At 39.7% G+C, this 60,948-nt stretch overlaps 3 protein-coding genes across 6 annotated transcripts in view; 2 read left to right on the top strand and 1 right to left on the bottom strand.

Moving 5' to 3' along the window:
• Window positions 1-403: 403 nt before the first annotated feature.
• Window positions 404-36,269, bottom strand: LOC108235754 (sodium-coupled neutral amino acid transporter 3). Of its 3 annotated transcripts, XM_017415966.3 has the most exons (17): window positions 35,921-36,269; window positions 21,704-21,948; window positions 20,147-20,179; window positions 19,924-20,017; window positions 18,943-19,058; window positions 13,599-13,672; window positions 13,306-13,398; window positions 13,005-13,086; window positions 10,878-10,960; window positions 9,894-9,952; window positions 9,418-9,564; window positions 7,639-7,718; window positions 7,108-7,208; window positions 5,542-5,666; window positions 5,302-5,446; window positions 4,576-4,679; window positions 3,674-3,778 (listed from the first exon to the last, which is right to left on the bottom strand). In XM_017415966.3, the coding sequence occupies exons 2-17, from the start codon at window positions 21,838-21,840 to the stop codon at window positions 3,674-3,676; spliced, it is 1,578 nt and encodes a 525-aa protein (XP_017271455.1). In that variant the 5' UTR covers window positions 21,841-21,948; window positions 35,921-36,269. The 3 variants fall into 3 exon arrangements, with proteins under 3 accessions (XP_024861639.1, XP_017271455.1, XP_017271456.1); XM_025005871.1 differs by lacking the exon at window positions 35,921-36,269 and having other exon boundaries at window positions 404-3,778; window positions 21,704-21,840; XM_017415967.3 differs by lacking the exon at window positions 20,147-20,179.
• Window positions 36,270-50,863: 14,594 nt separating this feature from the next.
• emc3 (ER membrane protein complex subunit 3) lies at window positions 50,864-55,264 on the top strand. Of its 2 annotated transcripts, none has more exons than XM_017415681.3 (9): window positions 50,864-51,088; window positions 51,504-51,659; window positions 51,742-51,799; window positions 52,289-52,382; window positions 52,652-52,756; window positions 52,878-52,959; window positions 53,053-53,132; window positions 53,235-53,317; window positions 53,404-55,264. In XM_017415681.3, the coding sequence occupies exons 2-9, from the start codon at window positions 51,505-51,507 to the stop codon at window positions 53,530-53,532; spliced, it is 786 nt and encodes a 261-aa protein (XP_017271170.1). In that variant the 5' UTR covers window positions 50,864-51,088; window position 51,504; the 3' UTR covers window positions 53,533-55,264. The 2 variants fall into 2 exon arrangements, with proteins under 2 accessions (XP_017271170.1, XP_017271169.1); XM_017415680.3 differs by having other exon boundaries at window positions 51,500-51,659.
• A 691-nt stretch (window positions 55,265-55,955) lies between these two features.
• usp4 (ubiquitin specific peptidase 4 (proto-oncogene)) overlaps window positions 55,956-60,948 on the top strand; it is an 11,833-nt gene continuing 6,840 nt past the window's right edge. The window contains exons 1-11 of the mRNA XM_017415769.3: window positions 55,956-56,134; window positions 57,176-57,303; window positions 57,473-57,603; window positions 57,705-57,831; window positions 57,921-58,066; window positions 58,736-58,797; window positions 58,973-59,119; window positions 59,765-59,882; window positions 60,016-60,189; window positions 60,276-60,434; window positions 60,728-60,948. The exon at window positions 60,728-60,948 is cut by the window's right edge and continues 4 nt beyond it. Of these exons, the coding sequence (XP_017271258.2) occupies window positions 55,986-56,134; window positions 57,176-57,303; window positions 57,473-57,603; window positions 57,705-57,831; window positions 57,921-58,066; window positions 58,736-58,797; window positions 58,973-59,119; window positions 59,765-59,882; window positions 60,016-60,189; window positions 60,276-60,434; window positions 60,728-60,948 (1,562 nt within the window). The 5' untranslated portion in view covers window positions 55,956-55,985. The remainder of the gene's footprint in view (window positions 56,135-57,175; window positions 57,304-57,472; window positions 57,604-57,704; window positions 57,832-57,920; window positions 58,067-58,735; window positions 58,798-58,972; window positions 59,120-59,764; window positions 59,883-60,015; window positions 60,190-60,275; window positions 60,435-60,727) is intronic.

Genomic DNA, 60,948 nt, shown 5'->3' with positions numbered 1-60,948 from the left:
TAGTTTAAAATTTAAAACATCTTTTTACTTGATCAAAACGCTGTGTTATTCTGTATTGCACCATTAACCTGAACAAAACATTAAAGGGAAAATGTCAACTCCAGAGGTTTTTTTTTTATGTAGTCATGGGCAAATTCAAGTTGAAAAACAGCCCTAAACAAGTGTTTAAAGCTGCTAAAATGATTCTTAAAGTAGGCTCTTTCAAATCCTCAAACGAATCCAGTTTCTATCACAGTTCTATGGCGCCATCGTGTGGACATTTACTGCCTTAACAGTCAAGTTTTCTCTAGAATTTAACTACATACAGTAAAACTCAACAGGTTGGTGAATAAATTGCAAATGAAACCTCACAAATCTTCGCTTTAAATTGTTTGGAGAAAAACAAACCTGCTGCATGAAGGAGTTCTGTTACCCCAATATCTTTATTGCGACATCACTTACAGTACAATAACTGTCAGCAACATATTAAAATAGATAGAGATACAAGAAAATAGACATAAATTGAAGGACAACGAGGTTTAAAAGCACTTTGAAAATGAATACATTTATACTCTTAAGTGGACTAAACCTTTATTTGCTATTTACACTTTATAAACTATAGATATGAATATAGAATATAAAGGGTATACATTTATATACAGTATTTATAAATGCTGGCTGATGTCAATATTTAATATGTTACTATTCAATCATACACATAATCAGAAATCACATAATCAGAGAGGCTAACAACATCTACATAGAGGTCCTCAGAGATAATTTTGTATCAGCCACTAACACAGTTTATCCCCATTTATTGTTGCACTGCTTATTTGTTTATAACTTGTTTATTTTTTTGCATGTTGCAAGGATATGCCTGTGTGCACCAGTAGGTATCATATTTATCGAAAGCCTGGGTTATACATACAACCTTAAATGAAATAAATTAGTTGAACAACACCAAACACTGAGTTGTGCTCCAGTGGCCGATTCAGATGATTTCTCTGCACACAAAAACATACTGTAAAAATAAACAAAATATTCATAACCATAATGAGGGGGAAAGGGGAGGATTAAAAGAGGTTTGTTGCGTAACAAACAGACAGGACAATATTAACTCACTCACACAGCAGTTTTAGCCGTCCGGTGTCTGAGATTTTCTCATTAAAAAATAATGAAATGTAGGCAAGTACACCAGCTCGCTGACAAGTTAGTAGGTTTGTGTCTGCTGAGAAGCAGAGAGGAAGACAGATATGACCATCTATGATAAACCACAAATGTAAGGGGGGGGGGGCATTTTGTATTTCATCAATGAATCAGATTCACCTGATACACCCAAATAAACATTAAACATGACGTTCATCTATCAGCCAAAGACAAAACACTAGAGTTATACGCTGGATCAGCAGGTGAAGGCTAAACAGCAAAAATGCGTAAAGTTACTGTCATTCAGGTACAATTGAATCACATTTTCTCTTTTCAAAATACAAGAACACCTAAAAACCTCAGACGACACATCCAATAATTCAGTTATTGTAGTTCATGAGCAGATGAGAGGACTATATTTATGATCATGGAGGCTCCAAAAAAAGCTCCTTTTACCCAAATATTTCAAATAACGTTTAACAACACCTGATATGTTACTAATTTTTCTGTGCTGCGTTGAGTTGCAGATTTAGTCATACAAAAGGGCTTGCCTTTACGTCACGTCTTTCACATGTATTTGTTGCGTTTCACCTCATGAACAGAAACACATTGCGTTGTGCTTATCAAAAGAAAAGTGCTATTGCTAACCGCTAACGCTTTAAAGACCGACAAAGGTACACCTCACGGCCGAGACAGGCATTCAGTATCTGTCACGTGTTAGGATTTAAGCGTGTGCTAATAGTTTTAGTCGCATATCTGATGCTAACCACCGCAGGAAGTGACCCTGTTGTTTTTATTTTATTGTTTTTTTAATACATTTTGGTCATCTCTGAATGAAACAACTCATCAAACCCTCCAAAGACAAATGACAAGAAACACTGAGCAGCTACAGCTGCAGTTGTCTCTTTGATTTGTGCAACCCAACAGATGAGGTCCTCAGTACCATGTTTCGCTGTTCTTTACAAGATAAAACTAATAAAAAGAAAAAAGAGAAACCGTTTGCACAACATAGGCATTCTTATTCCGGACACCATTTCAATTGTTTCTGGCTGAAGTCGGCCTCTCGGATGGTTAACACGTGGCCAGATGTTAACCATCAGTCTGTCACTGTGCACAAATACAAATACACACACTTAGACCATATATTGTTGGAATGGCAGGAAGTGTGCTTTACACTTTGTGGTTTTTATACCCTGCTCAGTTAGAGGAAAGAATATTGACATCCTCAGAAAAAGAAAAAGAAAAAGAAAAAAACAAAGAGCAGCAGCACAAGTTAGGTGATAAGGACCTTGAAGGGATACTTCAGATCTTTTGAAGTGAGGTTTGCAGACAGGTTATAAACAATTAATATCTGACCTGTTGTAGATAGCTTTTAAACAACTCAGTTTGAAGAAATGGAGTTTAGTTCTGACTGGATAGACAAGCTAACGGCTAGTCTGAGTGAGGTCAAGACCAGGCTGGACTGCAGCCAAAACAACTTCAGAGCTTCATGCTAACACTGTTTCATTTACCTTTACATCCCCATCAAGTTATCATTACATGAGTATTCACATAGGTTTCTTTGATCATTTAAACCTGCAAACAGGAGCAGCAGCAGCTGGCTGTAACACTTCCAGTGCAGCCTGGGGCACTTCCAGCAGGAATGTCAGAATATTTTTTGCCAGAATAACTGTGTAATGTGAAACTGAGGGCAATTAAAAGGTTTTAAAAACAGCGTTTGCATGAAGTGCCGAGAAATGTTTTAGATCGGAGGTGTTTTAGGGTGGCAGCTGACCACTTTGGGCTTGGTCCACTCACAAATAATCTGTTTCTTCTAAAAGGTATCTACACCAAGTAAAATATCACTATTTACTTTTCGGCAAAACCCTACTTCATATACCTGAACTATCCCTTTAATGTGGCTCATCTTAAATAATTTCTGGGTCTAACTGGTCATACAGTTAGTTACAATCATGACTGTGCTTTCAATCTTCTCATCTAACTCTCAGTAAGAGAGCATTTAAAAAGGCTAAACACTCAACTCTTCATGGTACATATCCTTCAGGTGCTCTTATAACTCTTCTGCAACTGTACAAGTGCAGCTGCACTAAAATATGTAGGTATTCAAATATAGTAGACATATAATCTCTAAAAAAATATCAGTCGATTTTATTTAGCAGCTAAAAGGGAGATGTATCAGATTGTGTGCATAATAAGTGCTATTCAGAGGAGCCAGACGCTTTTTCTCACAAAACATCCGTTAAGTTTCCATCAGAGTCAACACAACTGGCCTTTTATTGAATTAAGTTCTCACTAAGTAACTAATGTTTAAAATACTGGCCTGGGGGTTTTCAGTCACCATTTTGGCAGTAGGTACAGAACCTTAGCAGACCAAGAACGTTCAGAGAGTGAAGAGCTGCGCTGAACTTTAGTCTCTGTGGCAGATAATCTCTAACGGAAAAGAAAAAGGGCATCTTCAACGAACGCACAAACAGAAACATTACAACACAATCGCATATCAACAATATAAAAACAGAAAAAAACAAAACAAAAAAAAAAAGGAGGGAGTCTAATGACCACTGCTGGCTGTACTGCTGCCTGATGTCCAGTCAATGATGATAAAGCTGAGACTCATTATCATAAATAGGAAACCGATCCCAGCAAAGCAGGCAGCCTGGAACAAAAAAAGGACAGAGTTAAAGAAAATGACCCAAAGGCATACACAGGCAAAGGTTTTCCAGATGCATAAAATAAAATCAAGAATCTTGACATTCATAGTTTGTGTGGAATATTTCCAAATGAGACACTGTGCTGCAACGAAATTTGGCAGAGTGGCTCAAATTATGGAGGTGAGGTGCACCGACGCAGGATGTTTCATTTTACTTTTATTATACGTTTCGCCATAAATGCATGGGTGTGTTTGATAAGGATTTCATGAACATAACCAGCTTTAAAACCTGGTAATTGCAGGCCTCTCCGTGCCAAGGAGGAGAGAAAAATGCTCCTTTTCTCTTTGGCGTTATTTTATTTTATACAATTTTAACAATATCAAGGTTTTTATTGAGCTGATTTTTCTTTCATCCTTTTTCTCTTTTCGCGTGATTCTGCTCATGGTTTGTAAAGAGCTGCTGCCTGTTTCCAGCAGTCTAGGGTGGACACAGAGACAAACAACGACTCTCGCATGCACTCAAACTAAGGGCCAATAAACTAACATGCATGTTTTTAGACTGGAAAGTAACTAGAGTACCTGAAACAAACAACAACACACGGGCACAGACAGAACATGTTCTCACAGAAAAGCTGGAATCAAGATTTAAACCCTCTGAGGCAACAATGCAAACCCAACAGCTCCTCCATCCACTGTCAATAATTCATGCTGCATTTCAAAGAGATATTATATAAGCTCTGCACACAAATGCTTTAAATAAGATGAGCTGAATCAACCGAACAGAATATCCAAGCAAAGCTCACCAGGACTTTTGGAACGGAGCACAGCGGCTCCTCCTCTTTGGGTACGATACGAATATAGAAGATAGCGGGGAAGATGAAGATGAGGCAGGGTGCAGACGTGGCGCCTGGAAAGCATATGAAAAAAACACAAAATTATTCACAAACCAACCCTCCTAGCGCTCACTGCTTTAGCTCCTTGAGATAGTGCGACGCCTCGGCATTAAAACAATGAAAAGTAGCAAAGTAAAAGTGAAAAGGTTTGTTCATATCTTCATTCTACCACTAAATGTGATTACTAACAATATAAAGATGTTTAAAAAAAATCTCTACGTGTGGAAAAAAAAAAAAATCCAAAAAAGAAACTGCAGCTTTGTTATTACATCAACATTAAAGTATCTATAAGTGGCCTCTGAGTCATGTTCACCTCATTTACCTTTAAAACTCCACGACCTTAGTTTGTAAATACCACTTTCAGCTATTTTGTAACCATCTTAAATTTAGAACTGCATTATTTACAGTTATTTTATTGACAAATGGTTATTCTGTTCATTTTATTTCTCTTTTGACTTTCTCTCTTTTACATAAGCTAGGGAATTTTTAACAGAGCTAGAACATGAACATTTTATCTTTTATTGGGCTGCAGAGTTATTGTTAGTTAGTTTTTTCTGCCAGTACAGATGAAACTGTTTGTGATTTTTAGCTTGATGTGGATTATTTTCCGTGTATCACAGGTTTGGTTCAGCTTACCGATGACACCAAAGATGCCCAGGATGTTGGGGGCAAAGATAACCAGCAGGTTGATGAACGTGAGCAGAGTGATGGCAATAGCAATGTGGCGAGGCCAGTAGAAGGTTTTGTTGGGGAACATCATCTGCTGGATTGCTCTCCTCACCTGAAAAGTTAGATGTTTCATTGTATTTTATAGGATCGCAGAGACATTAAATGGTGAAGCAGTGCGCCAACATTAGACACTAAAACCATACTTACGGGAAAGAGCACAATTGGTACTGTGAGTGTGACGGCAGTGAGCACAGCCACGCGCACACACAGGATTAAAGTGTCGTACGGGTCGATACGGCTGTATGTGTGCAGCAGCTCTGCTTCCACTTCACCTGCAGAAGACAGAAACAGGAACACAGAGCACATCTGAGGACCGCAAACCTCCAGAAATGATCAGAACAGCATGAAGGTATTAACATGTTGAATGAGATGCTTTTTTGAGTTACGCAACAACGGCGACCACTAGAGGGAGCAACTCTACTATGAATGAGTTTGAAAAGTGCTTGAACCTCCAGACTTGCAGTTTATCTAATTTTAATAGAATTTTTACACAGTCACTTTGGTATATTTCTTACAAGAAAACAGAAATTCTTAAAAATGTTTTCTCACCCTCCACTGCTTTTTGTCTTCTAACAGCAAACACTTATTACTTTTGAAGTTACAGCAAGTTTGACAGATTTATAAAAAAAATGATTTTCTTCTTCATTAAGAGTACCATATTAAACTAAACATATAAAAGTAGGTTTCAGCTGATTAGACATACTCTTCAGGATGTGTTAATCACATATTTTTCTAGACTTTTTGCAACTGGATCCTGAACAGATGAAACTTCCTCTCTGGCTCATTAGAACTGTCACTAATGAAGAAGCATCCTCTTTTCTAAAATACCTTAGAGAGGAATTTCACAAACCTTAATTTTTCAAACAAGGAAAGTAGGGGTACTGTTTCTAACAATACAAGTGTTAAAAAAAGACCAAACAGGGAAGCAAACTGCAAGGAAGAAGAGGAGGATTAGCACGTGGTGTGTGATGGAAGTAAAGAAAGGCTTAACACATAAAGAAGCAGCGAAAACAACACCTAAACATGCCTCAAAGCGGCCGTGTTCCAAACGAGCGCCTTACAAAGACAGGAAGTTGGGAAAGCAGCAAACATGATCCGCTGTGACGTGAACCACACCGAAAACAAATGCAGCAGAATGGAAATGCCTCGCAGTCTGCCTCCATCATTAGCAGCGATGCCTGACTTCAGTCTGCTCATTATCACACCCAGATATATCAAAATTTATTTTTTCTCCGTTTTTATGTGCAGACTGTGAAAGCATTACTTTTCAAGTGCTCTTTTAAACTACTTGAACCTTGAACCTGTCTGCAAAATATGAGTCTCTCAGGTTTCCCTACTATGTATAATTGGACAAACCAAGAAGTTCATTTCCAGTAAATAGTGTTCAGTTACGAGTATTTTATAGAGAACATAAATAATGTCCTTTATGTATTATCTGTTACATTATGACCATCAAAATATTGACCATTTGATACAGAAATACCCTCAGAGTACCGTAAATTGTCATATTACTGGTATGTCTAGTTGCAATAGTTTGCAATTCTGTTATCACTGACATGTTTATAAATATTACAGAGATTGCATGGTGCCTTTTGGGCGAATTTTATGAAACACATTTGTTTTGTGAGAAATGTGGCAAAACAATGAATAAAAGCTGCAATGTGCTTCAATAAAAACAATAACCAGACAGACAGACAGACAGACAGGCCTCACCATAGAAGGTTAGGTATCCAAAAAGAGCAGCCAGGAAGTACATGACGTACATGACTGCGATGGAGATATTGGACACATGTTGCATCTTTTTCTTGGTGGCACTGAAATCAGAAAATGTTGCCATGTGATGTCAAAACCACACACACACACACACACATACGTACACACACACAAAACAACATAAAGGGCACCCACTATTATCCCTATACAGAATTAATTCATTTAAATTGAATCTTCAGCTTTGGAGCTACATTTCTTCCAAAAGATGTGCCAAGATTTAAGAACAAATCCAGCATCAGTTTTGGAAAGAGAAGCAGTGGTTCAAAGCGGGATCATTCATTTAGGCTCACATCATGCTACACCACACAAGCAGTGCTGAGACTTTTTTTCCAAAACAAAGTGAAAGCAGTGCACGTGGCTAGAATGTGGCAAGCCGAGCACAAAAGCACAGCAGCTCTTTCCTCGTTTTTGATGCAACTGACCTCTTATCCAAAACATAGCTAGCATGAGTTTTCCATCATAAGAACGTACTTGCGCAGCTCTGTGTAGATGGGGAGGACCTCGGGGTGGCACACAAAGGCGAACGCCAGGATGGGAATGGTGTAGGCCGTCTGCAAATGAACCCCAACAGGTCACCATAGATACAGCAGCGCCATCCCAGACGTCTTACCACCAACCTCACACTTTACTCCCCATTTCTCCCTCTGACAAATCACAGAGAGCTAATTGTTTCCTGTGATTAACTTGGTGTTGGCAGAAAACCAGCCTCAGCCTGTTTTAAAAAATGCCTTGATTGTAAACTGCTAAGCAGGGGGGGGGGGATTGGTCCTATCAGCCTGAGTCAGAAAAGTACAGAGATGCGGATGCAAACTTGACAAAATGTCCTAAGAATCAGGAGCCATGAGTGAATAATTGCTAACGCTTCGGAAAACATTTGGCTTCATTAAAGTGCGCAATGTTTAGGTTAAATCGAGTGGGATTAAAGCGGTAGTTCAGACCTTTTGAAGTGAGGTTTTTTGGAAAAGGTTATGAACTATTAATATCTTACCTGTTGTAGATAGCTCTTTGAACGACCTCACTTTGGAGAAATAGAGTTTAATTCTGACTGTGTTGATGAGCTAGTGCAAGTGGCCAGATTTAATAAAATTTTTAGGTGTTTAGTCCTAAATTCATTAATGTTTGAGTTCATAAAACTTTTGAAAATGTAACAAAATGCTTAAAATGATCAAATTTAAAAAAGATTTTTGGTTAAAACTGTCTAATAAAGTTCTCTTTTATTTGCAAAGTAATGCATCATGTGACCACAGTTTACTTCGGTGCATCACTGTTGCATTATGGGTCATATCCAACCCAGCTTTGAAATGGACAGCATGTACTCATGTAATGATCCAAGGGGTGCACGCGGTAATTGTTTCTGTTTGTTCATGGTGTCAATATGTTCTGAAAAGGACACATTAATGTATATTTGTGGACTATATTTCATTTATTTGTGGTGCTAATATGTTTTAGCATTGTTCTAAAGGTGGACATTCACATGAAGCTTAAACACGCTGAAGCATGTAACATTTGAGCATGAATGCCTTTTATCGTTTTGAGTTTTCATGGTGCAGAATGAAGGAGAGATAGTGAAGCAAAATAAAACATCTAAAGGCATCTATTATGGACCTGTGCAGCTGCAGCTGCTGCCTTAAAACAACTCTAACCTTAAAGATTTTATAGATGTTCATGCAAACACTATCTTATAACCCTTTACACTGCTCTCAATTTCACTCTACAGTTATGTTGGTAGAAATATTATCATACTCATGTTGAAAGCACCAGAAAAGCCACATCTGCTGCTGTCGCTTTCTGCACTTACAAAGAACTATATCTAAATAATATCTAATAATATCTGCTTGGACTAGTCTGAATGAAACCTAATCAGTCCCGTCAGAATAAAACTTTGTTTCTCCAAACTGAGGTTGTTCAAAGCTCTATCTACATCAGGTAAGATATCACCACTCTACTTCAAATTAAAGGGCCATAAAGGGTCTTTTTGGTTCACAGAAGCCAGATTTTATCGTTTCACTGCGTAAAACAAAAACTCAAACAATTTTTTTCATTCCTTCAGACAGCCTGGGGGTCACTGTCCAGCTTCGAGCCTTGGATTTATCACAAGGTTCTGATGTGTTATTGAGAGTGTTTCAAACCAGGGTTTCCATGCTTGGATTGTGAAGAGGGACCGGCAACATGCTGATGACTGTGACACCAGTGGCCATAGCAGTGCAGGAGGCCTTGCAGTTTCACAGAGACTGGCATGCATGAACGTACTTGTATGTTGAGGTTGGCCATCTTGGGAATACACGCCGGGTCTTGCTCGCCGCTGTGGTCGGTGGCATTGACATTCAGCTCGCTGCCGGTGCTGTTGTGGGCAAAGTCCACAAATGGACAGGGGACGTTGAACTTCTTGTAGATGACCTGGGCAGCGCAGAGACGCAAGGTGTTAGGCCAAAAACGAAGGCTGTGGGGGCACAGCTATGATGTAGACTGGCAGAAAACGTGTCACAGAGAGAGCCGGAGGAGAAAAAGGAGAGGGAGGGAGCGCAGCGAGTGGATTACAGCTCACGCAGCCAAAACTGGGTCAGAGAAAAGCAGACAGCCAACATAGCCGGGAACTGCAGCATGAAAACATTAGTCCGAAGAGAGAGCAGGGAATACTAAAGAGCTGGTGAGAAGATCCGAGATGAGACAGGAAACAGGAAGCAACACGTGAAGTGTGCTTTTACACATATGATCAGAGGACTTACAGCAATGAGGAAGAAAACCATGCAGCTCAGTGAGAAGCCACTGGTGTACCCCAGATAGCCTGAAATACAAACACTTCATTAGAGGTTACATCACATTTTACATTAAATATCTGTCATTTCTAATAGCTTATTATAAGAAATGTGTTCTTCGTCATGTGCGTGGTACACTTAACTGGCTTAATGTACCGGAGCTTTATTATTTCACTGCATCTATCCTCCTTCTTTTTGTGTCTCACCAGAAGATGTACTTCTAACAAAAGATCATCCATAAATGCCCCCCATTTCTCATTTCCAACCTGGTTCTTTCTGTCCTCTTTTCGTCTTTTCTTTTTTTTTGTTTTGTTTTGACTCTTCACGTATCTTGTGAAAAGGAGACTTTCTGTTCTAGTTAAACAAAGTCTTATCACCAGTGGGACCAGTGTTGATATCTAGGACTTTTTACAGCTGAAACCGAAACCGTGGCACCAAGAAAACCCCTATAGTTCCAGATGTGTGAACATCTGCAGGAGCTCGCGTAATGGAGAAAATAAAAAGCACAAATGATTCTTTCCAGAGCCAGTGTTTGGTTTGTCCCCTCTGAGGCAACAAACATGGCACTACAACATGACAAACAGTAAGAAAGACAACCAGTCTTTTCTCTGGCTCATCCTAAGGTAGCAAAAAAACACTCAGGTCAGATTCTGCACTAATTTAACCATTGTTATGCATGCATGCTATATATTGTCCTAAATATCTGCAATTCCAACTATAACAACAATATATTTTGTTAACTTGAAAATTGAACAAACAGAAGAAGAGATCATATAGTATTTCATGCTACATATCTTGAAGTATTAGATGTAACTGACTTTTATGAACCACATCCACTGATCCTGGTGGCTAATGTTAACTAGCATTCTACAATAAGAGCCACTGTGGTCCGATACTAAAGTGCAGATGAAACAGAGTGTCCTGCTGTAAAAGGTCATAATATTGCACACTTACCTAACTGCTTCATGAGAGCCAGAGGTAATATCACTGCTATAGACACGATAATGACCAGGTAGTTTCCATTCAGGTACCATTCACTGTTGAGAGGCAGACAGAAAAACTAATTACTGTGTGTGTGTATTGATTTGAAATGAACAGAAACACTCGTCTCAGTAACGTCTTTGAAGCATTTGAGTCAGATATTGACCTGCAGGGGAACAGTGAAATGATAGAAAAGGAGGCACAGAAGAAATAAGACTTAAAGCACCAGGAAGGGTTATTTATCAATTCAAACCTGAAAAGAAATCCATATAATAAGACAAGCATACGTGTAGTAAAAAAAGAGAGAAAGGCTTACTTTGAATGGGCTTTTTAAGCTGAATTAAAATCCTGCACAAAGAAAAATCTGGGAAAACTAATGTGCAGTTTATTGGTTATTATAAGACGATTTATTTTATCTCAAATTTAACAAACAACAAAAAATAAATTCAAGTTTCTGTTTTAAAGCAAAGCTCTTATTATAATTCATCAATCTGAAAAGAAAAAACAATTTAGTGTTTGAATATTTACAGGATATGTAAAATTATGAATGTGAAAAAAACACATTCAGTGATTAAACAAATAAACTTTGCATATGGATTGATTAAGAATTGTTCCAGAGCATTTAAATTCAGTTTCAAAACCCATTTAAAACACTATTTTCCACCAACTGGTTGAGATTAGAAGGTAAAGTTCAGCAAAATATTTGTCACTAAGACTCAAGTAAACCTACCACATGTTACCATCACATGAACGGCCATGTCGAGGAAAATAAACCCTCTGAGAGTTATTTTTAGATCAGCACAGCAGAGGTGATTAATTTCTTGTCCTCTGTCAGGTAGGAGGCATTGAGATGCAACATCTGTTGCAACACACACGATTAAAAAAAAAAAAAGAAGAAGAAGAAGCTTGTCTGTTCTGTGCCTGTCTGGTTTGTGGACACTGTTTCTTACTTCTATAAGCCTTTACAAATACACAACTACACATAATCTCAACCAAAACCATCACAGGCAAACATGCACACAGTTTGACACGGTTCACACCAAAATGACTGAGCAAACACACACACGCAAGCTCAAGAATTCATCAATAAATGAGCAGATCGGGGTCAGAGTTGGTATAAAAACAACTTGCAAACACTAATGAGGCTAACACACACAGAGTGGGCAAAACAACAGGAACATTGTAAACATACAATAAGAGAAAACCTATCAGAAAGTAGAAAAGCACGACAGGCACACAGAGAAAAGTTTGTTGCTTTACTAGAAATCATTTATCGATAAAAATAACAAGCATTATGGGCCTGTTGTTGTTTCGGGATAATCCAGATTGTGAGATGCTGATGTTTATTTGTCTGTTTAGCAGCACAAACATACAGGCTGTGGCAGGATGAGATGCCACTGGGACAACCCAGTTTGTCATTTCAGATCAACACTGATTGCTGTTGACCGTGACCCACAGCAGTGCTCCTGCTACACAGTGGAAAAAAAAAAAAAAAAAAGTCCGAACAACACAACACAATGTCTATTTGCTGTCACTATCTATCACTTCCATTCACTTCCATATTAGCACGTCTCGTCAGTCCGAGCATTTCCCCTCACTGTAGCATCTTTGTAGATTTTAAACAGAAATCATTCTCAAACACAAACAAGAAGAAGAAGAAGAATAATTTCTGCAGCCGGGGTAAATTTTTAAATGGTTTTATCCAAGAACGTGAGTGCTGTTTGTCTCAGGGGCCACCTGCAGTAAACAGTGATGTCCCCTGGTTTACATTTTCAGCTGGGGAGTCTTGCTGTGTCTTGATGTGATTTCTCTCAGTGGCCATGACGCTCTGCTTCTCTGGGGTAACCGATGCAGCTGTTCTCACACCAGCTGCTCACAACATCCAGGCCCAGCAACTGGCACAGCCTGACAGGGTTCTTCAGCAGACACTTCAGTCTTTGAACGCTCATGTATCACGACCAGGAAGTGATGGGATGATGCATGTCCTTTACTAGCATTACTAGATTATTCCTATATGGGCTTGTTTCATTAAATAAGAGATTTAACATTTTACTCCCAACCAGAACTGTGCATTTATTATATCATGTGTTAGCCACTCACCCTGCAGGGTTATCCACCTTCAGAAATGCCTGGATAACCAAAGGAAACTCGTACTTCACGATGTAAAGATAACTGGACATTGCTGTGGAGCAGAGACATAAAAACAGGGAGATATTTATTTGCAATTAAATAAAAACCTAAGTCATTCTCACACCCATAAGCACACAAAAAATACTTTAGTCCCAAGCAGCAGTAAACAGATTAACGTGAGCATCGTTCCGGAAAAGTCAGAGGAAACTAAAAAATTAAATAAATATCAAATGTGCATGTGGATTCATGTTGTGTTGATGAATGATCTTACCTCCGATGTTCTGCAGCGTGATGGCAATGCCTGCCGCCATCTTACCCGGGGTCCCAAAAGCCCTGTATCCGAGCTGCTCATATGCACGAATACCTGAGTCACAAGCACCAAAAACAGAACTTAAGTCCACCTTAACAGGCTGAGAAGAGACTAATTCTAATCAAGTAGGTGATTTGTTTCAAGTCAGAGAGCAGACAAAGTCCACGTATTGTAATAACTCAACACGTATCACGATAAACTGACATTAACATATAATTTTAGTTTTTGCTCATAAGAAGATGCAGATTACATACCTACAATACCAGATAATTTTAGTAGTAAATGGATGGAATATGATGAAAGAACTGCCACCACTGTTAGGAGTAGCCTGAAACAAATACAGACAAGACAAGGATTACTGCCTCTTCTGTTATCGTGAAAACATTTCAAGCTGACTCTGGCATTCAGGCTGTTTTTGTGTTCAGCAACAATGTCAGTTTTCTGCATTACATCCTTACACTGTACAGCACTCCTTAGGCTGTTTATACAGCTGTGGTACAGGGATTGTAGATTGCATTGGAAAACCCTGTGGCTCCGCTTCCCACCAGACGGTTGTCCAGCTGAGCCATAGAGGTTGCCCTACGAGCCCCGACTGCCCCCCCCACCCCCCCTTGTCACAGCAGCTGACACACAAACACAATGGATGAGCTGTTAAAAAAAAGTGTTTATTGATTTATTGTATGGCGGGGCACAAAATTAGGAAAACACGCAACCGGAGGCATGTTCTGTGATTATATCAGCTCCAATAAACCCGCATTTTCTCCTTATTTTTATTTTTTTTAGTCATCACGACACCCTCCGTGTGATTTATTGCAACGTTTTGCAAAACTGATGCTGCGTTCTTCGACATCGCCGTGACGATGCCTTCTTGCTATGTGGTGCAGCCCTGCTTTATTGCAATGACTGAGATTGGTCAAATGATAAGAAGATGTTTGTACACAACAATCATTTTGCTTGTTGTTCCTCACTTCAGTCACAATGTTTCATTTTCAGTCATTTCCCTACACTGTGACAAAAATAAATGAATAAAAACAGTGAAATGTAGAGTAAATGACAGGGAGCTGTGGTTGCCAGAATTTCAGAATTTGAAAATATAATGACAGAGCAGAAACCATTACAGTATACTTTCTGGAAACCATAAATTTCACAATAAATAACTTGGTTTTTTTTTACAATAAATTACTATAAAAAGATATAATAGGAATGTTTGCAGTCATTCACATCGAAACAACAGACATGATTAGGGTCTCCCAATAACAAATGCAGTGCAAATTGCATCACACAATACAGCATTTTATTAAAAAGTTGAACATTATGATAAATTACTGGCAGCTTTCTGATTGCACTGCTGCTCTAAGCATCTGGACTGATCTGAGTTCATCAACCTGACGTTTCTATTTCCCCTCATCTATAAGCTCACCACGGTCACAGAGATTTGATGTCTTAATGGAGGGATATTTGTGCGGAAGTGATAAAGCACTAGTTGGAATCAGAGCAGGCCACATAGTTTTACATTTGTGAACAAAATGTTTGAGAAGCAATTTTAAGAATGTTTTTCAGTAGTTTACTGCCGGGATAAATCCTCGGCCCGAGAAGTTTCATGAATGGTCCGCTGATCCCCTGACTTTTCCTGACCCAGTCCACCTCATTCCAACTATTTACTGTTCCGTCTTTTGTTGTTACCACTGGCAACATTAACTTTCACTCTCCCACAAACACTCTCTCAATCCTTCTTTCCTTTTCAAAAAGCCAGGCAGCCCGTCTTTCACCTCAGCTTCAACTCTTGGACGACTAACAGATTTTTTTTTTTTTTCCTTCTTTCAAACTCTGTGGAATAATGCTGAGCTGACTTGCGGGTGAGGACTCAGTCAGTCAAGTGGCAGTGGGAAGACAGATCTGCTGAAGTCAGACTGGCTGACACACTTGGGTGACTGTTGCTCTGCTCCAGGGAATTCCACCCTACGGCATTCCCACCCGGACCAGGACCGCCGACACTCTGACCTGCACCCACAACATCATCTGAGGGATATAAAACATCACGCCACGGGCCAAAAAGAAACAAAAGAACTTACTAAACAAGCATTAGATATGTGTTACTATCTGCCTACAAATTTTCCCAAAGTTTAGAATGAAAACAGAGCAATAAAAGAAATGTTAACACAGAACAAACTGAAAAAAAAGATATTTTCACCTCAAATACTAAATGGTATTTTTTCATTTTTAACTCACATCAGTAAAGTCTTTTCAGAAAGTGTCTAAAATATAAAATTGCAAGTGATTTGGGGACTTTATAATTTATTTTGCATACTTTAATTAAGTGAAACGTGCCTTATTTTCATGAGTGAAATGTGGAAACGGGTCTGGTCCAGAATTCCCAATAAAGACAATAAAGCTACAATTACAGCTCACTTACAGAGAGGATAACATATTCCATTTATACTGCTGCTACACAATAACTAGCTATTATTAATAAATAAACGGTGCTGGTCTTCAGTCAAAGGCAGAGATAAAAACTTTGGCAGAAGCTGTTTTGGTTCAGATGACGGCTGAGACAAGGTTTGCTGCAGTGTAGCGTTCAAGTTCAACGAAGGCCACTGAAAACCAAACCAGATACCACAGGTTGGGACACGAACACTTATTACTGGTTTTGGAACAAAGTGTGTTGCCATCTCCACAGTCTTTGTTTCAGAGAAGGTCTTGTTTATTTTCAAAAATGAATATCTGCTCAGATGACGTCACCCTGACAGGTCACAAGAGCTCAGGTGCTGAACTGACGCGTCCTCCTCTGACAGCTTTTGGCAAATGTTGAAATCAAAAGAGATGACAAGGGACGCATCAAACTGCTGAACAGATTAAATCATAGAAACATAAAAATATCTGAAAACATTTGACTCAAGAAAAATCGATTTCTGATTTCTTACTTACATTGTTACTCAGTATCCTATTGGACAAGATTTGGGCAAATAAAATCAAACATCTCATTTTCTGCCAGACTTTTAGCTTCTTGTTTGATTTTATTGGCACAAACTTATAAACTTATATCTTAACTATAGTGTAGCCTTATGAACACAGTTGAAATTGCAACAAGTGTGAACCCACGGGCTGTATCAAGTGCCAAACACAAAATCAAGTTGTAAATTTTATTCTCTGCCAGGAAGCCAGCAGCAATTCACTTGATACCTCTTGTGTAAATTAGGAGTCGACGGGCCTAAATATTAACCTGTGGAGACGTGGAGGGCCTCAAATCAGAGCGATCCCTGAAGTGGCTCAGAAAAGGTCAATAATTTAAACTATATATTTAAAAAAAGAAAAACGGTTTTCTGTTCAACGACGAGGAAAAGAACCTATTTGACAAAAACGTTGTGCAGCATGTCAATTTTACAGGTGGCATTTATGTTGCCTTTGCCTTTCTCCCTGTGCAACATGCAACATGTTTGACCGATTTATTTATTTATTTATATATGTCTCTGTTTTGAAAAGAGCCGGGGGTCCAGAATGATTCAGCATGCTGGAGACAAGAAACAGGTACGATCACAAGCCCGGAGTCACAGAAAATTCGCCGGCGTTGTTTCGCCAAAAAAAAAAAAAAAAAAGGAAAAGTCACGAGCTCTGTTTCTCAGCTGCTTCGCTATTGTTCGTTAGATCAGATGTGCACGCAAAGCCGCAGCCTTTTATCTGCGACAGGACGGGCAGGTGCACGCAGTCACGTACTACCAATTAACACGCGACTGCATGAATTAATGATGTGCCCTGGCTGACTTTGGGGGTTAATTTTAGCTCCTGTTTAACCCAGTGACAGAGAGTTCAGTCAGTTCAAACAGCAACATACCCGGCACAAAAAAAATAAAACCCCACAGTCACACAACTCAGATCAAAATAAGGAGCTTTTTTTACCACGAGAAAAAAAATCCTCTTGACATGACTGCCTTGAAGAAGAGGTCAAATGCACGGCTTGCAAAACAATTTAAGGCTTTTATTTAACATTAGAAAGCCTTCTTTCATCTTGACCGGCACAGTTATGCAAACTTTTATCTGCTGGGCCTTGTTTCTAAGCGAGTGAAATAAAAGAGAGAGCATTTAGTTTTGAACAAAGACACTTTCTATAAATTTAAAACTGATATTTCACAGGGGGGGCGATCAAATAAATTGAATTAGTGAAGTTAGCCAGATTCAGCTGCGGTCACCTTGCGAGCGGCATCATGGAGAGTCAAAACAGCATGAACAAGGACAAGGACGAGGAGAGGCTGCCTCTGCTACTGACGGAGGATCCCCTGTAAACAAAAGTCTGATTTTTTTTCTTCCTGAGAACTGTAAACCATCACCATCAAGCTCACCTGCCAAACATCCTGACACTGCTGTTATTTTGTAAAAAGTAAATTTAGTAGGAACTAAAACATATATAATTAAAGGGCCAGCACTTCTTTAACAAAGGCATATTGCCTGCTGCATTTTAAGCTCAAATGTTAAACGAAGATCCTCTTATCTTTAAAAATGATGGAGTTTTAGCTTTTTCCCTCAGATCCTGAATCTAATGCTATGTGCATTTGCCCATGATATCGCGAGATATCCAGCTATCTGTTCGAAGTAAATGCTGTGACTGACTCTCAGCCACTGCCACATGAAATTTGAGCTCAGCATCTTTAAAACTGACTGTGTAATAACTATTCTTGTGTTGTGTCAGCCATCTTGAATTGGGTTGACTCCAAAAGTAAATCAGCTGTGGATGTACATCCAATCATTAATTTCTGAGAGTTTTATTCAAATCACTCCAGCGATGTATGAGACACTTTGCTAGCAGTTACACACACACACACACAAAATCACATTATCACCTGCCTTTCGACAGCTGGCAATAACAACAACTATTTCAAAGCGCCAGTGTGTTCCTGCAGGATCCAGTCAGCATCAATCACTATTACATCTTCCAGCAGTTCTGTGAGGATTTGTGAGTCAAAGCTAAGAGTCTATATATGCTGTAAGAGAGGAGATTTATACGGCATATACTGAAAGACAGCAATTTGCAACCCAGCCTGCTTTTAGTCATTATCCAGGCAATGTTCTGTTTTTTTCCTTCTAGTCAACAAATGCAATAAAAAGCAGCAAGAACCAACTGACAGATGCTGCCTTTAAGGTATGTTACTGAAAGGTCAAAGACCTCAAGAGATTATTCTGCCATACAAGGCTGTTATGAAGACTTTAAAGGTTATTCTGCTCATACATTATGCACAATCCGACTGGTTGAGGGCAGACAATCAATCACACCGAAACACTGCAGTAATTTTACGCATCTATGAGTATAATTGTTTGTTTGTGGCAAAAAAACAAACAAAATGATTTCAAACTGTTCTTAATATGAGTATTTATCCTTCTAACGCACCAAGCCTCATCACTTTCTGTATCATAAAAAAAGAACGGCTACTGGTTTAACTCAAAACAATTAGGTGCTATTTATGTCTGACACACACTTGCATCTGAAAAGCCTCGGAGGGTTTGATCCAAATCAGAGTTCTGGGAGCCGTAATTCGGCAAGTGCTTCTAATCTGCCGTCAGTGCATTATGGTTGTAATGCGCCGTCATCATCATTAATGGGTGACTTACAGGAACAGGATGACTCCTGTGTTGGCCATGGCGTAGGCAAGCCCCAGGATTCCACTTCCCATGATTGCGTTGCCCAGGTTGAAGACAGACATCCCGAATGAGGTTTTTCCTTCAAACTGCAAGCAGTGCAAGAGAGTGGAGAATTATGTGCAGGTCAGGAAAAAAGACTTTTGTTGCTAAGGCTTTCTTGAACTTTTTCAACACAGTCTTGAGCAGCCCGTTCTTTAGGCTTTCTGAATGGTTTTCCAAGTTAATCTTTTTTATTATTATTTTTGCTGCTTTTTTCACCAGTTTTCAGTCCAGTCCTTTACCATTTTTAGACCTAGGAATTATTCAGGCATAAAAAAGCTCCTAAACTCAAGGACTGAACCAGCAATGTGTCTATAAATACCAGACAAATTAGCAATGAAACAGTTTTAAATTTAGTCTTTAGCTAGAGTAGCTACCTAGTTAGTAACTAGAATATGCAGCCTGACACAAACATGAAATCTGTTCTCATTTCTTTAGCTGAATGCATGTAAACATTAAAGACAACAGTTCATTTCCTGGGTATCCTGTTGTCCTATATAAAGTAGTGTTTTAGCACCAACAAAGTGCTCCCTAAAGAGCTATTAACTGAAAACTTGTCATGCAGTCGATGATTAACTAACGAATGCTGCATCTCTCAGGTCCTGTTTCAGGTCTTTGCTGATTTGTTTTGTTTGTTTCCCAATAACATGACTTTCAGACACTGTTCATCTACTTTATATAGTATTTTTTAGGCCAGACACTTCTTCTTTTGTCCTCCTGTTGAATGCACACACATAAAAACAATCTTTGAAGGGTCTCCTGAAAGGCTTGAGGACTATTGTTAAAGATCACAAAAGATTACAAGAAAGTCTGGCTTCTTGGAAGAAAAATAAGAGAAAGAAATCAAGAGGAGGTTTAAAACTTTTCCCTAGAACTGTATTTATAATCCAGCTGTGTTGGGCATAAACTCACATCTGTAAAGCGCGTTGTCTTCTTGTCCTCTGCACGTGATAGGAATTCCTGGCTCTCTGGGAGGTTGGACTCCATATTTTCATTTTTGTGAGGACTGATGAAGAGAAAGACTTTTGTCAGAACGTGACACATATTAACCACTCATCTAGAAAAACACTTTACCTCTTCTTAAAAAAAACACAAGGCACGGCACATTCTCTTCTCATTATTGCTTCATACATACCTCGCATTCTGGGTGCTATTGGGTACAGTTTCCCTACATATATTGCAGAGAGAAGTCATCCGTCACCCAGCGTGAGCACAAAGTGGAAAAACAACACCCACAGTCATAATATAATAAGAGCAACGACAAGAAACATCTATAAATCATCATCAGTACTGGGGATAGAGGAGTGGTAATTAAACCATCTATTACTTAGACAGAGCATGCAGAAAAAAAGTGCTGAACAACTTGACATGATAATTGGGTCCTCAGCTCACTCCATTATCCAGCAAATATTCCACTACAGCATGTGGGCTGGCCTGGTCCGAGCGCACTTCAGCAGTTGTTGGGTTTTAGGTTTTGTATGACCTTTTTCTGCTTAACATAGTTTAGTGTTTTATGGTTGTGCGTTTGGTATACTTTTATAGCTTTCGTTTTATTTTCTGTATTCTTGACTTAGTCTGGCTTTTTGCTCTCCCCTCACTCGTTCCGTTAGACTCAGAAGTCAGAACTCGGAGCTGGGCATGACGTCAAACTTAGAGTTAACCTTTTTCTGGTTGGTCAGAAAACCTGTGAGATTTGCTGACTGCTGTGCTCAGTGACCAGACTAACTACGATTAGCAATGCGTGTTGATAACAATGGATTTCTTTGCATTTAAACACAACTAGATCACTAAAAGTAGTTAGACAGTGTGGGTGACTATTTATTATGAAACAAACCAAAAAAAATTAAAATAAAAAAGTGAGCTGTCATCACTTTTTTATGCGTCAGTCAACCATATTGGAGAGGTCGGGGCTGGACAAAAATCTTCAAATTTCCAAGACAAAATTCCATCTTTGAAGAGCGTTTCAGATGATTTTTTTCAACTTGTAATAACACATAAAGTCTGACTTCTGGGTATATATGGAACACGCCATAATTATCACACCTCTCCTGTATTGCTCATTTTCTTTCTCAGTAGTTATAAATTCAGATTTTTGGTTCTTCTTTGTTACCCTCGTCTTTGCATGTACATGCCTAGTTTTGTTTTATTTTCCCTTCATATTTCCTGTGTATGTAATATCTTTTGTTTTGTTAAAAAAAAATCTATTTTGTTACATCTGTCTGATTCTGAAAATCTGTCTGCATTTGGGTTCTTTCCAGTAATGTTTTCAAGTCTGCATCACACATTTTTTTGTTGCTACACAAACAGCAAATGTTTTGAGTTGTGGAAAAAAATGTCATCTTAAATAAAAAAATAAAAAAACAACAGACGTAGACAATAGAGTAAGAAACCAGATCAGCAGAACATTCACCAAAACCATAAGTCAAGACTCCTAAAAAAATATCTTTTGCAACAAAATGAATGAGCACCGGAAACAGGAGTTGTCCAATAAACTGCTAACGTACGCAAGTAGACTGGGATCGAGGTTAGTTGATAAATAAAAGCTCTTCATAGTATTATTTAAGAAACTTCACAACACAGTTAGAGAAAGTTGCTTTTGTTGAAGAAATTGATGTAAACACTAAATTTATTTATAGTGAAAACAAATGATTAATGATTCAAATAATAGATTGTAATGGTGTGCAGTACTCACTTTTCACAGTCCTCTGCGGGGGGAGTTTTAGCTGAAGCTGCGATGTCCTCCCCGGGCTCGTGGCCTTTGCCGTTAGGAATGGCGTTCCCCTCGGCCGGAGAAGTTTCCACAGTCGCAGCTGGTTTGTCTTCACTCATGTCTGCTCAGGTAAGTTTAATCGGCCTGCTGAAATGTGTAGGAGCTTGGGTTTGTGGAACCGGGTCGTGAGTGCTCTGACACTGATGATTTTATTTTCCTCTCGGTATCTGCAGGGGGAAAAATTACAGGCATTTAACATTAAAAAATACCTACCTATAGAAGTTTGGACCATATCAGATTATACAAATAAAAACTTTGCAGGAAAAAATATCATTATTAACAATTAGACAAGTAAATGAATGTGGAAATACTACAAATTTCAAAGGAAAACAAGGGAAACTATTGCAACTATTCTAACAGATTTGGCTTTTTTCTATTAAGTTCTCTATAAAAATATATTTACTTTATTTTTGTGGTATTAGAAGTATTAATAAAATGGGATTAGGGTGACTTGTCAGACTACAACACCTTTTTTGTGTAGCCTGTAAACAGTAAACTCCCACTCATGATGTTGAGTTAACAGTGAATAGATGTTTTGGCAAACCCTGTGAATAATTGACACGTGAAGTGACAGGTCTCCCCTTAAAGGAAAACAGAGCTTTTAGCTTGCCGTGTCACACTGGGCTTTGCATCAGGCCTTCATTTCCTGGGTATCCTGTTGTGTTGTATGAGCTAACCAGCTGCCTTGTGGGGCCCCGAAGGGCCCCTTTGACATGTATCTCCTAGATGCTGTTGACTAAATCCCCCCCTTCTATCTGGCTGGCCCTAAATAATCTTTTTTTTGCTCCACTGCATAAACAACAGCCATAATGGTGACCATGTTGGGATCTGTAAAGGGGGACCCACACAAACGGTTGAAATCCCAGCATTGAGATAAAAAGAGAAGAACCAGCCAGGACCAGCTACAAACCAGTTCTAGCTGTTTTGTGCCTCCATTTATCTGCTTGTCACTTTTCTCTTGGTTTCCTCTTTTATTGAGGAGGTTCAGCAGAGCCACAAAGATCAGGGTGTACTCTACAACAATTCCTGGCAATAACTCAGCAGTTCTCGTTTCATCAGGCCCCTTCTGCTTTTCAGGCCGTGCTCTTTTAAAGGTACCTTTTTTTCTGGAAAGAAATGTTTCAACACATTAAATACAGAGCGAGGTGAAAAACCCCTGGTATTCACCTAGCAGTCTTCTGAACCTACCAGCCACATTATTGTGAGCTCCACCGCCCAGGCAGGCCTCTTGGTTTGCCCGGGTAAAGCTGGGTAACGTGGCCGGGCAGCAAAGCACTCCGCACAATGGCACATGTTGTGCGGTTTCCTGGGAACCGGTTGGAGAAACAGTGGTACTATTGTGCCAGGCATCATTATACTGCCAGGGCCCCCTTGGCTGTGGATCGCCGGGCCACTCGAGAGGCTGAAAAGGTATTTCACTCCCTAATTGAAAAGATGCCACCTTGAATTTGACAAATGCCAGAATCCGGCATTCATGCGGAGTTGTAGCAGAGCTGCTGACGGCAGCAATGGCAGAGGCAGGGCCAGCCTCATGGGACAAATCACTGCACAGAACCGCACTGCCACTCACACGGTCTACAAATCACGAAGAGGTTGGAGTAGCCATTGATGAACAACACACGATGGGCTGTGCAGCTACAAGGGGTCCTCCTCAATGGCCTTGAGCAGTGGAGCTTGAAACAGAGGACATGATTGGCCTGAGTTGTGCCTTTTACAATCAGTATGTTCAACAGGAAAGGAAATACATGACAACTGAGTGAAAAACCCACTCGTTTGGTCAGAACCTCTTACTTCTAAAGAGGTTTTGCAGAGTTTGAAACAAATAGAAGAAAGGTAGCAGGAACGTTGTGGTTGATGAAAGAGCTAAGGCATCACGCAGGTTGTTTTTAAGATGTCAAGAGTTTCAGTTTGACTCTTTAAAACAGGGGTGTCCAATCCTGGTCTTGGAGGGCCACCATCCTGCAGGTTTTCCTTGTTTCTCTGCTCCAACACACCTAATTCAGAGGTTAAATCACCTCTTCATGTTCTGCAGAAGCCTGTTAATCACCCATTGATTCAAATCAGGTATATATATATATATATATATATATATGCCTTAGATCAAAGTACTTGTTTTGGCAAGATAAGAGTCAAATTTAGTTAATAAGAAAACACAAATATTTAAAGGTAAAAAAGTAAGAAAACAGAAGGTGCAGTACTAAAGCAGTTTGGTTTCAGCCCAGTGCTTAGAACAAGGACAGGGTTGTGTTAATGAAATGTGCCTGATGGCAAAGTGACAAAGTGCAAAAACATAGTTTGGTCTGTCTGCCTGAGGTAACACAGTGTTCCTTGATTTTAGAACATCTTTAGAAAGCAAGAACACACTTTTACTTTTATATATTGCTCATTTGTCTTAATACAGATAAATACAACATCTGATATAACAAGTATAAACACTTCTAATATGAAAAAAGAGCTAAACTAGAGATGAGCAAGACGGAAAAAACTGGTATTCTCCCTCTTTAATCCTGAAACCCTTCCTGAAACCCTTCCTAAAACGCCTCATTGTGATGCTTACGGTGGGAGTAAATGAATCTCTTCACAGCAAACAGCAGAGGCTATGCTTATTCAAGTTCTGCCCCAAAACATCACACCCGTTTGGCAGCACAGAGAGAGCTGATCTATCCCCGGTCCCTGTGGCTCTGACGTAAGCAGCTCTGCAGACGTCACCGCACCAGGAGGGACCCAGAGCCGGGCGGCTTTCTCTGATTGTTATTCCTGAACGGAAACCTGAATCATTTTGCATTTTTCATGCTGATTCATCCACACGTTGTAGTATGCATGTGCGGATCTGTCCTCGTCGTTCACTCATAGTGTGGTGTTGCAGTTGCCGTGTGTGGAGGAGGGGGGTGCGCAGTTTATGTAATATTGTCAGTAATCTCTAATACTGCCTCGTCTCCCACTACTTGATGACTTTTTAATAGGCCTGTGGTTGTAAAAGCTGTCTTAATTGAGGCCCCAGTGTGATTTACACATCCTCCCGGTCTGTCCTTTAATCAAAGATAATCTTGTGTTAAGAAATGACAGCATTGTAGCCATTTTGGTCAAACCCAGAAAATGACGTTATTATTATTTTTATATAATACTTACAATATATCAAAATCAAAGCACGTGTTGTGAATGACTTGCAGCTAGAACTACACCAAAATTTAGCAAAAAATCTGTAAATCAGACTGAATTATAACTATTTTTTGTGTTTTCTAAGGTCTGTTGGCTGTGGCAGACATCTTGAATTGGATTGAGTTCAAAAGTTAATCAGTGATAGACCTACATCCAATAATTATATCCTGAAAGTTTCAATAAAATCTATCCTGAGGTTCATAAGATAACTTGCTAACAGACAGACACACTAATGGACTCACACACACACACACACACACATACACACACTGGCAAAAACAATATTGTCCACCTTTGCCTTTTGGCTACAGTTAATAAATTTTCTAAATATCATCAAAACAGCTTGAATAATCATTTAAATAAGCATCATAATTGTAAAATGTAAAAACTCATTAAATTGTTCATAATACTAAAGGGACAAAACTGTAGTCACCTTTTCAAAATTAATTGTACCAAAACAACAACTTCTCTTCCTGCTCATGACAGAAAATGATTTCCTGCAGCTTAAAGGATTACACTTGTCCACATTTTCTCTGACAAGCAGCTAATAAGTCCATCAGCGGACATTTTTATCGTAAAGGTTTCAGATCCGGGACCTTCCGAGTGACAGAGTAGATCAGATTAGAGCTCATCTCGCTGAAGCAGGAAATCAGGATCAAAAGCCGGTCAGGTCACATAAAAATAGGTTCAGGGGAGTGAAAAGGCTCGACGTGACCCCGCGTCCTGACACACACAAAGCTGTGATTGTTTTTTTTTACATGCGACACTGATCGCAGCAGCTGCTTCGAATAAGCAGCAAACCTTCACTGAAAGCACCCAGGAACCATCTGCCCATGTTCTGGTTCTTCACACCAAGATAAACAGTCACACACACAAAACAGCATAATTATGGAAACAAGCACTCCTCTGGTTAAGGGAAAAGAACCCAGGCAGAAAATTAAATTGTTCACCCTTAACAAAAATTAAGTAGAGAGGCACTCGTGTCGGTATTAGAAGACATATTCTGCATGAAAAGTTAAGAAAAAAAAAATCAGAAATGCTTCAGACTGACTTATGGGAAAAAACTACATTAATCAATGTCTTCAGAAAGATTTACTTGCAGTGTATTCAATAAGATGAAAAGATTATTGTCAGACAATGGACTCATTTGTTCCTCTGCAAGGTTTAGGGGAAGCTGGTGTCTATCTCCAACAGTGACTGGACGAGAGGCGGGTACTCCCTGGACAGGTCACCAGGCCATTACACACACAAACTATTCAGAGTACCCTGTTTTTAGGGCTGGGCAGAGATTTTTGAATATTCGAAGTCTGGTTAAAATGGGCAAATTCAAAGAAATATTGCATGAGAATCCTTTTTTTTTTTACACTGGCACCTGGTAGTGACACACTAAGTCGTTTCTTATTGGTGCTTTTCCATCTGGTGCACGTTTTTTGACACGGCACCCCAGATCCTGGAAGAAATAATGAAAGAAAAAAACTACACGGAGCGTCCCAACATCATAGTTTATTTTGAAAGGACTATAAAGTGGAAACTATGGTTCTAGGTGAGCATAGCCTCACTGCCAGAATACATGCATCCCCCCTCCACTTTGATCCACTGGACAGACAAAAATGAAGAAATATAACCCAGCGAGGAGGATTAGCGGCAGCACACGACTCTGCAACCCTAAGCCTGTGTTTAATTAGACAGGTTTTCAGCTGCAGGACTTGGGGTAAGAGAACTTTAATTCACTAAAAGTCCTAACTGTTATTTTTTTAGGTAAAAACAAGAAAACAAGAAACTGGCAACTGTCCTAAATTGAAAAGATTAGCTTAGTTATTTGAAGAAAAGTCGACAAACTACCAAGAAATTTGAAGCGTGTTTATGTTTAAAATGCCCATCCCTACCATGAACCTAACATGCATGCATGTTTTTGGAATCTGGGGGGAAACTGGAGTTCCCAGAATAAAACCCACAGATGCACAGGGACAACATGCAAACCGCACACAGGAAGGCCCCAGCCGGGAGTCAAACCTGCAGCGTTCTCGCTGCGAGGCCACTGGGCAAACCAGCTGCTTCACTGTGCAACAAGACTTAGTATAATTAGGTATTGGCAAACTTTTATAAACCCCTTGGCAAGGCATGAGATAAAACAGCATTAGCAAACGGCAAGATATCTATTTGCTCTCTTTCTTTTCAAGCAGAATTTAGATGAGCCTGCTGCAAGTGGATGATTCATAAATATCTATTTGTGCTTCAGTCCGTGTGCTTAAAGAAGCCAAATTCACTAATTTTACTGCTTGTCTGAAAAAGATTGCTGTACATCCTAAAAAATCCTTTTTAATATAATAATAAAATTAGTTTTAACCAAATTTACTCATTGTGAGTGATGGACACATAGACCTTGACCTAAGAAATTCAGAGTCTTGAGTCCACAACTTAATAATGTTATGCTGTATTTTTAATCACTGCTATTTTAACTTGTAATTGAAAGAGTAATAAAGCTAAATCTCTGTGACGTTATTGAGTTGGTGTTCTGAGTTATCTCTTTGTTTTTTGGGTAAAGTAAGTGCTACATCTCACATATTAAGCGTGCGTGTCACTGGAAGACTCAAAGAGCAGCTATGAGAGATTTAGCGCAGCTGTGCATTTAACTCTTAGCAGGAAATGAATGTGCACAACGCAACACGTGGGAAGAAAATGGTGCTTTACTTGTCTTCAGGTCTGTCATTAGACGCTGCTCACCCTAAGAGCCAGTCTCCTGTTCCCTGACAGCGTTGTCCTCCCATCTCACTCTTCCTCTTTCTCTGCTTAACTACCACTGTGATTAACCAGCGGGGAGGATAACAGATTAACTTCTGACTGGGAGATTTGTATGTCAGCCACCGAGATGCTCCTTTCCTCCTGAATTTTTATAAGCTGCCATAAGATGTGCACGCCTGAATCTACAATGCCAAACAGGATGTGATCTCAGCACGGCAGTGCGTCTGAATATCCACTGTGAAGGTGTTATGAGGGAGTAAATATCTCACAGTGACTCAAGTAGATGATTATGTTGTCACGTCAAAGGAATAGTTCAAATCTTTTGAGCAGTGGTTCTGCAGAAATGTTACAAACAGTCACTATCTTAGCAGCTGTAGATAGGGCTTCCATTTAAACCAAGAGCAAAGTGGATTGCGTCAGATGGTGGAGATATGGCGGCGAACCCAGAACGCAGACGCATGGCTTAAACGAACATAAATTACTTTAACTTAAATGGACAGACAAAGCAAAAAGGGCTGACGAGGCAGCAAAACTACCAATAACTAAATCCAAAAACAAGATACGAGACAAGGCATGGCGTGGCAAAAATCAGACAAAGCGGAATGATCCAGTGAGGGGTGAATGAGAATGACCGGTTCTTAAAGACAGAGGATAATGAGGAAAATGGACACAGGTGAGTGAGAATAATTACAAGCAGGTGGAGATGGGCGTGGCAGACCTAACAGGAAAAGTACTGGGGAGGTGGAGAGTGACAGGGCATGAACAGGAAAAACTAAACTGAAACAAGACAATAATCAAAATAACAAACTGAAAATACCAAACTATGACAGATTGCTGCCACCTTAAAACAATTTTATTCTCATAAATTTCATAATGGTTCATGCTAAGGCGATTTTTTAAACCTTTATATTGCCGTTAGTTTCATATAACATGATTATTCTGGCAGAATATTTCTACATAAGGCTGCACAGGAAGTGCTACAGCTGTTCCTGACGCTATTTGTGTTTGAAAATAACCATAAACGTCTTTAGAAATGTGTTTCTAATGGCTGTATGTTATATATTAATATTTTTTTAATTTATTTTCAATCTAAATATTTATCCAATGTATTAATTAGCTATAAAATTAATTTTGTTTTCATGAAGACACATTAAAATGACAATAACAAAACCTTTAACCTTGATTTTCCAAGCTGGAAGTGTGACTTTAGGGGGCATCTTCATGTTTTTTTTTAAAAATTGGATCTCAGAAGTTCTGACTTCCAATTAAAAATGAAGTGTCTAAATAAATCCGGTGCCAAACGTGATCTATAATTTATTTTATTTCACATTTTCCAAACCTTTAAAGTAAAGCTTTTCCCCTCTAGTTCTGTGCTACATTAATATATAATTCAAATTATGGATTTACACACTGTTAAAAAGAGATTTTTTTTTGTTTGTCTGTTTGTTTGTTGTTGTTCATGTTCTATAAATCCCATACATTATGTGAGCAAGCAAACCCCTCACTTTAAGTACGATTTAAACTTAACCAATCAGAACGCTTTAAGCCCACAATAAAACAAATCTGAGCCTCCTCGCCCCCCATGAGCCTAGACGTGACCGCGTGTCTGTATCTGGGCCTGACCGGCGTGCTGTTCCTGGAGGATGACGGCACCAACGGGTTTAATCTGGAGTTGTGAAACAGTGCGCCGCGAGGCAACGTGAATTGTCTTTAGCATCTCGTGAATTCTCGTGAGTGGGAACACCGGCCTGATGACTCACGGAAAACGATGTCTATTTTTAGAAGTGTCTGACACTTCCTGTCACTCTGGCTCGACTCTAACTCTGATACCCCACAGAACTGAAGGGAGTCTAACAGAAGCGTGCTTACGGAGCTTTAAAACTATGCAGGACAGTGTTTTTTTTATATATACAAATAGCCATATGGAGGCCACAGACAAAGAATGTGTTCCTTCCATTCTGCTAAAGTGAAAACCAAAATATGGGTGATCCTATCTTGGACTGCTGACTCCAAAGCCTGCAACAGCATAATGATGATAGAGATGAGGCTGGACAGCTTCCATATAAAACTTAGAAGTTAACTCCTGGAGGTTTCCTAACTCCTGGAGGTGCTCTTAGTGTGGTCTTGAGGCCTGAATGGAAGGTAGACCACATCAGTGTTTCTGGTTAAATGATTTTGGTTGCAAAGATAGCAGTATACACATCAAATATATGCTAGTTTCACTTCTGAGAAACTCCATAACTCATTTTCCAGGAACTAAATGTTCTCCTCCAACCTGAGATGTCTGCATTCTCACCCAGATCTAAGTCCAGTGAAGCTGTGATCGAGCTGCTGGGCTGACACGGATGAAGAGAAAACAGGAGAAAGTTTGTTTTCGCTGCTTTTACTCAAAAATCTGCGAATGCTGCCCCTTCCTAAAGCAATGTGTTGAGGTGTGGGTGGTTTTATTGGTACTTTGAAATGCATGTGGAAAAAACAATTATTACATCGTTTTTAGATGTTTTTCTCAGATTCAGTTCTTTGTTCTAAACATTCCTATTCTCCTCATTTTTTCTTATGCACACACTTTGCAGCGGCAGGCCGAGAACGACATAGCAAGTGCTGATTTTAACCCGTGATTTTGTTTTTGTCCCAGTGTCATGTTTAGTCAATAAAAGCAAGGAAAATTCATTAACTATCACTGTGATGGAACATCGGAGAAAAATGTCAAGATTGTATATAAACAGATCAGTCGTTGGTTTTTATACAAAACACAAGGCTGCTGCTCATGTTGCTGCTAAAATGAGGGGGTGGAGGCTCCTTCAAACTTTTTTTTACAGGTTAACACGTTTCTGTTTGGCTGCCTCTGTGTCAACAACGTGCTGAGATGTAGAACAAAGTGTTGGCGCCACGTGAGGCTGATCTCAGCTCTGCGCCTGAGAAAAAGACGGGGTGATGAGTTCCTGTCTGAACAAAAACTTAATGCTGGCAGGAGTAATGCTGCTCTTCAAGCTGAATCAAATTTGTCCTGCAGGACTGCCAGAGCACCAGAAGCATATGTTAGAGCTCTCACTGAGAGATTGGGACAGCTTGTCGGCCGTGGGGAGCAAACACAATTCGCTCGCCATTTTAAAAAATGAGACATTTTAAATAGAACTACGTCCGTCAGGGCAGGTTGACACACGAGGCAGCTCCCAGACAGCGGATTTAAAGCAAACATTGTGTTATTGTTTGTTTCCATGTGTAATTTAGAGTACAGTACCAATGAGCTATTCTCATATTTGCCAACAAAACAGGGACTAGCTGAGTTCAGAACTGTCACTTAATGCAAGGTGTATTTAACAATAAACTGCATGTGTTTCTTGAGTGAGAATATGATTATAAAAAAAAACTGTGCATGGTTGATTATTTCTTTGTTGTAACAATGCTTCTTGGCAATACATCTTATATTATTGGAAACCTTGTTTATTTCCCCTTAAATGTTGCCACTTTTGTTAGGAAAATGCATTAAAATAAAAAAATTTGCCAATTTTTGTCATCAGCCTGGCTCTTGTTATGAGTTTCTGGTACTCCAGGTGCTGACTGTCAGGTGGCTGATTGGTGGTAGTAGCTGAGAGTCATTCACAAACACACACTCTGAGAGTGACAGCTTGTGATTTAAATGAGACAACGTTATTTTCAAGGTTTGACCAAAACATGACAGGCTGTAGGCATTATGCTTTCGAGGAATGCTAGGTCTTTAATTCTATTTTTTTTACAACCTAAATGAAGAAGATGTGTGTTTTTTTTTTCAAGAACACCTACAATCTGATTAATGCTCTAACCTTCTTCACGCAGCAGTCATGGTGCAAAATTGCCAAATTTTCCTCCTTTTATAATTTTTATTTAAACCAAATTTAAAATATATGTGTGTGTGTGTGTGGATGAAAGAGAACCTTTTAGTTGCCTGAAGTTAAACTAATGCTCCAAAAGCATGCTGAGCACAGAGGGCAACACTAACACAACAATGGGAGGGTGCACCTACGCACAAACCGGATCAGAACAATCGGACGGGAAGCGGACTTCCATCCAGAAAGCCCTTTCTCATCACCACCTCCTCAATGCCACCTCTGTGTCCCCTGAATCATGTGGCCCGAAACAAAGTGCCACACTTTTCTGCCGGCTTCTGCGGCTCGTTTCTCTCCTGCTTCCTCCTCGTCACATGGGGATGGAAGTGACCACAGCAATGCATTCATTCATTCACTTACGCAGTGTGTGTGTGTGTGTGTGTGTGTGACCACCACATTAGATATTGTACTGCTGACTCCGTCACATGCCACAGCACCACGCCGGTGGTCCAAATCCCAATCCACTGACAGAAAAACTCCACAGAACAGCCAAGATAAGCAGATCAATGCAAGACTCAAGAGTCCTTATAGAACAGAAAAAAACGATGATGTTAGAAAATGAGACTCGCAGGTGCTTCATTCAGCATTCAGTGGCTCTTTGAAACTGTGTAATGGCAAGATTTTATTTTTTCAATAAAACCCTCCCTGTCATGCTGAAGTCCTTCCAAAAACTGAAGGTTAAAAGAATTTCATATCACATTTCAGAGTTTTAAACTAAGATCGTGTTATGTTGAGAAATTACAAAGTAAAATCTGTACACTGGTTCATGAGATATTTTGCTAACAGACAAACAGGGTTGACTCTAACAGGTTTCAAGTGAAGATTTTGTGTACTGTGTATCACTCTCAGCTTCATTCACACCAAGTTTTTAGCTCAGTATCTGTAAAACTGACTGAGTTATGGTCATTTGTGTGCTTTTGAAGGTCAGTTGGCTATGGTGGCCATCTTGAACTGGTTTGGCTCCAGTAATCAGTTGTAGATGTGCAGCCAATGATTTTTCCCTGAAAGTCTCATTAAAGACTTTCAGGTTTATGGTTCATGAGATAATTTGCTGACAGAGCTAAGACCAAGTAAATAATGTTAAAAAGGTCAGAATATGTGTTAGGGGTCAGCCTCTGCTACTACCACACCAAATCTGAGGTCAACATCTGTGAAAATGACTGAATTATAGCAATTTTTATCCAATTTTTAACAACTGACAGAAGTCCAGTCGCCTTTGTTTCAAACTCTTAGGTCAGTTGGCTGTGGCGGCCATCTTGCGTTGAATTGACTCCAAACGTTTATCAGCTGCAGTCGGACTTCCAGTGATTAGTTTCTGCATGTTTTGATCAAATCTGTCCAGAGGTTTGGGAGATCTTTTGGTAAGAGACAGACACACAAACACATCCACACACATAGTTGTCCGCCTTTGCCTTTCAGCAAATAATAACAATAATAAATCCGACTGCACAAACTTATTCAGTATCTAGGTTTTTCTTATTTTTTTTAAATCCTTTTGGGGTATCAACTCTTTTTCATTATCATTCACTGTGCCGTACCACAAGGATGTAAGAATGGAAGCCAGAGCGCAAAATCAACCACTAATATCACACCTAGATAATACAGGACACAAATCTTAAAGAAAATAAGAAGTTAGACAAACAGGAAACTGCGGCTGCCGACTTTTAATCTGCCTCTGAATCATGTGTATCTGACTGTTCAGGGTGTAATCATTTTATCCCACTGGAATTTAGGCAGTGTGACCTTATGTTAAGCTTCAAATCATCCGTGATATCCCTCGTAGTGTCCTCAGATACCACGAGTCTCCAATCGGACAGTTAGGATATGTGTTATAATAAGACAATTCTGTCAAAGCAGCTTGGCCGAAATGCACCGTGTATAAATTTGACACGATCTTAACAACTTTTAAAGACAAAACATATCACTAAGTTTGGTTTTGTTTGTTTATTTTTATTAAATCACACCCTCTCATCTGTCAGTAATTAGGCCAGACAAAAGAATTTGACGATAAGAAATAAACAAATCCAACAGAATCTCATTTTTGAATACAGTATTATATATATATATATTTCATTTATTCCTTTTATATTTTTTGTGTCGTCCACAGGGAGGTGCTGTAGCACCCTCAGCACCCCCAGTCCCATCAGTCTTGCTTACTTCCACTTTTTTTTATTCATAGCCTTTTATAATCAGACTTTACTATATTGTACGTGACACACATTCTTCAACATGAAACACCAGAATAAGATCTGAAACAGACAAACAATCACTGAGCAGGTCAAAACACCAGCCGAGGCTTTATGAGTCGGTCAAATCTGTGATTTTAATCTGGGATTGGGCCAGGAAGTACATCCTACACCCAAACCAGAGAGGGGAGTCGGTCAGTTGTCTTAGCAGGTCAAGCACAAGCCACTGTCTTGCCACAGTTTTGTCAAGTCATGTCCACGAGGACCCTGAGGCCAGTTATCAAGGAGAGAACATGTCAGGTCGCTGCAGAAACTCTGCTGCAGCTTCTGCTGAAAAAAACGAATTCAGCAAACGCCTCCTACAGATTGTAAGAAGTCTAACATGTTAGAAAACTCGTTGTTACAATTGTTGTTACATCCTTCATTTTTTCCATCATACTGTTCCTGCAGTTTAAATGCCTAAAAACGAAATATTACTTTTTTAGTTCCCCCCTCCGTTACTGAGCAACAAGTCCGGTGCAAAGGGGGCAGCAGGTTCAGTTGTTAGTTGACAGAGGAAATCCCCTAAATGTTTACGCTCGTTAAAAAAAAAAGACATTGTAGGCTTGTAGTACTGTGAGTTTCAACTAAATACCACAGTCAGTCATGGCTTGGCTACCAGAGGAGCGACACCAGTCTGTGTTTTCAAGGCAACGCTGCTTTTAAAAAAACAAATGTTTGCAACAAGCTACAAGAGTTAGCATCTCAGCAGGTGAAATATCCAGCAAACTGCAGGCTAACATCAGCTTGTCAGAGTTTCCGTGTCACAAAGAGCAGAACAGCAGAGAACTAATTTTCTGTGCAATACGTACAATTACCTTAGAATTGGTAATAAACTGATCTGGGGCCATTGTTATAGTTTGCCACTTGTGTGTATCTCGTGGAGCTGATAGGACAGGACGACAACGGCTTTTTTCCTTCTTATTTCTTTGAAAGGCATACACCTATAGTTTTTAGGGTCAACTAGATGAAACAGTATTATAAGGGGGAAACTTCAGCTCCCTGAGTGACAGTGTCATTGAACAGCTGCTCATGGTCAAATATGTCTATAATGTCCTCTACAGATTGTTTATAAAAAAATAGTCACTATTTTAAAACTGCCTGCTGAGTTTCTGAAGATAAATTTTAAAAAAATAATCTCAATGCTTGTGATTGAATTAAAAAATTACCATTGATCTTGACAATTATTGTAAAAACAAACATTATACATTTAAAAAAAAGCTGATCACAAATTAAATGTCTTGTGTGCTGGAAAAAGCTGACACTGATTTTAAAAAGAGTGAGTCTCCTTATCAATATCTATGCATTAAAATAGCTATAAATATTTTATTGTAGTAAGAGGATTTCTGCTTTTAAATAAAAGCAAATATAATAAACTTTGTTGTTTTTTTATTTACCCTAAAGCCCTACGCCTGCCAGGCAAAGTAATGCAAATGATTTCCCCCTGCATCAGAACATGAAGTTATGATTTTCCTCCCACAGTCTACTTAATCTTAGTCAAGTGAATGTGTGAATTTCCCTTTCGGGCTCAGAAGGATCAGAAAAAAAAAAACATGAAGAGCAGATGGCACCTGTAGCCACGCCGGTGGGTGCTTCATCGGTGCCACCTAAAACATGACAGCCAACCCCAACATCAGCCTGCAAAATCCAAACATCCAGCTGCATCAAATCTAAATTCATTGTGCTGCTATTTGTTTTTTAATAACCCTGAGTGACATGTATGGGGTTAAAATAAAAATCCAGACAATAGAGTTTACTATAAAGCAAAACAAAAAAATTGGATCTGATGAGACAAATTGAGGAGAGATCTCAAAGTTTGCTCTCACTGGAACAGCTCCTCAGGTTTATTTTACCTCCTAGGATGCAGAGAAAACATGTATCCAGTTTTAAACCAAACAATTCCTGCAGATGAAAAGACTCAATGAATGAAAAAGAATAAACATGTCTGTGAATGTCCTAGGAAAGATGAAGTACACCATGTTTCTAAGTGAACACATTAACATGCAGCTCAAATAACCTTTGCAATATAACGTTACCTGAGGCAGGTGATGTGCATGTATACATGGATCACTGTTACTGTGGGTTTACATCAAGAAGTCTTAGAAAAAATAAAAAATATACAACAAGGTTAGCGCGCAGTCTCTTACCAGGAAAGTGGCAGCGGTGCCCTGGTTCAACTCCAAATATCTCCACACACAGATCTCCTGGGCTCGGCTCGGTTCGGTTCGGTTCGGTTCAGTGTGTTCTCTGTCTAACGTCCGTCCGCCTTCCCTGCCGGCTGCCTCGCTGTCATGTGTTTCCCCCCACAGCTAAACTGTCCAAGTAATCTTCTTCCAAAGAGGGAAAAAAAAAAAAAAAAAAAAAAGGGATGTGTGGAGCGCTCGGGTTCCGCCTCCCGCACGCACTACAGTCGGCGGCTCGGGTGATGATGTGAGTAAGGTGCCTGTGCGCGCGGTAGCTGCTTGGCACGCGCCCTTGCGAGCGTTCGGAACTGATTGTTCCGTCCGCACATTTTTTGGGACAAAAAAAAGGAGGGGGGGGGGAGTTGCTTTATTTATTTATTTTTTTTTACCCGGTTTTAGGAGCGAATTATATATGTAAGTGTTGCGTTTCAAATTGCTCCTGAACGCACCACACATCTATGAGCGCATCTCGGCTGCGTGTTTCTCCTTTAATTGCTCGCGAAAACACGAGTCGTGTTCGTTGAGCACGAAAGCTGTGCAGAGGCTCCATTTTGACGCGCAACCAGCCAGCGCCGTGAACGGGGAGGACCATGTGCCACCTCTGCTGCTTACGCACGCGGCGCCGACAGCACGCGCTCCTTTTTTTTTCTGGGTCATCCGCCGCGCGGAGAGTTCTTGATGTCACTCCGCTCCGGGGGATCATGTTGTTTCCTCTTGGCCTGCAGCTCGTGTTCCCTGAGAAAGACACCTCTGGTAAAATTATACCAGGTCTCGTCTTGTGCAGAATGCCTGGTCAGAGCCACCGTGTTTGGGCGGAAAAAATGGATAAAAATGCGAAAAAATAGCGTTCCTTGTAGGAATGCATGTCGCCCGCCGCAGTACAAGGCAAAGAACTTTAGTACTCTATTAGCGCTCGGAGTGTGTGATGGGGATGGGTCTCAGCTACCACCACACTAAATTTTATCTCTGTACTTGTAAAATTGGCAAAAGTTGTCCTCACATTTGTATTCACTAAGCTTGACTAGCTGTGGCGGCCATCTTGAATCAGACTGACTCTTACATTTAATGAGTTGTAGATGGACATCCAATGAATACTTTCTCAAAGTTTCATTAAAATCCATCCAACGGCTCATAAGATATTTTGCTAACAGACAGACTGGCTGAAGTCCAGTAGTCAAAGCCAAAGTTTAATGCAAAGATGACCAGTGATCTGTTAGAGCTCAGAGAATGTGTTGGGAATGACTCTTGGCTACCACCACGCCAAATTTCAGCCTATTATCTGAAAAACAGATAGAGTTATAGCCATTTTTATTTTAACTAAGGTTGATTAGCTGTGGCAGCCATCTTTAATCAAGCTGACTCCAAAGGGTGATCCGTTGTAGATGACCATCCAATGAATGCGATCTGAGAGTTTCATTAAAATCCTGCCACCGGTTTGTGAGATTTTTTGCTAACAGACAAACAAATGAGCACACAAGCTGCGTCTGTGTGTGCCTTTCATGGCGGCAGGCATTAATCACTTGTTTAAAGCAAATTTACCTGTAGAAATTTGCTTTTTGTGTTCTATATTACATGCAATGCTTTTAACTCAGCAAGTAGGTATGCTTTTTTCATCACAGTAAATCTTCAAGTTTAAAGAAACTTGAGGGCTTTTCTGTGCAGCAGGAAATAACATACTCTCAGAGAAGAAACTCTGGGGGACAAAAAATACTTTTACCTCTCAAAGGTCACAGGAGCTGGAATGATTTAACCTCTACTTCAAAGTGCACGAAGGCAACGTTTAATAATGGGACTGTTGATTCAGCATTCACATAATGGGTTTTCTGTACATTCATTTATTTTTGCATTTTTTTGTGCTATTTTAGCCACATCAAAACATTCAGCTCATTCAGGCTTGGGGGCTATGACATTGGTTTTCTTAACTTTTCAAAATATTTACCTTTTTATCCCTATTTCCTTCATAGAAATACACTGAAATCCTTCAAATCTTACAGAAACAATGTTTGAAATCTGCTTCAGCGCAATGCTCTATTTTTGTTTTCTTGTGCTTCTTTTACCTTTTAGCTACAGTTCTGCTACTTTTAGCTAGCCAGTTGCTATTTTACCTTTCCTGGCTAGCATTTTGTTTCCTTTAGCCAGTGTTCTGCTTCTTGTAGCTTTTACAGCTCAAATTTCATCTTCTTTAGCACATTTCAGCAAAGTCACACAGCACCCAGCATTACTCTGCACTTTTTCAAAAAGAAAAAAAACATTTTTTTCTAGCTTGCAGTTTCCCTCCCTGGTGATTCTGATCCTGACACAACATATTGTGATATTTAAGGCCTTTAATGACGGCTTTACAGCGCTTTCTTTCCTCCTTCTTTTCTCTAACGAGGTGAGCCTCACCTTGTCTCACCCATCTGTCAGCTGAAAAGATGATACGTGTGACTGTGGCAGCCAAGACCACTGCGCGGCATGGGGTAACCATGGCAACAGGGCGTAGCAGGTGTCTGTATCACAAGCAGGAGAACAGCTGAGAAGAGCCCTAACTCGGTGAACACGGACGAGTTGGGGCATCAGTTATTATAAGGCTGAAGTAAATGCATTAAAAGCAGCAGCTCACTGATCCAAATTCAAACTATGTGATGTTGAAATAAATTGACACATTACGTAACATTTTGGACTTCTTCAGGATCATCCTTTGATTTGATAAAACTTAGATAGAACTTTGAGGATAAAGCTTAAAGCGACAGTTCAGGCCTTTTGTAGTGTCGTCTTGTGGAAACGTTATGAGCAATTAATATCTTACCTGTTGTAGATACGTTTTTGAACAACCTCAGTTTGGAGTAAATGTAATCCTGACTGGACTGGCAACCCAACTGCTAGCCTGAGGGGAGCCAATGTCAAAGTGGACTGCTGCCTTGTTAAAACTAAGTGTCGTAGCTGTTCATGCAAATGCTACTTTATAAACCTTTACATCACTGTCAGCTTCATACAACAACATATTTACATATTAATAGGTATTTGCAAGAGCAAACAGAGCTGCAGTAGGGAACCTCCCAGCAGGAATATTATATTTTTCCAAGAATAATTACACAATGTTTAACTGGCAGTGTTGTAACGGGTTATAAGGTTCATATGAGCCGTTGTGAAATGTTTAAATCTGTCTTGTTTTAAGATGGCAACAATTCCCTTTGGTCTTTGCGTCACTTCAGCTGGCTGTTAGCTTGTCAACTCCAAACCGAGGTCGTTCAAAGAGCTACATGTTTACAGCAGGCAAGATATTAATTGTCCATGACGTTTCCACAGAGCCCCGATACAAAAGATCTGAGCCTTCCCTTAAAAGGAGGTATGTTCAGACTCTGAAACGTCTTTTTGTTGTAGTTGTTTTGGTTTGATTACATCTTAAATATGCGACTACGGTTCAGAGGCCTGTAGCTTCGGTTTAAGGGTATTCACATCAAAAATGAAAGTTTGGAAATTGCAACTCTAAACATGTGTCAATGTCCTGGTTTGAGTCATTATATCGTACTGAACCTAACTGCACTGAACAACTAAAAACTATAAAGTTAATTATTGTTATTGTTGTTATTGTTCCAGCTGGATAAAAAGTTCAAAGAAGAAAATCTGTCATTGCTTTTTGTCTTGTTGTGGACCTTGAAGGGTTGAAGGTTTCCTTTGGTTTCTGCAGAGCATTTTCAGAGAGCTGGGCTCATCACTGAAGTATTTGTAGTTATATGATACTTTTAAAGGAGGTTTTCTTTATTTCTAGTGTGTAACAACTTTCTTGAGAATGCAGAAGTTCTGCAGTGTCGTAAACACCTGACCTTCACGGCAAAGCTAATTGTCCTGGAGCACTGAAAACTCAAACCAGCTTAAAGAAAACAGGAATTAAAATACGTGTTTAAGGCTGACAAGAGGTGCTCGGCATTGGAACAGTTAAGAACAAGCTCCCCTCGATCAGCTAAATGTAGTTTTCTGAACCAGCGTTGGTTCAGAGAGGTGCGGTGTCAGGCTGCCCTACCCCATTAATCCCGTTTTATGACCTGTGTGGAGTTCATCCAGTCTGCCGTTTCCTCGCTGACAGTGCTGCGTGTTAAGTGAAAATCAGCAGATGCCATTTCTTGGGTACATAAATTAGTGACACGGTGACAAATTTATAATTCAGCCAAAAACTTCTGCATCCCATCTGGGGTTTTTCTTTCCCCCCACTGCCGATGCTTATCTCAGTTTGTAGTCTACACAAAAAGGCTGGGTGGTGTCCTTTCCTAGAAAGACACAATACTCACTCGTGTCTTTTTATCTATAAAGCCCTGGCTGGAACATGATAGAGTTCCCTTTCACACAAACGTTACTATTTGGATTTCTATATTCGGCTTTTGGTTTACGTTCCACAACTTTTTGAACTTTGAAAAACTTTCTTCATATCTGACCCCATAGAACAACATATAGCACCTCTTTCAACAAAATACACATCTGAACTATGATTAAAGGGGCAGTTTGGGTCTTTCGAAGTGGGGCTCTGTGGAAATGTGATGAACAAATACTATCTTAACAGTCCAAAATGACGTTTGCATGAACCACGGTCAAATTTATAAGATTGCAGTTGTTTTAAGATGGCCAAACTCTGCTCAGATTAGCTGTTAGATTGTCAAGCTTGTCAGATTTTGACCCTGTTCCTCCGAATTGAGGTCATCCAAAGAGCTATCCACAACAGATAAGATATTAATTGTTCATGTTTAATAACTTTGATTTTAAATCTTCCATGTCCTTAATTGTTTTGCTTCCTGTATTTACCTTTCTAACAATTAGTATAATTGCTTCGCTGGAAGGTTCACTGGTTCGTATCACACAAACTGGGTCAGCAGCTCTTTTTCTAGATTTATCTTTGTGGGTCAGATTAATTAAACAACAACAAATATGACATAAATGGTTGACTCTTATTTTTTTACAATGTAAACCAAGGTCAGAAATGAAATAACTCTACTGTTTTTATTGTTAGTGGTTTTAATCAGCTCATTTTAATTTAAGTTTGTCACAAGACAAACTTGTTCTTGGCCGAAAAGCATGAAAAGAGAACCTGTAGTCAGTCATGAACAAAGTGCAGTTTGGTCCACCTACTATTCCACCAAGTGAACTACATCCACAGTAGTTTCAGTCCTCTGAACAGCTTTTACTGGATTCCTGAACACAATAGGCATATGTGAGTTCAGAGAGATCAGGCAAGCTCGTTACAATACAAGAGCTGAACTGAAGTAAACTCCATAAGTAGATTTAAAGTTTTCAAACTCAGTTGTACGCCCTCGAAGAGAACAAAAAAAATACCATGTTTAAGGCTTTAGATTTTGCAGCCTTTTCTCACAATCTTGTCCCACTTCTCCTGCCCGTCCTTCTCAGGCCTCATTAGAAGAACCAGGAGGAGAAGGTCCCGCCACAGACAACGAGAAAACAATTCAGCTGTGTTTACTGAGCGATGAGGCCCTCAAAGTTAATTAGGGTCAATCAGCTTGTGCATTCATCGTGCTGGGAATGGATGGCCGTCAGAGTCTGATTATCGCCGCGATGGGGTCCACTCATGAATGAGCAATGAACGGCAAAGCTGCTGAAATGATGTGCTTATGTAATTACCTGAGATCTGCAGGGTAAATATTGGTTACCGCTGACGACACATGGCTCAGCGCTATAGGGGCTGCAGGCATGACTCACTTTGTGGGTGTTCGAGAAGAGCCACGGCTGCTTCGTGGATCAGGCTTTCAGGGCTAAATTTAGATTAAATTAATTAGGAAATGTAGAAATGTGCAAAAGTATTATCCATACTACATACATTAATCAGCTGAAGCTACTTGACAAATGTTTAGTTGCGAGCAATAGCAGCTTTTCATTACATTTTATAACAAACTATTATTAAAGGGAAGCAGAGACTTCTGTCTTTTATTATTTTAACTTACAATAATAATAAATATGATGTGCTTGGAGAGTCATTTACTCCTAAAAGATACCTATGACACATCAAACTGGTAAAATAGGGTTTTGAGAATGTTTCAGTTCATAAATTTATCTTAAAATTTACATGTAATTTAATTTTTTTGAATGACAGTACCATTAGTTATGTCAGCAGTTTGAGATGTGAATCATTTATTAGTACTTAGTCATGGAAGTTTTATTTCTTCTCATTGTGATTAAAAAATGTGCACAAAGGTTTGTGATTTTGAACACAATTCACAAATCTTTTGGTAAAAATTGACGGGAGTTTTCGGCCTTAATCCCTGTTGAAAATGAGTTATTTGACAACCGAGGTGTTGCCGAGGTGAACTGAACTGTTTTCAACGTGGTTGCATAAAAAGAAAAGCAACAAATTTCCAGTTTGTGTAACACTGATGTGGTCGGAACGATCAAAGAGGTACAGTAGCATTTATCAAGCGGAGACATCTGTCATCCAAGAGGACGGCTGTTTGTTATTCTGTCCCGACTTCAATCCGTTCAGAAAGTTTTCACAGAGCGAGCTCACAAAGTGTCCCCTCTCCTACACATACAAACACATACTTCAACCACCTGCCTCCTCTTTTTTTGTCATCAAAGAGCGTGCATTGTAGCACACACACACGCGCGCGCGCACCCACACAGCTTTGCAACATAGAAAAATGTCTCTGCGGGAGGAATTCCCTGAAGGAGCAGTCTGGCTGTTCCAGGGAGGTTCTGAAACATCGAGTCCCAAACTGAGAAGAAGGTCAGTGTGTGAAAAGGTGCATCACCCCCCCAACCCCCATAAGAATCTGCTTTGTTCCCTTTGTTTTACGTTTTCCAATATATATTTATCTATGGTTTAGATTCTGTTTAGTTTATTTTTGGTTAGTTTATTTTAGAAAGGCAGCAAATTATTTTGTTTAATTTAAAAGAGAAAAAAAATGTATCCGAGAATTCCCCGTTTATTGTTATTGACTTATGTAGATATTAGGTCATCTTTTCAGTATAAACTAATTTCTTATTTTATATATATATATATATATATATATATATATATATATATATATATATATATATATATATATATATATACCTTTAGATTACCATTTCCCAAAGCTGGGGATGGGACCCCCTTTTGGGACATGAAACATTAAGTGAGGATCCTCAAATAGTCCAACCAAATTAAATGTAAAAAGATTGGTAATACCATATTTTTGCCACAATATTCTAAAACAATATGAAAGACTAATAAAGTAACAAGAATAGTATCATAGCTGTTAAGGTTGTTTATACCGTCATTATGCCCTGGTTTAATAAGGTTATGAGCAAAGTTTGGCTCCTTAAACCCATCACGTCTGGGGTCACAAGCCTCAGCCACTGTTACTCAGAAAAGCTTGGGAACCGCTGCTTTAGATCACCATTCTTTTTGCATTACAAGATTATTTATATGGAAGCTGAAGATTATTTGCAAGTTAAAACAGCAGCAGCAGCTGGCTGTAGCACTTCTCGTGCAGCCTGGAGCACGTCCAGCTGAAAATCGCAACATTTCTGCCAGAATAGTCATATAATGTGAAACTGATGATGATGATGTAACGTTTATACAATTTACATTTACATGAACCACTGTGACATTTTTAAGACTGGAGTTGTTTTAAGCTATTTATTTTATTCTCAAACTAGCCTTTAGCTCATCAATTTGTACAGAATTAAACTTCATTTCTCCAGACTGAGACAGGTCAAAAAGCTGTCAACAACAGGTAAGATCGTTATTTTTAACAATGTTTCCACCAAACCCCTCTTCAAAAGATCTGAACTATAGCTGTAGCAAAATGTAACACAAAGTCACAAAATACAAAATTCTGAAAACAAGGACACGCAGAACAATAAATAAATCAATGAAGCAGTGACACCTGAAGAATTTTTATGCTGCACACGAAAGCATTTTAATTTCTCTGCCTGAAAGGAAACCAGGAACAGCAAAGAAAACACTTGAGATGACTGACCTTCTGATTTTATTGTGAATTTTTCACTTTACCCTTATGTTTTTTTTTTTTAATAATTGTTCATTTGTGTTGAAAATAATGACGTGACAGTTATGTGTCAGGCTTGAAAATCAAAAACACAAAGTTGCATCAGGTTGTGACAAGTTCAAACATCACTGGATCACTTACAGTAAAGGTGATCCTAAACTGACCCTCAGACAAAAACCCAGACAGACGCTTTAAAAAATCTGTCCCCAGGCCGTAATAAAGAAATATTCAGAACATTCAAAGGGTAGCAGAGAAAAAAATAAAGCAGAAATACTTTATTTTATGAAGACTGAAAGTCAATAATAAATCTAAAGTCCTGCGAAACAAATGTGCAGATGTGAAGTTCCTCAGATATTGATTTGAGTTTGAGTCTGTGTTTGGACAGCTGGCCTGAACCTTTCTACAAGTTGCCTGCATGAGACAAGTGTATTAACAGTGTGCATTCCTCTGTTTGAGATGTGTTTGTTCTGAGTATGGGCTTAGATGTATTTCCTTTTTGATCGCAGAGGGGGGTGAACACAAACATTTTGGATGTAGACAAACAAGACATTGTACTGTATGTCCTTTGGGTCAGTGAGTGCATACGCGACGATGAAACAGAAAACGTAGAACTCAAAGTCTCAGCTCTGGTTTCTCTAAGGTGCAGTGACGAATTGTTCATTTTTCTATTTCTATATTGTAAAGAATGTGTAATATTCGGCTTGTGCAACTTTTGAGCTGGTATTTCTGCAGCTTTTAACGCATTCAAGAACATAATGATTTGGGGGCATATATGAATAAAGTTCCACAAACTGCTGTGATTGCAAAGAGGAGTTAAATATTCTGAAACGACTCTGAGCTCAGTGAGAAAATAAAGCAAAACTGACATTTTCAACAAGTTGCCAACAAAATGTTGTTGCTTCATTTGAATGTTAGCTGACTCTGCAGTTGATTCTGCAATATGTCCACAACATTGTTGGTTTGAAGAAGTTCACCTACATAAATGCACATGCTTTTAAAGACAGCGAAATCTGCCCTCATCACGGCAGACAAGGTGTCGAGCCGTCCCTCGTCCTGTTACAGCTTATGAATGAGACTCCAAGACACTTGAATGTCTCTGCTTCAGGCAAACACTCACCTTCCGAGGGGCCGTTCCGCTTTTGGAAACTTTCTGTATATAAACTTTATTGCGGAACGTGAGGACAGATTTGTTGTTCTGCAGTGCATGAGGTGAAATGTAAAAGAAGAAAAACAAGGTTTCACTTTGAGGCAAAGGCCTTTTTTTGGGGGGGTCATCCAACCTGCGCTAAGGCTAATCAACACCAAAAGCAAGAATGGAACATCTGTTCAACCTAAAACATACTGTAGAAGTAATTCCAGAAAAGGACATTATGAGATTTAGAAATCCAAGACTTAACCTAACGTTACCTGAAATACTCCTGTTTAAACTCTTCGTGTATTTTGGGACATAAGATATGTCAGCCTCATCCGTTCACAGCTTTTTGAGCGGGAAGGTGTGAACAGACAGTGTTATGCAAAACAGCTCAGTCAGCTGACAGATTCTGGTAATCTGAGCCAGAGCTGAAAACTGAGTCGACATTCACAAGTGTCCTTGTGAGGCGGCGTGCACAACTCACCCTGTGCCGCAGAATTAATCAGTGGGAAGATCAGAGCTGTCATTCTGTTACAACCAAACACTGCACTGTCATTCACCACACACACACACACAATGCACTCGCATCAGTCAGCATCTTACATCTCTGTGCTGCGTTGCATGACACATTCAGTCCTGACTGCAAATTTTAGCAAATCCCAAGTAAAGGAAATTAATTTATTGTTTTGTTTTTCCCCCAACATATTTATTGTTGATTTATGACTCAACAGCAGGTCTTTTAATCCCGGCCATGAGCCCTGAGGTTTGTTCAGGATAACGGTCTTATCCCTGTGACAGGGAGGGAGGGGGGGCTGCTGATGTAAACAGCTGTAACACGACCACAGCAAAACAGAAGACTCAATCTGTCAGGCCTGATGGACGGTCGACTCATTAAGAATCATACGAAGGCTCGAAGAGGAAGACTTCAGAAACCTAAAAGCCTTGAAATAATAATCTTAAAAGGATTCTTCAAATTTAGTTATGAAAAGAAAAAAAACAACATGAAAAAGCTGTTCAACACAGCCATCGACAGCCATCTGCTGGTTTGTGGGTCACAAAAAACAAGTAGTTAAAGGAGATACCTGGAGGATGTGTCCTACTGAAAAGCAGAAAGGTTTTTTTTTGTACAATTATAGTAGCGACCGCTTTCTTTTCAAAAGAGCAACAATAGGAGCTCCTAACCTCCGTCTTTGTGCTCTGTCTTCACCTTCAAAACATAGGCTTTACACACTAAACATCAAGATCCCAGGAAGAAGAAAGGAAGGAAGGAAGAAGGTTGTGCAAATAAAATAATAGACTCATACATCCAGCAATTAAAACCCTCCAGAAAACTTTGGGTCAAATTGACCCAAAGTTACAACGGCTTCTCTACGGGTTCAGAGATATTCAGTCCAGAATTATTTTATTAACCAATAAAACATGTTGTTCCCCCCAAAAAAAGAAAACAGGAAGGAAAAGAGTACAAAGAACTCTATATAAAGCCAGAGCTATAAACCCAATCAGATAATCCGGTCACAGCTGATGCTGAGCATAATCAGGCATCAGTGTTTGAACTGGGATCAAAATGCAACCATCAGGTAGAGCTGTTTCATTACAGAGCTGGAGAAAGAAACAACACGAGGAAAATGATTCATTTGAAAAGAACGACAGGATGTCTTGGAGTTTTCGGTGCCGCAGTGATCTATAAATGATAGGAGTGTAAAACATACAAGTCAGTGTTCTGTATTGGTTTAAGAGTCACAGTTTGGTGCAAGTTGTTTTATCCTGTGTTCACAAGTAATATGAGTATTTCACCGTTTGATATTCAACATTCGAGTTCTTGCTTCTGTTCCCTCTGTGTCAGCAAAGCTCGTACAAACACGACCTTATGAGCAGCATCCTCGTCCTGTAGGCGTCAGATGGGGAGAGTTCACATGAGTTTCCTTTAAGGTGTCCTAATGAAGCCTGTGGGGAGCAGGGAAGATGGTTATTAGAGGAGACAGACGGATGCAGGTGCCCATTAGGTAACACAGCTAATTGCTTTGCCAGTTAACGCACACAAACACCGAAAGGTGGGTTTTATCTGTCATTATAGCTGGCGAGGAATGACATAATCCTTTGGACAACTTGTAAAAGTGGTGCTACTGATGTGTGAGGGAGTTATGATGCCCTGCTGCCAGCACCCCAGACCTTTGCCCCCTTTGCTTGAAACATCTTGCTTCCAGTGTTTTCCCTCATTAGACCTTGTTGTGCTTGCTATTTATAGTTTCCACTGAAGGTAAATGACAATATCATCAGGGTCAGAATCACAAAACAGCTCTGTTAAAGGTTCATGTAGTCTGAAACAATGAAAAGATATATTAACAGCTAAATCATGGAAAATGCAAACAATTGTATAAACTCACACCAACATGTATAATGTGCTCAAGGTGTAATGAGGCTTTAGGTGTTGAGCAGATGGCAGTGAGGAGGATATTTATAGCTGCTTGCACATTTCTCGCCTGCTGCTTCATATCCTCACCTTGTGGAGGTCAGAGAGCTGCGCGTGACGCAGAGCAGCCTCTTCAGTGGGAAGCTGACAATGACGACACGGCAGGTAAACCAACTTCTTCCAGGCCGTTGTTTTTCTTCCTCACCTGCTGAGTGCTTGGTGTCGCCCTCTTCTGGGTCACTTCTAAGCTGCAGCCACATTAATCTGTAGAATAACGAAGCGGTGGCTGGATTTCTTTCGAATAGCAACTGAGAAAAGGACAAATGAAGGCAAAGGGACAACAAATCTCATCATTGGTGACCAGCAAAATAAAATAAAATAAGACTCTTTAGAATAGCAGAACTAAACACAGTTTGAGCATTTATGTACAATGCATTTACTAAAACCAGACTGCACAAACCTGGTTGCTGGGATCAGAGGCCAGTCTGTGGATGGAAGCAGGAACCTGAGGACTCATCACTTTGGTGAAGGAGGGAAAGGAGAAACAACTTATTATAAAGTACATTAAAGTGATTAATTAAAGATCAATGGCAGTTTTCAGCTCAAAATGCCACATTAACGCTCTAAATACCTCTTTGGCAGCAGTCTGATGATGACAAGTTGGGTCGTTTTTACCCTTTGTTTCTGACTGACTGACCTATTTTATTATCCTTGAATAATCTATCTCCATTGAGTTTGACCTTGAGACTGCTGGGGCTATATTTGATAAGTTCTCTCCTAAAACAAATAAAACAGTTCTGATATAATGGTTCAAGAGCTCATTTGTGATTGTCCCCTCAGGAAGTGGGGCACTGACATCTTCATATAATTTCTTATACAATATATTTTGCTTATGAAGAGCATTTAGTGGCCACCAGCTGTGCATATTTATTAATTAAAATGCTTGGACTCTAGCAAAAAGCCAGTGCGGATCATAACTGTACATTTAAAATATCACATATCTGCGCTGTGTGGTATTCACAGAAAGCTATCTGTGTGTGTATGTTTGTGTGCGTGTGTGTGTGTTTTGACTCTATTTCTAACACTCTTGGCAGAATTCATTATGAATGCTCTGCAGGCCTGCAGGCCTGGCAGCTGAAAAGCCTCATGTGAAATGAAGAGGCATAAATGAATATAAGTGTGTGCACCTGCAAGTGGGACACACATTATGACCACAGCGCAATAACATAACAAAGAAGAGGAAAGGTGGACAAAGTCTCTGTTTTGTCCTCTTTGTTTGTCTTTAATAAGGCAGACGTTGATTGTGGACAGATTGGCATACAGTGCCAAGATGTTTAAAAATTCCTGACTAAGGGGAAATATTCCTCAAAATGATTGCCAAACCTGGAGCTAGATATGAAATGAGCACTATATGAAATCAGGGGTGGAAATTAGCGCCTGCCACCCGCCAAATGCGGGTAAATATTTGAAGTGGCGGGTGAATTTGATCAACACACACGCCACTGTGGCGGGTTGGCAATTTGAATAGAAAAGGTGTTATTTGTCCTCTTGACATATAGGGGGCAGCAATGTAATTGAGTTGCTGCTAAATACAAGAAAAAGAAAAGTTTAGCAGACACTCTTTACCAGTTGGTGGTGGTATTGATTCCTTTAGTTGTTTACCAACCACCAATGAAAATCAAGAAGAAGAAGAAGAAACAATTTGAGGAGTAGCATTAGCAATGTGGCGGAACATTTCACCAGCCACTATGGGTGGTGGACAAAATTTTTAATTTCCACCCCTGCACATACCCATTAGAGGTGTAACAATATGTGTATTAGTACTGAACTGTCAGGGTACAGGCATCTCAGACAAATACGCAGACCAGACGACACATATATTGTCACAGCCTATTAATCAGCTCTTTCATCTTGAGGAGTTCCCTCACGCTTTTTAAAATTTTTTATTTATTTTTTACTAAGTGCCACAACAGAAAAGCAGGAAAGAAAGATATCTACTGTAGGTCAATACTGTACAGCCCTCTTCACATATCTACACTGTGCGCACTGTGGGTGTAAAGCCCAGAGCAGGAAGGGTGCACAGACTGCGCGCAAGTTCATCACTGGTTGCTTGGAGACAGAAATGTCCAGTAAAATGCTTGTTTTTCCAGCTGCAAAATGTATGTGCCTGACACTTCATGGGATAAAAGCCCTGGGATTACATTTACCAACAAGCGGAAGAGAAAAAGAACGATCAGCAGTGTTTGTTCATAATACCCTCAGAGCTCAGAGATTTTAGGTTTGTTCAGCTGATGGTTTGGCAACAGCTACCTCCATGTTTATGCCACACTGAGTAAATAGCAATGTTTTCAAGGAGAGTTGTACCAAAACTCAAAAATAGAACATAAATGAATTTGGTTCAGTGATTACAGTGTACACTGGGCATGCAGTCTGAGGGCAGAGCACACAACACCTTAACACACACACACAAACGTGTGGGAGTTTGTGTGTGTGTGTCACACACCTCACACACATACTCCAGTGATTAAATGTGTTAGGATGTGTGACACTTACAATATTCTGTACATTTGTGTATGAGGTGCTGTTGTGCGCTCCACCAAAACACTGCCTTGTCAGTGCCAAGAATAGCTGTATTATACTGATAAACCAATCAACTGTCCCCAATTTCTCTCAATAATTAGAGTTAAAGCTATCATGAACCATTCTATGGAAATCATGTTGTATTTTTGGAACCAGAGTCTGCGTACTATCAATGTGGACTGAGTACGTTTGGTATCAATGTGGGCGTGATAAACAAAATCTTAGGTACATTTTTTTATTTTACCAACAGCAACGTCCGAATCGTTTACATGGAGGGGGCAGGACTTAAAACTTTGTACTGGAACCAGCCGACAGGGAAGCTGTTCCTGTTCTGGNCTTGTAAGGCACCACAACTGCTTCCACCCACCTCCATCATCATCATCATCATCATCATCATCATATGAAATTACTGTTTGTCACAACAAAAAATAGTGGCTGGTAAAATATTTGAGTGGCTGGTAAAACATTTTGTCCCCCAGCCACTATGGCTGGTGGACAAAATTTTTAATTTCCACCCCTGTATGAAATAGATAGATGGGTTATAAATGAATATTTAGGCCTAAATTTAACAAATATGTGCAATTTAATTGAAAACGAAATATTGGTGTTCTTTGGTGTTGCATACCAGTGAATAACACAACGTTCTGAGAGGGTTTCTCAGTCACGTTTTCTTATTTATTTGTTTATTTGTTTACTTGTTTACTTATATTCTTATTATATTACTCCACATCTCCTGATGGTCATTTTCTGCGATCCCCTCTGTGGCCGTGAGGTGGCGCTGCGGTGCCGCCGAGTGAGATGCGGTATCGACGGTAAACCGCAGAAGTAGAAATTTTTTTGCTCTCATCTCTTCAGCTAGCCCAGCGAAATGGCAGTGGTCGAATATTTGTAAAGCTCGCTCAGTCTGTCCATTTGGCTGTTGCGGTGAATGCGTTGCGTCTGTCGCAGCCGGGGAAAACACTGCAAGTGGCGGTCGCCTCGGAGAGACGCCTCGATTGTCCCCACCTTCCTGTGACCCGGGACATCAGGAAGACGAGGCAAGTAGCCCGCTGGCTAACATTAGCATAGCGCTATCATTAGCTTCATTAATCTACGGGTGTTTTATGTATAAACCGTGTGTTTTTATGGAAACTCCACACATTAGGGTGTGACTTATTGGTTAATTTAATATATATATATATATTTAGATAGATTTTTATCACATATATAAACGACGTTCACTTTGGCTTCCTAGCAAGATTGAATGACAGTACATGACTGAGCCCATCGCTCAGCTGCATCTGTTTTTTATGACATTCAGCTTTTTTTTGTGTGTCTCGTTGCAAAAAGGAGACCTTACACAGTTAAACACGTCGATGTTAGAGACGTACAGGAGAGAAGTCGGTGCCTTATTTAATAAATGACTGATTCTTCACTTCCTTTGCTGTGTTTTTTGATTCTTCCGGCAGACAGAATGGCCGAGCCGGAGCTCCTGCTGGACTCCAACATCAGGCTCTGGGTGGTGTTACCTATTGTCTTCATCACCTTTCTCGTCGGGGTGATTCGACATTATGTATCAATTCTGCTTCAGAGTGACAAAAAGTTGACGTTAGAGCAGGTGTCCGACAGGTGAGCTGTCCACATTTGTGGGTAAATATAAATTAAACAATGTTTTTAATGCTGCTCGTGTTTCTGCTTCTCCCAATTCCAGCCAGGTTCTTATTCGAAGCAGAATTCTGAGAGAAAATGGAAAATACATTCCCAAACAGGTAGGCAGTTTCTATTTGATGTACTGTTCATTATGACACCCAAAGCGCAAACTCATTCACCTTTGGGTCACGTTCAACCAAATCTTCTTAGCCTTTCACCCACAATATATTCTAAAAAAAATCTATAATGTAAGTCATAGAAACCTAGCAAAAGCTGAAAAAAACTTTGTAATTCATGTCAGAGTTCTTGTACTTTCACGAGAATTCACAGCTGTACCTTTTATGAAGTCGCCATTGTGTGTAAGTTTGACCAAGAGGTAGAAAGCCTTGAACTAAATTTAGCAGACACGCAGATTTGTGAAGTAGAAATGACTGAAAAGATTAAAATTACTACTATTTTTAAATTGTTTAACAACAAAGTAATTATTCACTTTGAAGTTTCTGTTTCTCCAATGAACAGTAAAAAATTTAAATTTATTTTTAACGCTTTATTTGCATTTCTGTCATGACTACAATATGTGAGACTTTTAATATTCTTCTGTGTTTTAGTCCTTCTTGATGAGGAAGTTCTACTTCAATAATCAGGAGGATGGATTTTTTAAGAAGACCAAAAGAAAGGTTGTTCCGCCCTCTCCCATGACAGGTACGCCCAACCTTTGTTGTGAACGTACAAAACTTAGGGATGAGACTAAGTGATGGGAGCAAAGGTTGAAGTAGAGTCCACCCTCTTTTTTTTTTTCTTTTTTTTTGACACCCTCTTTTTCATATAAAATAAACCAATAACAAAGAATAAACCATGTTAAAGGCTGTGTAGTGGCCATAATTAAAAGAAAGGCTTGTTAGTGAGACACCTAAAAATCGTTTCAGTAGAAAGGTCATATGCTAATGTTATACATTGCTGTGTTTTCACAGACCCTAGCATGCTGACAGACATGATGAAAGGTAACGTCACCAACGTGCTTCCCATGATTCTCATCGGTGGCTGGATCAACTGGACCTTCTCAGGATTTGTAACCAGTAATCATACTCTTCACTCGCGGACGCTGCATAACAAAACAGTTCGAAACTTGTCTGACTCGATGTTAAGTTATGTTTTAAATGGTGCTTCTGTTCGTTTTTTTTTTTGTTTTTTTTTCAGCTAAGGTTCCGTTCCCACTCACGCTGCGCTTTAAGCCCATGCTGCAGCAAGGAATCGAGCTGCTCTCATTGGATGCTTCCTGGTAAACTACTAAAACAAAACAAGCCAGTCATCTTAAGCCAGTGTGTGACCACATTTTGATTGGTCACGTTTTCTGTGTGCTTTTATCGTCAAGGGTGAGCTCAGCGTCGTGGTATTTCCTGAATGTGTTTGGACTTCGGAGCATGTACTCGTTAATTTTAGGTCAAGATAACGGTAAGTTTTGTTTCCTGAAGTTCATCGCGTGTTGTGAATGAGCTCAACATTAGCCATCCCCGCACTCTGAATGTCGGCACTGTTCACCTCGACCCCCTCCAGGTGCCGATCAGTCGAGGATCATGCAGGAGCAGATGAGTGGCGCCGCCATGGCCATGCCTGCAGACACAAACAAAGCATTTAAAGTATGTACTGTCGTAACGGCGTAGTAAATTCCAGAGGAAGGCAGAGCGGTTTAAAGGTTCTCATATGATCTTTGTACTTGCTTTAGGCTGAGTGGGAAGCACTCGAACTGACTGACCACCAGTGGGCACTGGAGAGCGTTGAGGACGATCTGATGAGCAGAGAGCTGGACTTCGATGGCATGTTCAGCAAAGAGCTGCCCAGCGGCATCTTCTGATCGCTCAGTCACTTCTGGGAGACTTCCATTTAAACACTGTCTACTGCAAGGAATTTGTTTTCGCTGAAAACCGTAAAGATGGGACAAGATTCTTCTTGTTATGCAAAGTTTACAAGTTTCTGGTCATTGTCTTCTCACGTGCATTTAGCTTTCTCCTCTTGTTCATGAAACATTTTACAACGACTGAGATTCACTGGCTCCTCTGCTGTATCATGTGTACAAAACACCGTTGATTTCCTGTATTGTTTTTGCGATAATGATAATTATTTTGGGGAACCGAAATGACTTTTTGCTCATCGAGATGATTCTTTGTCTTGCAACTGTACGCAATCAGAATGCTACTAGGGATTAGAACGACATGAACCTAATGTTTTTTTATTTCATTTTATTTCATACAAAGCTAGACTAACTTTTTCCATTTTCATATGAGACACAAAAACGGTCTATAGATTTACACTAATGCTATTTATTCACTCAGATGTTAAATCGTAGATCACTTATTCTGTGTCTGTTCCTGAAAGGTTTAAGCAGACCTGGGACCAGTGGGAGTTACATTTGTGTCTGAAAAATTGTTTTTCATTTATTTAGACAACGGTTTATTTCGTAGCTTAACTATCATGTGTTTTGTACAGTCAAAAGTCAGTTTTCATTAAAATCTGGTTTTACTCAATGAAGTGTACAACACATTTTATACATCTTTAAAGCGCAAATAAGGCCATTTTATGTCTTAGCAGAAGTGAAGGGTTTTCTCTCTCACTACCACTCCCATCAATGTGGGGCGGTGGATAATATGTCCTCATATTCTAAATATTACAAGTAAATTTATCAGAATCTTTACAGGACACTACAATATAATAATATATAGTGAAATAAAGCATATCTTGTGATTAGCTGCACTGATGGAAGCTTGCATTAACAGATACGTCCTCATGAAGGAAATAACTACCAGGCTGAAAGGTTTAATTGTTGCCTTCATATCTTAAATTTAGCTTTAAATGTTTTTAAATATATCCCTCATCCCTCACTTGTTTTAGCATAATCATTTTATTTTAACTAATATTCCCATCAAGACCAGCAATTTGACTCTGGACACTTTTTTTAAGTATGAATAACAAATTATTACTGATTTTGGAGACAAAAAATGAAGAAGAAAAAAAAAGCTCCTTGCTGCAGCTACATATTTAAGTTGCTTCCACCTGTTTATTTTAATCTTTGGTAGTTCAACAATCTGCAATGCTTGTAAAATAATCTATTCTCAACACAGTTTAGAAAACAAAACAATGAAAGGGAGACATTTTGCCAATTCATGGAAATATTAACTCACATGATAGGATGGCAGCAGTATCTCTCAAAAATGGAGGTTTTTTGATTATGTAACATGTCTTGTTTTTGTTGTTATTTTATTAATGGTCTGAATGAACTGAGAGACCAGTCGCTGAAGAAGAGTTTTATTTCATTTAAGGTTTCAAACATGCCTGGGTTAGTGGTCAAAGCAGGGCTCTGCCAGTCATGTGTTGAATCTGCACAGGAAAGTTGTGTTTTGTGAAGCCACAACATTCCTCCTAGAGAGCTCAGAAAATGTGACTCATTTTTAAAATTGCTTTTGCTCTTAGATTGTTTGCTCCATGCTCAGATGGGCTGCGCTATATTAGAAAAACTTGTGGCGTGCGATATTATTCTTCAATAATGCGTTGATGATGATATCTCTTGCAATAAAGCCAGATTTTTCTCACTCCTCACTTTCTCTTCTGTCATCACTGTCATCTAAACCAAGGCCAGTGAGACTCTGTCGGATTGACCAAAAATCATATTCACACGCAGAACATGAAGGCATGGTATGTCAAATAAAATGGTCTATATGACTTTTTGCAGTCCTTTGTGATGTTGATATAGCGCTTGCATTGCAATGACAATTAATTTTTGATATTGTGCAGCTAAATTTGTGTTATAGTTGCACATGATCCTGCTTAAAATCCTTGGTCATGATGATCTGCCACCATATGGTCGAGATACTGAAACATTTGGTGCATCCTTTTTTCTTTTTTTTGCTATAATTTTGCCTAAATGACTTGCGTTTCATTAACTTGAATTATCTTTAAATTATTGATTTCTCATTCATTATAGAATACAACAGACTGATAATTTGTGCTACTAATTGAAGTTAACATATTGTATCTTTTGGGAAAATATAAAGTAAAAACTAGTAGTAAGTAGGCTCACAGTAGCCACCAGTATTTTATTAACAGTAATAGGTTGAAAATCAAATTATTACACAATAAAAGTTGTTTACTATTGATACTTTTGCATAGGGGGGGCTGCTTGCGAGTGAAAGGGGTCGAGGCCCCCCAAAGGTCAGATGTTAGACTCGCCCCTGCCGCAGAGGAAGAACGCAAGAAGCTCGTGCTTGTGCGTCAGCCTCAGCGCGTTCACTATACCGGCACACTGGCTGCGTGATGGCCGAGGGAGGCGGACCCGAGTCGGGCAGCGCGGCAGACTCCGACTCGGAGCCGGTAGCCGCGCAGATGCCTACCCCTTCAACCGAGTGCCAGAAACAAACCATCGGGTCGCTGTTGAAAACAAGCCTAAGAAAGGGTGACGAGTGGTAAGGTGCTCAATGTTCTCCGAGTTTCTTGGCGTTAGCTAGCGCGAAGCAGGAAGTGCTAGCGTGCTAAAGCTAAGGAGCTAAAGACAGGGTTGGCTGAAACCGAAAGCTAATGGCAAGCTAATGTTACACAGGTTAGCACGCTAGCAGCTAACAAATGCGACCTTTGCGGTGTCTCTGTTGGATGAGGTACGTGTAGTAATGAGCGGTATTTTCAGTTGTGAACATGTAGGCAAATCACCTGAAAAGATGTGAATGTGGTAGTTCAGCCTCAGTGTCCATTTGTGAACCGCTGGGAGGAGCTAGCCGATGTGCTAGCTAGCAGGCCTCGCAGTCAGACGATGGGTGCCCCTTCTAGTCAAACCGGCTCGTTGTTGGACTAGGTTCGTTGACAGACGTGACATTTCTTGGCGTTATTCTTAACTAACACAGTGTCAGACCCGGGTACGATGCAGCTAATTTGGAAATGGGAACACATCATCACAGTAGGAAAATGTCAGAAGTTAACAATCATTGACGTGTTCTTACTAGAAGATAAGAATCCTACACCCAAAGAATTAGTTGTTGTCACTTAACTATGTGCTAGTTAAGCTGCTAATGTGTTCAGATAGGTGCTCCTTAAAATAGACTGCACTTAATCTGACTTTCCTCAAAGTTGCACAGTTAGCAAAACTGAACTTGTGCTGATGGGTAAAGACATATTGGTCTAAGACGTGGAGGCTGTTATTACTGACTGAATGCTTGTTACAGTGTCAGTTCAAGCCTTTTATGAAAAGGAGATTCTTTAGAAGAGGTTAAGTCAAACTGGTTTGCTGATGTTGTGTCTGCAGATGCCAAGTCGGTTCGGTGTTGCATAATAACCTCTGTTGGTATGAAGCTTTGAGCAGCGTTTCTTATTACTGTGTTGTCTGATCTTTTACTCCGTTTATGTAATTACCTCAACGTTACCTTGAAATGTTAAAGATGTTAAGGCTAAGTTGGGGATCTTTTGAGGCGTTGTGTGTTTATTGTATGTACTAACTATTAACCGATTTGTCTTAGGTATCTAATAGACAGCCGGTGGTTCAAACAGTGGAAGAAGTATGTGGGGTATGACAGCTGGGACACGTACAATGTTGGAGAGCGTAGCCTGTATCCGGGACCAATCGATAACTCTGGGTTATTCTCAGGTAAAACTGTTATTCATCAAGAGTCCTATTCTGTTTTATTAAGTTCTTTTAAATGTTCCAGTATAGAGTTTTCTTTATTGATCCCTCAGGGGATCAATCTGTCTGTCTGTCTCTCTATTTTTTCCAGTTTGCCTTTATTGTCTTTTTGCTTATTCATTTTGTCTTATAGACCAGGAGACTCAGACCCTGAAAGAGCACCTTATAGATGAGCTAGACTATGTCCTTGTACCGACTGAGGCATGGAATAAGCTTGTCAGCTGGTATGGCTGCCTTGAGGGCCAGAAACCTATTGTCAGGAAGGTAATGCTGTTGATGTTTTTTTTGTTTGTTTGTTTCTTTCCATTTCATAATGTAACACAAGGCACTGACTGTGCTCTCCAAATACTGTCTTTCTTCTTTAGGTGGTTGAACATGGCATGTTTGTCAAGCACTGTAAGGTGGAAGTCTATCTGCTTGAGCTGAACTTGTGCGAGAATGACAACATGGACAATGTCGTCACGCGTCATTTTAGTAAAGCTGATACCATAGGTAAGAAAATAAAGCGTGGGCTCCACGTGAACCAATGCTGATTTTATATTCCTGGTGTTTAATAAATGTGCTTTTTTTCGTGTTTCCAGATACTATAGAGAAGGAGATGCGAAAGTTGTTCAACATCCCTTCAGATAAGGAGACCCGACTCTGGAACAAATACATGAGCAACACCTATGAACAGCTGAACAAGCCAGACAGCACTGTACAGGATGCTGGGCTCTTCCAGGGACAGGTAGTGTAGGACTTCATTCAAAATACCTTTTAGAGTACTGATGACCCAGAGAACATCACAGCCGAGTATATTGGTGTACTTTGAGCATACATTATTCATTCACAGGCGTAAACAAACAGGATTATCACGGAGCCTAATGCAAAGATGCACATTAGCCGTGCATTAAGATGTATATTATTTTTGTTGAGCTTATTGAAGAGGTTAGGTTATGATTAAACGGTTAGTGTGTGTTTTGGGACTACCCTTTAACCTTTGTGTTGTGAATGTTTTGTACCGCGTTATAAATATTGTTTGACTTTCACCATGAATGAGTGTTGGGCTTGGCGTAGGGAAGGAAAATATCTTACCAGGTAATATTCATACTATTAACTTGCACTTATCAAATGAGAATGCCATGCCCTCAGTCAGGAGGAAAAAAACAAAACATTCAGACAAAATTTATATTAATCTTAAAAGTAAATGAACTCCAGATCAGTCCCTGCAGGTGGAAATTGGAGACTGATACAACTTTTTAACTGATTGTACATTATAAATAAAACTGGTAAAGCTACCTGTGCCTAATGAACCTCGTCAACGGCTGACTTTGTCTTTATACCTGAGACAGAATAAGCTGTGGCGTTAGGGATGGGAGTGTAAAGTTTAGCATTCATTCTGCTCGTCCGCCTGCAGGTTCTTGTGATTGAACGCAAGAATGAGGACGGCACGTGGCCCAGACAAGCTTCCCATCCAAAGTAAGTCACATCTTTGTTTTCTCCATATAATCCTTGAAAAACGGTTTTCTACCCCGTTCCAGACTTTTGTAGTATTTTGTTGAACATGTATGTCAGAGTACGCATGCCAGCCAAAGGTTCAGATCATTTGTAGGAACATGCTTTTCTCAGAGGTGCTTCTGTTTTTGCTCATCAGATCCAGTGCAAACCCATCCCGAAATTTCACCACCTCCCCAAAGCTTTCCTCAAACTCATCAGTCAGTATGTCCTCAACAGTAACCAATGGAGACAGCAGCTGTAGCCCTGGATACACGCTTAACAACAGCACCTCCTCTAGCAACAGGCAAGGAATCTTTTCTGTTTAAATCCACTGATATTTTCCTGTTGTTGTGTTGCATCCACTTTAATTAAAATACTTTTTTTTTCTTTCCTCTGTCTGCCTCACAAGTTTGACACTTACAGTAACCTAATGTCTTCGGGGAAAATACCATAACAGCTTTTTTTTTTGCCGAACATTAGATGCCGCAGACACTTTTTTTCTCCAAGTTTAAAGAAAATATGACTAATTTGACTGAATTTGCAGATGCCATGGAGTCCTAAACCAAGTTAGATAAACAAAACAGTTTGTGTCCGAAAACAGCCCTGTGTTTTTGTAATGGTAAAATATTTACTCAGTGTTTGCATGTCGAGCTGTATCGGTGTTCTAGGTAAGAATAAAAGTGCAGTGATGAAAACCTGGTTATTGGTTGATGGCAGAAAATAAGCGTGTCTATGATAACTATTAAATAAATAAGTAAAGTTGATTTGTTTAGCACTTTTTCACAGATAAAAATCACAAAGTTCTTCACAATAGAATACATAAAATGTAAAATCAGCTTTTCTTTTTTTTAAGTGATATTGTTTTATCTTAAATTAAGCCTAGAATATCCACTTCATCTTTGCACTGTGTTTTAAAGCACCACCGTTAACAAATGTGTTTTCTCAACAGATTTGGGAGCTACAACTCGTACAGCTCCTCCTACAACTACAGAGAGTCGCAGTCGCAACCTGGCCTGTGTGGGCTCAGCAATTTGGGAAACACGTGCTTCATGAACTCTGCTCTTCAGGTAAGAAGACATCACAAATAAAATGGAATAAAAGAAAAAAAAATCAACAACTATCATTTAGAGGACATTGGTTACCACATTTTTGGTTAATGTGTTTATATAATCAGCCTTTTTTTTGTCCCTCTTCCTCCAGTGCCTGAGCAATGTGTCTCCACTCACAGAGTACTTCCTTAATGATCAGTACGAAGCCGAAATTAACCGAGAGAATCCTTTGGGAATGAGGGGTGAGATCGCTGAGGCCTATGCAGATCTAGTGAAGCAGATGTGGATGAGCCGCAGCAGTTACGTGGCACCGCGCACCTTTAAAGTGAGTCAGACAGATTATTCTGAAGAGTATTTATCCAGATTAAAAGGCAAATGAAAGTAGTAACATCTTTCCTTTTTTATTTCCAGACCCAGGTCGGACGCTTTGCTCCGCAGTTTTCAGGCTACCAGCAGCAGGACTCGCAGGAGCTGTTGGCCTTCCTCCTGGACGGGCTTCATGAAGACTTGAATCGTGTCAAGAAGAAGCCTTATCTGGCCCTGAGGGATGCAGAGGGCCGTCCAGATGAAGTACGATTCATGAATATTTATATTTGAATTAGTGGACATTTGTCACATGCAGGGTAAAAGGCTCAGTGTGGCGTTCTAACATCAAACTGCTTTAAAAGTGTTTAGTTTTATAAAGCTGAGGTTTGGTTTAAGTTTCGAAGGGAAACATTGAGCTTGAAGAAGTGTTCACTATATGACATCATCCTTAATGTACGTACCAAGTACTTTTAAAGTACTTTTTATTTTTACTCTGGATTATTGGTTTAAAATGTCGTACAATAAAAATGCATCCTTTCTTGTTTGTGGAATTACAGATTGTTGCCAAGGAAGCCTGGACGAACCACCGCTTGCGCAATGACTCAATAATAGTTGATATTTTCCACGGGCTTTTCAAATCAACGCTGGTGTGTCCAGAGTGCTCCAAGGTGTCTGTAACCTTTGACCCCTTCTGCTACCTCACGCTGCCTCTCCCAATGAAAAAGGATCGTACTATGGAGGTTTTTTTGGTGCGGTCAGACCCTCAGTCCAAACCCAC

This window comes from Kryptolebias marmoratus, linkage group LG4 (genome assembly GCF_001649575.2).
Source record: "Kryptolebias marmoratus isolate JLee-2015 linkage group LG4, ASM164957v2, whole genome shotgun sequence".
NCBI lineage: Eukaryota > Metazoa > Chordata > Actinopteri > Cyprinodontiformes > Rivulidae > Kryptolebias > Kryptolebias marmoratus.
This window is presented reverse-complemented; position numbering and strand designations above follow the sequence as displayed.

Bases quoted from the DNA above. Each gene is read 5' to 3' on its own strand.
- LOC108235754 (XM_017415966.3), bottom strand. From the start codon at position 21,840: ATGAGTGAAGACAAACCAGCTGCGACTGTGGAAACTTCTCCGGCCGAG. The intron at 7,209-7,638 runs GTACGTTCTTAT...TTCTGATTTCAG, and splicing joins ATCTACACAGAGCTGCGCAA to TGCCACCAAGAAAAAGATGC. The intron at 3,779-4,575 runs GTGAGCTTTGCT...TTTTTGTTCCAG, and splicing joins GCTCCGTTCCAAAAGTCCTG to GCTGCCTGCTTTGCTGGGAT.
- emc3 (XM_017415681.3), top strand. From the start codon at position 51,505: ATGGCCGAGCCGGAGCTCCTGCTGGACTCCAACATCAGGCTCTGGGTG. The intron at 51,800-52,288 runs GTAGGCAGTTTC...TCTGTGTTTTAG, and splicing joins GAAAATACATTCCCAAACAG to TCCTTCTTGATGAGGAAGTT. The intron at 53,318-53,403 runs GTATGTACTGTC...TACTTGCTTTAG, and splicing joins ACACAAACAAAGCATTTAAA to GCTGAGTGGGAAGCACTCGA.